Genomic DNA, 72,089 nt, shown 5'->3' on the forward strand with positions numbered 1-72,089 from the left:
CACATTTCATGTGTGTTTGAGTTTTGTGAGCTGCACATTTCTTGTGGATGGCTACTTATGGGCCTCAGGAAATTGGAGCACTTGTGATGCAATGGGCTATAGATCTTTTGCATGTAAAACTTAATTTGAGCACTTAGATTTCTCCAAGAAATCACACTTCGCCCAAGATGGAATACATCTACAAGCTAATTTAATGATGAACTGATATTTTGTAGAAGATGATCTATGCACGTATGATGATGCATGCATCATGCATATGAACTAGGTCGACTTTCATAGATCTAGGGGTTTTTTTTTTGGGGTCATCTTTCCCCTGGCAAATGCTTGTCTTTCCCCTTGCATGCCCCATGGCTTATGTAGAAGGACTTCTATAGAGATTTGAGATTGCAATGTCATCCCCCATGCATGACCCATGGTTCTCGACAACCACCACCATGCCTTGCATGGATTTGGCATGGGTTATCTGATTGTTTACAATTTTTAGTTTCTTTTTGTAGTTGACTCCATGATCTCTTGTTCTCTACCCACGCCAATCATCAAATGTCACACCTACAAAGTTACAGTCTCCCCCATAGGATGGGCACCCTTAGGCCCAAATTAAACAAAAGTGAACCCTCCACCATCTAAGTAGCAATGGCGGTAGTGAGTTCAGTGTAGGAAAGAAAGGGAGATGTATCAATGGCTATGGGACACAAAACAGTTTGGTACTTTGACAAAAAATGTTGCTCTTGCCCGTTCGCTCTCAATGAGCTAGCCAGCACACAATTTGGTGACAACCACCATCGTCTCCTTGTACATCTAAGAATGGATCCCACAACCTTTTTCCTTTAAGAAGAATGGATCCCACAACCTTTCTCCTTTAAGAAGATCAGCTTCAAGCAGAAAATCAAGAGTTTTGATGTGGAATGCCCAAAGAGATACAAGACTACTACTGGTTACAGAAATCTGAGTCCATACAACAGGAGATGGGACATGCTAAGCCAGCCTTTGCTATGCATTTGGGTAGCTTGACTTATCCATTATATCAATCTTCAACAATTGATAACAAAAGAAGATGACAGAATGATACACAACCTTGATTGGCAGAGGAATAGAAAGAAGAATATCTCAAAACGAGAAAGTGCTTTGAATGTGGGGAGCAAGGACATATATCCACACGGTGCCCCAAAAAAGGCACAAGAATGACAATGATTGACAGACTGAAAATAGAACTAGGTGAGGAGATACTGGCTCCAAAACAAATACTAGATGTAATGGAAATGGCCTATGTACTTTGAGAATAACGGAATGAAGATAATTAGAGAGAACATTTTTGTGAGACTACTTTGAGAACATCGAGGGTGAACTTAATTGATGGTAGCAACATAATCATAGTACTTAATTAACTTGGCATGAGCAATAATTTTCCAAGAGAGAGAGTTTAGAGAACAATTGAGGACCAGATATATGTGGAGCCAGTCCCCCCTCCAATAGGATTTTGTATTATAGATTCTCCCATCCAAAGAGACTTGGATACAGTCTTTGTGTTTCTTGTGACCTAGGTGATGCAATGAAGATGGAAAGCTTCATGCATCACGAGCATAACATAGACTTTGTAAAAAGCATTAACTATCCCTAGCCTCACTCCCAAGGGCTCAAAAACCATCAAAGATGGAGAAAGCTAGTGGGGAATGAAGGTAGGGAAGAGAAAGAAGAAACATTCATAGGAGAAAGAAATAGTTCCTCACTTATCATCACTCTTGTTTCTAGCATACATAATAGCATAGTAATGAAGATAGAGAAGATGGCAAGCTATTGAAGCGTGGCTCTTGGTTGGATTTGTAGAGATGGAGATTTTGCACTTTTCACTTCACACAATGAGTGAGTGTATGTGTGTGTGGGAGAGTATACCCCCCAAGCAACCCCCCTCCTTGCTTTGGTCGACCCCCTCTTCTAGCACTATCTTGCATATGATTGGACCTCCTAAAGCTTGGCCAATCACATGCTTAGTGCATATCAAGCAACTAGGGTAGTCTTGGACCAAGTGTCCCCCTTTCCCCTTTGAGAGAGAGGACTTGAAAAATGCAAAAAATACCCCTTTCCCCTTTGAGAGAGAGGACCCCTTTCCTACGACATCATTCCAAGATGGATGACTAATCCATTTGGTGCTTGCGAGACGTAGTTGCCGCAAGCATGCCTACTCTTTAGTTCATTTCATTCTTCCAAGTAGAGTGACAAATTCTACTTGGTGTTTGAGAGACGTTGTCATCACAAACATGATTGAAAGCATGCATACTACTTAAATTTGTGCACAATAAAAAGAGAATTAGTCTTATAAGACAAAAACATTGGTCATTTAAAAGAAATTTGTACATTTGCTTACTCAAATGTAGCATTGTAAGCATTGACAAGGCTCATACTATCCTTAAGTTGTATTCCTTGCATCCATCTAGCATCTTTAAAAGGATAATTTTTGAACTTAATAAGAGACCATCGGATAATCTTACCATGTTGTAGTACCTTGTCTTCATGCTAAAAGATAGCTTCGAGTTGTAGGACCTCTTCTTGGTATTTGATTTTGGGAGGGTCTTCAATAATTGGTTCACTTGGTGGCTCTCCTTTGTAGGGCTTAAGTAGACTCACATGAAAAGAATTTTGTATGAGCCAATGGTTGGGCAACTTGATTTGATAAGCCATCTCATTGATTGTGTCAGGACAAGGGTCTTGTACCCTAACAACTAGGTTATTCCCGGACTACGGCCAAGGGTCGGGCTAGGCAGTGTGGACAGGGGATCTGTCTAGGGCAAGGGGCTAGGAGCCCGCCTATATAAAGGGAGGTTGGGAGGAGGATCCTAGGAGTCTAGTTCCTAGTTCTTACACTGGTATCAGAGCCTAGGAGTCTCTTCCACTCTCTCTCTAGGCGTGGTCTCTTTAGGCCCCTAAAAGCAGGCTCCTTTGGTGAGAACCGTTGCTTTTTTGGGCCCTTTTCCATTTTTAGCCGGTCTACTTGCCAAATTGGGCAGACCTTCCTATTTTGGACGCGAGGCTATGGTGCATGAAACTCGGATCTTCCGGGCTTGGAGGGGGCTCCATGGAGAAGTAAACCGTGGTGAATCTCTTTTCGGCCATAGCCAGCAGGGGCGAGCCCTGCCATCATCCTCATCAAGCGCGCAGGCTTCGGCCCGCTGCCTGCAGCTTGGGCTTCAAAAAACCACGATACTTTCACATTGGTAAGGCCCTTTGGCCATTACCTTAAGGCCTTGGCCGCTACAGGTGGCCCTTCCCACAGGCAAGGCAGCGCCTTCGTGTGCCGGCAAGCCTCCGGTGAAGCAAGCCAAGCAATTCGAGCAAGAAAATTCACTACGACTTTTTCAAGGTCGGACTGCAGAAATTACAGCACCTACTGTTTTTTTTTAGTAACGACTTCAAGAGTCGTTCAAGGCGACGACTTCAAGAGTCATTCAAAGCAACATATGAGTCGACCATACACGGTAAAGCTTCAACCATATACGTTGCAGAGTTCACTTTCAATTACGCTTCGGCTCAAAGATAACGCTTCAACCATATACGAGGCGGAGTTCAATTACGTGCTACGACGATTCGCTGCTACGACATGGAGTTAGCTATACTTTGCAAGTGCTACCAACATCAGGTATTTTTTCTGAGTACTTCTTACACTGCACGGTGTAGCCATGGATTCGGATATCAACATGACATTCGATTTTGAGCAAAGTACTCCCGATCCTGCCAAAGACGGGCGGCTCGCGGCCAGATACTCTCAAGGAGAGTACCCGCGACGCTACGGCAGGAGAATTGCTCGATATTCAGGAATTTCGTGCACTTCAGACATGCATGACAGTCATCGATGAAAATTTTAAAGATTCAAATGAAAATGTTACTAAAATTTCCACTTTAGACATTCAATTGATGCAACAGCAGACTAAGAGTCCGGCTGGCACCCACATGCATGAGCACGTTGGAACACAAGGGCAAGGCCCAATTAATGAAACACTGCATACTCTCACTGCCAAAGAGGTAGATGATTTATTGAAGAATTTCAAACCACCAGTTTTCAAAGGCAAAGACCGGGACCGCAATAAGGATGCAGTGAACATCTTTCTCAGTAAATGGGATGGAATTCCTACCTTATGGCAAACTCTGGATGCAGTAAGAGCTCTGCAAACAAGCTTAACTCTGGAAGGCAAGGCCAACAAATGGTGGATGTCTCTCAAGGAGAAGAACATCATACCACAGAGTTGGAAAGCCTTTGAATCAATATTTAGCAAGGAGTTTTTGCCTACAAACAAGGCCGATCGGAATTGGACCGCTTGGGATACGTGCTCCATGTGCCAATTTCCGTCCCTCCTTGAATCTCTCACTATAGAGACGTCATCCTCAAGTTGGAAGGATTGGATACCTTTCAACAAGTATGAGGGTTCATACGAGGGCTGACTCCAGAACTTAAGAAGTACGTCAAATCTCACGACCCTAAAACACTTGAGGAAGCCATAGTGAAAGCACATATTCATGATGACCTTGATGATAAGAAAACGTATAACAGCCACATGCCTGCTAGTACACATAGTAACACACGCACTTAGTACGGGCACAATAAAAGAAAATTTATAGTTGCACATTCCGATGCATCTAAAAAACCCAAGGGGTCTAGGGGTCCTCTCTCCCCTGAGGATTTTGATACGGCCAAGAAAGAGAAGCTATGTTTTCAATGCTTAGGAAGAGGCCATGGAAAAAAGGATTGTCCCAAGGGGAAATCTGCTTCCCAGGGGACAGAGAAAGCAGTGCACATGATGCAACTACTGCCTCTTGAGTCTTCCTCCAAGTTCTGCACAGTGGAAGTAACACACACTGAAGTGGTGCATGAATGCTGTCTCACAGCTTCCATGTGGCAACAGACCCTTGGACCACATGAGTTAGTACGTATGCACGGATATCTACAAGGGCACAAGGTGCGTATCTTGGTAGATGACAGTGCTACGCACAATTTCATCAATTATGGATTGGTGAAAAAGCTCAAACTACCTCAAACTCCGAGTACCCACCGCTACAAGGTAGCAATGATGAATGGACATGACACTGAAGTATGGGATACTTAGTGCCGAGCTGTTCCATTGGAAGTACAAGGGTACTCTACTTGTTTGGATTTTCAAGTTATGAACATGGAAAGGGTTGATGTGGTTCTTGGTAGGGAGTGGTTGCATAGCCTAGGACCATCGTTGAAGCATAGCTATGAGCACAACAGTTTGATGTTAGATTCCCATGGCACACATGTGTTGTTGTTAGGAGAAAAGGATATACCATCATCACCACTGATTTTTACTGCTGAGCTAATGCATCTCGTTTCTGATAATAAAATAAAACAGGTTTTCTTGTGTTACTCACTGTCTCATTTTCTTTCTAACATTGAGTCTGTTGAACATTCCTCAACGCCGCATGCTTCTCTCTCTTCTATTCCACCAATTTCTAATTCTATACAAGCAAACGTTGCTAATCAGTTACAAAATTTGTTAAAGGAATTTAAAGATGTTTTTCCTAATGATTTGCCATCAGGTTTACCACTGACATGCTCAGTGCAACATGGCATTGACTGTAGGCTGTAAACCTGTTAGTAAACCACCTTACCGTATGAGTTACTTAGAGGCTGCTGAGGTGGAGCGTCAGCTTGCTGACTACCTTAGCAGAGGATTTATACAACCCAGTTCTTCACCATGGGCTTGGCCTATACTCTTGGTGAAGAAAAAGGACGGCAGTATCATAGACTACTGGGGCTTAAATTCGGTTACAGTTAAGAACAAATACCCATTGCCAAGGGTCGATGAGTTATTTGATAAGCTAACTCATAAACGATTTTTTTCAAAAATTGACTTGCGGTCAGGATATCACCAAGTCCGTATTTGGCTTGCTGATATACCTAAGACTGCATTCCAAACACGGTTTGGACATTACGAGTTTTTGGTGATGCCCTTTGGGTTAACCAATGCACCCGCGACATTCATGACACTTATGGATAGTGTCTTGAAACCATATTTGGGCAAATTTGTCATTGTGTTCCTTGATGAAATTCTAGTTTATAGTGCTTCTGAAGAAGAGCACTTGCAACATCTCAGGCAGGTGTTTGAGTTGTTACGTGCAAACAAGTTATCTGCCAAGGAATCTAAATGCGATTTTCTCAAGGAAAAAATTCATTATTTAGGGCATGTCATTTCAGCTAATGGCCTATACATGGATCAATCCAAAGTGGATACCATCCGGAAATGGCCACCTTCTAAAAATCTGGAAGAATTATAGATCTTTTTAGGCTTCGCAGGTTTTTACCGAAGGTTCGTTAAAAACTATGCTCACCTTGCTGTACCTATGATGGACCAACTAAAAGGCAAAGGTAAGGCTTTTCAGTGGGGTTCCGCTCAACAACAGAGTTTTGAAACACTCAAAGATGCATTAGCTACAGCTCCTATACTGGCTATTGTCGATCCTTTGAAACCATTCATTTTGGAAACGGATGCCAGTGATTGTGCTATTGGAGCAGTCCTGTTACAAGACACACGGCCAATTGCATTTGAAAGTAAGAAGCTAGATGCAGCTCAGTAGAATTATTCTGCTTACGAACGCGAACTCTATGCAATAGTGTTTGTCTTAAAGACATGGAGTCACTATTTGTATGGTGCTCAGTTCGAGATTGTGTTTGACCATGAAAGCATCAAATGGTTTACAAATCAAACAGATTTAAAGGGTTGAAAAGCTAGGTGGGCCGAGACCCTTTAAGAATATGACGCCAAGTTAAGGTATCGCAAAGGCCGATACAATATAGTGGAAGATGCTCTCAGTCGAATGTCAGAGATCAATTCGCTATTGTTCACAGAATTTCGTAGTGAATTTTTAGAGTCTCTCAAGGGCAAATATGAGCAAGATGAAACATATTCCAAAGTGTGGAGCCATGTTCAAAAGAGCGATCATTCTCACTCCAATGCAGGTCGTGCGCAATTAACCTCCACACCTAGTTCTCCTTTATCAAGTGATGAACTACAGCGATGGAAGCATTTCACCATCGACAATGGGTACCTACTCCACAAGGGGAGAGTTTGTGTACCGACGGACACAGACATTTGGCGCCAAACTCTTTATGAATGTCATGATAGTCCAAGTGTAGGGCACCCGGGGATTAGAAAAACTTATTCTCTCATAAGACGATAGTTTTACTGGCCCGGTCTACATGGCTTTGTTCAATCTTATGTCTTGCATTGCCAAAAATGTCAAGTTAACAAAGCAGAGCCCCTGAAAGCAGGAGGACTATTACATCCTTTGGAAATTCCCAATGGAAAATGGAAAAGTATCTCCATGGATTTTATAGTAGGTTTACCAACCACTATACGAGGTCATGACTCAGTATGGATGGTCGTAGACAGGTTGACTAAACTCTGTAATTTTATTCCAACCAAATCAACGGTTAAGACACCGGAACTAGCAAGATTATTTGTGGACAATCTATACAAATTGTATGGGTTGCCAAGTAATATTGTTAGTGACCGTGACCCAAAGTTTAACAGCCACTTTTGGAGAGTGGTATTTAAACGATTGGGTACACAACTCAACCTCAGTACAGCTGACCATCCAGAAACAGATGGTCAAACGGAACAGGTTAACCAGGTGCTAGAGGATATGCTAAGAGCATACGTCAGAAAAAAACAAACAGACTGGGAAGAATACGTACCTATTCTCGAGTTTGCCTACAACAGTTCTAAGCATGTTCAACAGGCTTCAGTCCTTTCATGCTCATGTACGGGTTCCAACCTAGGTCACCAGTTACGGTGGGGTTGGCAACCGAAAAACTTCAATAGGTTAAGGATTTTCTCCAAGACCACATGGATATGCTGAAACTTGCTCGTCAGAACGTCTGACAAGCATAGGCTCGGTATAAGAAATACGCTGATGAGAAACGTCGGCAAGTTACCTTTGAAGAAGGGGAGGAAGTATTTTTACGTGTGCCAGAACATTCAGAAAGTCTGAAAACTAGACTGACACCTAAACTATCTCCCCGATATTGTGGGCCTTTCAAAATACTCAAGCGAGTTGGTGATTGGGCCTACAAACTAGTACTACCATCACACTCTCGCATTCATCCGGTGTTTCATGTAAGCCGTTTATGCAAGCGATTACATGGGGACAACAACGTTGTAGATCAACAGGTTTTGGTCGATTACATTGAACCTCCTACATTACCGCATGAACCTGAACGTGTTATGGATTATCACGAGTTATGTACACGCCATCATGTACGAAGCCTTAATCAGGTGGAAAGACCGACCTGAAGAAGGTGCCACTTGGGAGAACATTAGTGTTCTTAAGAAGAAGTTTCCCACTTTTGTTTTTGAGGAAGAAAACTCTTCTACAAGGGGGGAGTAATGTCAGGACAAGGGTCCTGTACCCTAAGAACTAGGTTAGTCACGGACTACGGCCAAGGGTCGGGCTAGGCAGTGTGGACAGGGGATCCGTCTAGGGCAAGGGGCTAGGAGCCCGCCTATATAAAAGGAGGTTGGGAGGAGGATCCTAGGAGTCTAGTTCCTAGTTCTTACAAATTGGCTTCAAGACTTGAAAAGGACCATAGTATCTTTTTGCTAATTTAGCATAATAATTTTGGTGGCCCGTAGGATTTTTTCTCATCGTTTGCCTCAATCGAGCCTTTGGAAACTTAAGTAAGGCCCAATCATGTTCTTTAAGCGTTAATGCCTTTCTGTGCTTATGAGTAGCAGTTGTTTGCACTTGTTGAGAGATGGATATAGCCTCCTTAATCTTTTGGTGGAAAGATTCTTGTAGGTCACGGATCGGCATCGAAGATCTCCCCATGTACTTTAAGTAGCAAGGGACTTTTAGGTCTTCCCTCTATGATTTCAAAAGGTTCTTTTCCAATAGAATTATGGACAGTATTATTGTATGCATACTCTATAAGAGGTAAGTACTTTTCCCATTGTGAGCGTTGATCTACTGCTGTAAGTCTTTAGAAGATCAAGAATCGTAAGATTGGCTATCTCACTTTGGCCATCCATTTGTGGGCGATAGGCCAAAGATAAACTCAATCTTGTACCTAGATTTTCAGAGAAACCTTTCAAAAAATTACTGGTCATCCTAAGATCTCTATCTGACATGATGGATGTTGGCAATCCATGGTGTTTGAAAATCTGAGATAGCCTATTTTCATGGAGAAGATAACCATCCTGCAAGGTGAATGGTTCCTCTTTCTTCCCCAAAGCAAGAGCTGACGTTATGTCTTTAAACTTAGGGTCAGTAGCATACTCATTTATCATAGAAGATAGATCATTGGGAGTTGCTATAAACACCACATTAACTTTTGGTCATTGTGAAAGTGCATCAGCCACTTGATTGTGCTTACCGGCAATGTGAGCAATATGAAAATAAAATTGCAAAAGAAACTTTTTCCACCTCATTTGTTTGTCAAAAAGCTTGGTTTTCTTCATGAAGTACTTGAGACTTTGGTGGTCAGTTCGTAGAATAAATGGTGTCCCCAATAGATACTGCTTCCATGTGTCTAGGGCATGTAGAACAACTAAAATCTATTTCTCATAAATGCCTAAGACACGTTCATCCGTATTGATCCTTCGGCTCTCATATGCTATGACATGCCCTTCTTGAAGCAAGACTTCTCCAAGGCAATCACCACAAGCATCACATTGGACCTCAAATTTCTTTGAGAGATCCGGAAGCATAAGGACTGGTTGGGAGGTAAGCTTCTCTTTGAGCTTGTCAAAAGAATTTTTCTCCTTAGCAGTTCGTGAGTACTTAACTTTCTTGTTTGTTACGTCATATAATGGTCTCGCTATTTGAGATAATTTTGCTATGAAGTGTTTATAGTATTCACACATACCAATAAATATTCTTAGCTCATGTTCCTTGGATTAGGTCATGCTTTGATTACCTCTAACTTTGATGGATCCATATGGATACCATCTTGAGACACAATATGACCTAAGTATTGAATCTCTTGAAGGAAAAACATTCTTTTCTTTTGATTGAGAAAAAATTTGTTCTCCCTCAGTGCTTGAAAAATCACTTGGAGATGTTGCTTGTGTTCCTCCAATGACTTGGAGTAGATGATGATATAATCAAAGAACACTCCATTGAATTTACGGTAGGGTCTAAATATTTTTTCCATTAAACGATTGGACGTGGATGGTGCATTAGTCAAGCCAAAAGGCATGACTAGATATTCATGAAGACCAAACATTGTACAAAACGCGGTCTTTAGGATATCTTCATCCACTATCCTTGTTTGATGATAGCCACTTTTAAGGTCAATCCTACTAAAGTAGATAGAACCTTGTAGCTTATCAAATAGATCTTCTACCTGAGGCCCAAGAAATTTATTTTTGATGGTGATATGGTTTAGTTCTCGATAGTCCACACACATTACGGTATGTACGATATTTCTTTTGCACTAAAAGGACTACAGAACAAAAGGGAGAGGAGCTAGGCCTCACCATCCCTTTGTCTACAAATTCTTGTACATGCCTCATGATCTCCTCTTGTTGAGCTTGGGAAACTTGATAAGGAGGCTTGTTAGGTGGCGAGCTTCCTGGTAGGAGCTCAATTCGATGGGCATCATCCCTTCGTTTTGGAGGTAAGTCCATAGGGATATCATCAATGAACACATCTTGGAGTCCTTTTAATAAATTAGACAAGTCTAACTCTTGTTGATTCCTACCATTTACATTTGATGAAACATTTTAGGGACTCTTCGACAAAAATCATGTACGTAGAAATTGATCTCTTCATTGATTTATCAAAAGAAGGAGGATTTACAAGTGGTATAGTACGACCACACTCACTAGCATCTATATACATGCTCTTTTCCCTGTAGGTGCAGTAGTGTCATACTAATCAATATCTAATTCTCGTAAATGATTTTCTCATGTTAAACTGATCATTTAATATGGGGAAGTGCCAGGGGAGAAAAAGCTAGAATATTGGTTAAGTTAGCAGACCGGCCACAATAGGGATCCAAAGGAGGGAAAATAGGGATCCAAAGGGGGGGCCATCTCCAAAAGAGCTATGGGCAACAATGGGCTTAAAAGACCTTAAGGTTCAGCCCATTTAGACTTCCAAAATGCTAAGGTTCCAAAATTCAAAGGTTGTGTCCAAAGGTCAACTTTAGGGAAAATTGGATGCTTTGTGTGTGTCCCAAAAGTCTTTGTCAAGCCCTACATAGGAGGGAGCGAGCCCAAGAAGTAGGGGATGAGAGAGAAACTCATACACACACACACAAGCTCCCTTTGTACACAAGGGGAAAGAGGGACACATGTCATCTCCCTAGCCCAGATGCCCACAAGGTGTACTCAAATCCTACTGGATGGCCTTGGAGGTGGACCAATGAGAATTAGGCTAGAGTAAATCTAGTTTAATTAATTTAAAAATACTTAATAAAAGAACCAATAAGAATTATGCTCTCTAAAAGACTATTGGACAGTCTCCCAAGGGGACCAATGAGCATTCAGTAGCCCAATGGCTTGCCTGATTCCTATTGGCCAGGAGGCAAAGGGGTCCAATGAGAGTTTAATTGAATTATTAAATTACCTAAATCTCTCACAAAAGGGGAAAGGGGGACACATGTCAGAAGGCTATCACTTATGCTGCTTAATTGTCATTGGCGGGAGGTCCAATAGGATGCTAGCATGAGTAATTATCAAGGGGGGTTGACCAAGAGAGAGAGGGGGCAGATTTTTGCAAGGCACTATTGACACACACACAATCAATGTCTGGAGCAAGAAGACCCTCTCTCTCCTTCTCAAGCTTTAATGGAAATCTTATCTCCTACTCCAAGCTTGTGAGAGGGGAGTCCTACACCCAACAACTCTTGGCTTTGTGATGCAAATCCAACCAAGAGCCAAGCTTCAATGCATGCTCATCTCCTCTACCATGCTAATTACTAAGCTAATGCTAATATGAGTGATTATGTGAGGAGATGTACATCTTTCTCGTAAGAATACTCCTTCCTCTCAATCTACTCTCATACCCCGCTAGCTCTCACCATCTTTGAAGGTATGTGAGGTCTTAGGTCTGAGACCGTGAGGGAATTGATGTTGTGTTTGATAAGTGTTTTGCGTAGTGCATGAAGCTTCCATCTTTATTGCACTACCTAGTATTGAAGGAACACAAAAAACTGTATTGTAAAATGTCTCTCTTGATGGGAGAAACCATAATACAAAGCCTTTCGGAGGAGGGGCCGGCTCCATGCAAATCCGGTCCTCAACTATTGTCAATTTCTTAATTTCTCTCTATTTTGAAGTATTGTTCATGCTATCTAACTAGGTGTTATGCTTTTTGTTGCTTTTTCCACCCAAGCGCTCTTGTTAATCTCATTAGGAATCTATTCTAATGAAATGCTCTCTATGTTCTTGCTATTTTCCGCTACACACAAGCTACTAGGCCATTAAATGTTACAAGTAGATTCTCCTTTCTCGGAACTTCATGCTAGCAGCCATGCAGTTGAACCATGGTGCCCCTAGGATAGCATCCTCGTGTTGGAGAGGAGAGATAAAGAGGTCTTCTTTGTTGACATAGCTTTGGACATGAAGCCTCAACTTCCCAATCAAGGGGTAACGGAGGCTTGTTGTCTCTTGAAAGATGTATCAGCAGTTACAGTATCTCCCATCTCAAAATCTTGAATGCCTGAGTTGGTGGCTAACTCCATTGATATGAAGTTGTGACTATATACAGGGTCAAACAAGATGAATACATCATGCTCCCTTACCTTTGCCCAAGCATAGGAGAGAGGTGATCCTTTGCAATGAGCATCCTCTTTTGGAGCTTCGATAGTGGAAGCTCTAGGAGTCTCATTGCGGGCATTTCTCTTGGGGCAAGAACGATAGCTATGTCCTTGCTCCCCACACTTAAAACATTTATGGTCCTTGCAAAAATCTTCAAGCTCTTTAGGAGAGAGTTTGTTTTTACCTTTATAAATTCCCTTCTCCTTGGATCGATTGTTGTTGTTGTTGTTGTTGGAATTGCCTTGGGAAGAATTTTCGGCATTGGTTTTCCTCTTTGCATCACTTTTGTATTTGCTTTCCATGTAAACAGGCCCAACCTTTCATGGACAACTTAAGGACCTCTCTTCTTAAGAAAGAAAAGAGAAACCAATAGCTCGGATACCAATGTGATGGAAATGGTCTATGTACTTTGAGAATAGTGAAATTAAGAGAATTAGAGAGAACATATTTGTGAGACTACTTTGAGAACATTGAGGGTGAAATTAATTGATGTGTAGCAACATAATCATAGTACTTAATTAACTTGGCATGAACAATACTTTTGCAAGAGAGAGAATTTAGAGAACTTGACAACATTAGGCAAAATTTGGACTCACAAAGGGGCTCTTTAAGGAGTTTGACTTTACCTCTCTCTACCAAAATGGGCACATGGATAAATTTTCGCAAAAAAACTCCAAAGTTGGCGGAGGTTTGACAATTAGAATGTCCTCTTCAAGCTCTATCTACTGATCTATATCACGCGATGAGATTCCTCATATTTTAGAAGATTCTTTTTTTGATTCACCTATGATGTGACAACTTTGTCGGAATCTAAGTGAATTAAAAAAAAAATCTTCTAAAATATGAGGAATCTCATGGCGTGCTATATATCAATAGATAGAGCTTGAAGAGGACATTCTAACTGACAAACCTCCGCCAACTTTGGAGTTTGTTTGCAAAACTTTATCCATGCGCCCGTTTTGGTAGAGAGAGGTAAAATCAAACTCCTTAAAGGTCCCCTTTGTGAGTCCAAATTTTGCCTAATGCATTTGAGGACCAGATTTATGTGGAACCGGTCCCCCCTCCAATATTATTTTGCATTATAGATTCTCCCATCAAGAGAGACTTGGTACAATATGATCTTTGTGTTCCTTGTGACCTAGGTGATGCAATGAAGATGGAAAGCTTCATGCATCACGAGCATAACATAGACTTTGTAAAAATCATTAACTATCCCCAACCTCAATTCCAAGGCCTCAAACACCTTCACAAGTGGAGAGAGCTACTGGGGAATGAGGGTAGGGAAGAGGAAGAAGAAATATTCATAGGAGAAAGAAATAGTTCCTCACTTATCATCACTCTTCTTGCTAGCATACATAATAGCATAGTCATGAAGATGGAGAAGATTGCAAGCTTAAGCATTGGATCATGGCTCTTGGTTGGATTTGTAATGGAATTGGCCTATTAACTTGAGAGTAGCGGAAATTAAAGAGAGTACTTTTGAGAAATTACTTTGTGAGCATAGCGGGTGATCATAATTGAATATAGCAACATAAACATTGCAATTAGTTAACTTGGAATGAACAATACTTTTGCAAGAGAGAGAATTTAGAGAACATGACAACAGTTGAGGACCGGATTTATGTGGATCCGGTCCCCCCTCCAATAGGCATTTGTATTATGATTTCTCCCATCAAGAGAGACTTGTTATATTACAATATTTGTGTTCCTTGTGACCTAGGTGATGCAAAGAAGATGGAAATCTTCATCCATCATAAACATATCATCAACTTTGTGGAAATATTTAACTATCCCAAGCCTCAGTCCCAAGACCTCAAACACCTTTGAAGGTGGAGAGAGCTAGTAGTGAATGAGGGTAGGGAAGAGGAAGAAGAAACAATTCATAGGAGAAAGAATTAGTTCCTCACTTATCATCACTCTTCTTGCTAGCATACATAATGGCATAGTAATGAAGAAGGAGAAGATGGAAAGCTTAAGCATTGAAGCATGCTCTTGATTAGATTTGAATTCCATAGCCAAGAGTGTTGATTATGGTTCCTTTTGATCTTGCTCGTAGCTAAATAATGGTAAATCAAAAGGCAAGCGGTGAGAGGCTCCATTATTAAGACTATAGTTCCCAACGGTGTACCTCAAACTAAGTCCTTCTCAACCAAGATAGTAGATCCCTGTCTCACTTAACCTATTGCAATAAGCAGGCCAACCTTTCATGGACAACTTAAGGACCTCCCTTCTTAAGCAAAAAAAGAGAAACCAATAGCTCTGATACCAATGTAATGGAATGGGTCTATGTACTTTGAGAATAGTGAAATTAAGAGAATTAGAGAGAACATATTTGTGAAACTACTTTGAGAACATCGAGGGTGAACTTAATTGATGGTAGTAAAATAATCATAGTACTTATTTAACTTGGTACAATACTTTTGCAAGAGAGAGAGAGTTTAGAGAACTTGACAACATTTGAGGACCGGATTTATGTGGAACCGGTCCCCCCTCCAATATTATTTTGCATTATAGATTCTCCCATCAAGAGAGACTTGGTACAATACGATCTTTGTGTTCCTTGTGACCTAGGTGATGCAATGAAGATGGAAATCTTCATGCATCACGAGCATAACACAGACTTTGTAAAAAGCATTAACTATCCCCAAGTGTTAGCAGCAAGCTAACATGGACACCATTTTTTGGAGTTCTCTTTGTAAAACATTTATTATTCTAATAAATCGAGAATATTGTAACTCCTATTTTCTCGGATAAACTCTGTAATTAATGAGCTGCGGCTACAAGCTTTCAGATTGTATCAGCCATTCATTTCCCAGCTTTGGTAGAACTCTAGATTATTAGTTTTGACCACCCAAAAACCTTAGCTAAGGTATAAAAGCCAATTTTTGTAATTTTTATATAAGTTTTTGGATTAAAAAATACACAGCGTGAGCTAACGCCACTTACTCCTCTCCTTCTCACGCTTCCTACTCCCTCCCCGATTGTCACATTCCGATTGCGTTTGTTGCATTGCAACCGCAGGTAAGAGCTCTACGCATTGACGTAAGCAGTTCATAGTATTTCGTAGCTTTTGGCGTCGCCGACCCGCGGCCTAATTTCTTCATAACTAGGAATTTACATGCTCAAATAAAAACTAAGCATTGATAGCCGTTTTTCCGCTTTTCATAATTGCCATAGTAAGCTACCTCACCCTACCAAAATCACCCAAACCTATGGCTATCCCTACCATTTCACTGTAAATAGGCATGTGTGAGTTACGGGGCTTTTCCCATATCTTCTTAAAATCCTCAGCTAGCTAGTCACTGGGCTAGTTGAGTCAAAAAAATAAATAAAATCAAAAAAATAAAATATATTGTGGCCCATTTGTGTGTAAATATTGCATTATATATATGGCCTAAATATAGAGATTTTTATAATTATTCTGGTATTTTATTTAAATATTTATACTTAGGTGTGTGTTTTATTAAACCTGTGTATGCCTTCTTTCATCCTCTTACACCATAAGTATATTTTGGCAATGTGTACATACTCTAACCTCATATTTTTCTTTTATACGAATCACCCCCACATTTTCACCCTCACCCTCGTGAAAACAAAAAAATTGATTTCTACTCATTGGTCACGTTTATTATATTATTTACTTGCATACCTTTTTCTCTTTCACCCAAAATAATTCAAAGAGGGACCATATCATATGATTCCAATATCTTTCCATATCCATAACTCCTCCATATTTTTATTATTATTTTTACTCATTATTCTAACACCATGTGCTCATTAAGCTAAAGTCCATGAATAGTCCATACACTAATCCCACCTGTATATATTTATTTATTCACCAATAATCCTCCTCCATGCATGTTTCAAGGGCAACTTGGATGCTTTGTATTATGATATGACAAAGGAGAGGCTCACTCTTGGATGCATTGTACAAATTCAACAAAGGAGGGGGCCACTGAAGACTTTTTGTGAAGAAAAAACAGGTCTTTTGGTGGGATTTTTAATATCCATCTCCACTCCAAGTTTGGAGAGGTGGTCAAAAGAGAAAATGTAGCCCACGCTTTGAATAATCACCTCAAATGTTTTCATGATTTTTGGAATAACCACCGGTGAGCTATGATTTTTTGAGTGGACCCCAGTCTGCCCACTTTTCTCACAAGTAGCCCATAGTCTTCTCTCACCTCTTTCCACACTTCTACACACACACACACACACATTCCTCTCAATCCCTCACTCAAACTTGCACCTTCAATGGTTTCTCTCACCTTCTTCACCATTAACCTCCCCACTTACTCCCATAGCTCTCATATGAGCTCTCCATGTACATACACCATCTCTATGCCTCTTCCTATTATCTCCAAAGTACAATTCCATCTTACTCCTTATATATATACATACATTCAGCATGTGTACCATGCTTATCCTCTGCAAATCAAGAGATCTCATCAATGGAATTACCATTTTCATCGTGATAATCAACCTTGGCGGCGGTGGCGTAAAGAAGGGAAGACGAAGAAGAAGATCGATAGTCATTTTGAGAACTTACACAAGTAAGTCCAAAACTTCTTCAAGCTTCACCATCACAAGGATTTGCTCACTTCATTCAACCATCTTACTTCAACCATTCCCCCCATTATACCCATTGTAAATATATCATTAACTTTCTAGTGATTACTAACACTAACCACTAACATACTAACACAAAATAGCATTGACCTAACGATAAAAGACACCTCATCTCAAGACATGTACAAAGTAACTCTCTCTCTCTCTCTCCTTACTTAAAACTTTATTTTCACCTTATCTACCATCAATAATGCTCTTTTTTGAGCCCACATCCATGACTCAAGCAGACAAAGAAGGCCCGCAATGTTTTGATATTCAAGAAAATCATAATCCTGATTTGTTATCTTGTAAATTAGGATTTCTAATAATCTTAATGAGGGGTCTCCAAACTATAAATAGGCCCCTCTCCTTCTTGTAAAACAACCTCCAACATCTCACATAGCACCCCAACACTCTATGGGTGAGGAGAGACTTAGGTGTAGCAACCACTTGTGAGCTTCACTCTTGGTGTGAGAGAAGCCTTCAAGCTACACATTGCAAGTGAGAGAGCGTGAGTTCCACAAATCTCAAAACCACTATTGTATATGCTCCTTCATCATCAATAAACTGAGGTTTGGTGCATCAAAGGCGTGATTCGACGTTCGAATCTTCGTCCTTCCATTTGTGCAATACGGTTTGGTGAATTCAAGGTGACTTGTGTATTTGAGTTTTTATCGGTTGATCTTGATTTTAGAAAGTGTTTTAGTGTGTTTTTCATTGCCAATTTTGTGTCCATTGTAAGAGGGTATTGTGGTGAGAGGTCTCCCACACCCTAAGACAGTGTGTGTGTGTTTTGGCAATGTTTAGCAATCACTAAGCATTGAGTGAGTTTTGTACAAGTTCTACGATAGCATCATAACGAACCATCTCCATTTGCAAGTCACGAATAAGGTATTAGGCAAGATCCTTTCCTCTCTCTTCCCTTTGCTCTAGCTCTCTCTGGTCCATTTTGTGTGTGTCTTGGTGTGAGGTTGCTTGTGTGTGTTGTGTGGTGCATCTTCTTGGTTGTGCCAAAATCTCTCTTTCATCCTAGTTCGCATACCATAACTAGGTGGTGCCCCTATCTTGTTTGGGTTTGGCTGTGGGTTTGTTGTTGTGTTGTGCTTGTGGTTTCCCCAGCCCCAATTGAGCAGCACGGGAGCCTTGAGGGGTGTTTAGAGGCCGCCTCTCTTGTTGCCCACCCCGGACCGCCTCAGCATATGCGGGGTATTGGGGCATCATTGCTAAGCATTTAGATGCATTTTGGGTCGATAACGATTAGGTCAAAAATCCACTGTTGTTAATAACCATGATTTTGGAACTTGACCTAAAGTGGGGTTTGAGACCATAAGCATGTGTGCTTAGGTCTCGAAAAGACTCAATCCGACTGGAGAGTAAGCCTAAGAGTTGTTTGAACCAGTTGGTAAGCTCAAAGACACTTCGAGGTGAAAATTTCAAGAGTTGGCCAAAACTCAGATTATTTACTTTTTCTTGACAAATTAGGCAAGTTTTGACTTGATTTATAGGCTTAAAATAGCTCATATAAAGACTGTCTTTGAAAAAATTGCAAAAAAGCGTTCATTTCAAGCGTGAAGTTAATAATCACGATTATTGACTTTCTGCTCTAAATTGACCAAGGTTCATACCATGGACTCATTGCATGTGTACAAACAACTTTTGTAAAGGCCCAAGAGATTTGGATCACTAAACTGGCAAAAAACTGGGTAAAAACTAAAGTTTGTACTCACTTTTTGAATCTTGAGTTTAAATTGGGAAACATTTGTCCAAACTTATTGAAAATTGATTCATAGGCTTATGTTGATGTGATAAACATGTGTACATGCTCAGTTAACCAAAAATTTGCAAAAAAAATTCAGAAGTAAATAATCGTGATTATTTACATCTACCCAATTTTTCAACTTTTTTGATCAAGTCAGCCTACCACTAGTTTTAACATGTTATAATAAGCCCACAAACCAAATTCGGTAAGATTTGAATCACTGGATTGAAAATTGTGACTGAAATTGCAAAGTTAGTCTGCGGACAGATAATGATGACCATTTGACCAAAAATTGTCCAAACTTGATGAAACTGGGCTAGTGACCTTAACTTAAGGTGCTTAACATATCTGTGTCAAAGTTGGGACAAAAAGTTACAAAATTATAACTGTAGTAAATAGTCATGATGATTTATATCTGCTTCAAAACTTGAGAAATTTGCAAGTTTGAGTATACCACAAGGTCAAGCATATCAAGTAGACCTCACAAATCAACTTTGGTGAAATTTGGATCCCAAAAGTGAGACTTAAGCCAGATTCTCAAAATCAGAGTCTGCGGACACAAAACAGTTGATAAATTTGATCAGATTTTGTCCAAACTTGTTGAAACTTATCTAAAGACTCTAGCAAGTTGTATACTTGCTAAACCAATCAAAAAAGTGTAAAAAATTGACAAAAGTAAATAATCACGATTATTTACTTCTGCTATCCAGAGGCATCAATTTGAGTTTTGAACTTAGACATTGTTAGACCAACATAATATTAAGCCACCGGGCAATTTTGGGTTCAATCGGATCAAAATTGATACATGTACACTCAATTTACAGGTTGTAGATCAAACCTTTGAATTTTTGCTAAAGTCGAATTTGAAAGTCAGTTTGACTCCCATAGCTCGATTTGAAGTGATACATAGAGACCAATCACAAGAGTTAGCAAAAACTCTACTGTCTTTATAGAAAAATAGCTAACTCGATCGAATTTGTACAGGAATCAGGTTGCAGATGAGGAATCAGTGGCTTGACAGAAAGTCACAATCTAATCAAGTGGGAACTGACGACAGGTCAATCCAAAGGTGAGTACTCTATCCAGGGCTTCATAAGTCTATATGAACCTTAGATCTGGTTGTGTACTAGGAAATCAGGGCATACTCAGAGAAACCTCTAGTAGAGTATCTACCGAAGAAAGCGTGAATCAAGGCAATTCCTTGCACACAATTCTTGAAGAAGACTCAGACACTTTTTCAGATTCAACATCCGAAATGTCTTCTTACTCAACTCACTCGAAAACTGGAACGACAGTGCGCTATAAGCATATACTATCTTTTTACAAGACTAACCGTCATGGAGCCCAGGTTTACTTGGACCCTAACGAGGAGTATGCTATTCACATTGATAACCATGGTATTGAGTTCGAAGAAGAGATTAGGGCAAACAAACAAGGAAAAATGTACATGGATCGAAACGGAACTCAGTATTTACAAGTCAAAAACCCTGACGTGATAGACAAATGGGGGTTAGAAGTAAACACCATAATCCCAGATATGTCAGCAAAAGAAGGACCACCAACTGTAGAATTCCAGGGATACGATCAAGTAGACTTGAAGCCTTTGAAATAGCTTAGTACGGATAATCCTAGGATCGAAGTCTATTGTTGGGAAGATAGAAACATAAAAGATCTTTTGTGGACTTCTCATGCCAAACCAAGACAATTAACGGCCATGAAGATCATCTATATCTTCAAGATCAAAGATAAGGGATCAGCGGACCTACCAACCTACCTGTTTAGGGATTGTTATAATAACAACTTTGTTATGATGACTCCTGAGGAGGTAGAACAAACCAAATACCAAGGGTATTCCATACAAGATTGGATATTGGGACAAGGACCAGAAACAATTCCAAGAGATGAACACCGTGAGAGATCATCTGAGAGTAATGTGAAGAAACCAAAAACCACCTCATCACATAGAAAACCGGCTGACACTAAGGCCAGTCCAGGGCTACATGAGTCACTATTTCCAACAGACTGGTTTGAAGGACTCGGAATAGGACCAACTACCATAAGACCTGGAGTTGAACCAAACACACACGTCAGACCAGCTGATTTTCAGAAATGGGTCAAAAAATATAGTGGATCAGGGGATCCATATGACCACTTAGCAAGCTTTAAGCAAGTGCTAAGAGCAGAGTGTATATTCAATTTCCATACTCAATTCGATGGGTTTGTAATGACATTAGAAGAAAAAGCATTGACATGGTTCCAAAACATTCCACCAAGGTCAATCATGGACTTGAACACATTAGCTTAAGTATTTGTAGCTACTTGTTCCAAAACAGGGATCAAACATAATATTGTAGCTCAAATCTACAGCTTTAAACAGAAACATGGTGAGTCTGTTAGGGATTGTGCAACTCGAATGAAACAATACATTTCCAGATGCCTAGAGCTGGAGATACCTATAGAAGAATGACTTGTATCTTTGTTTCTGGAGGGACTGCTAAACAAAGAACTTCATGCTATACTCTATAGTAAAAAAAATACAACCCTAGAAGCGTGTGTGTCAGATGCTATTGACTTATGAGACAATTGCAAAATTTTTAAGGAAGAAGATGTCCCTAAGGATAACCAAAGTGAGAAAACAATATCCACTAAACTAGCACAAGTGGGAACGGCTGTTGCAGCACCACTCTCAGTCATAGAAGATATGCCCAGAGCTGGAGATACCTATAGAAGAATGACTTGTATCTTTGTTTCTGGAGGGATTGCTAAACAAAGAACTTCATGCTATACTCTATAGTAAAAGACATACAACCCTAGAAGCGTGTGTGTCAGATGCTATTGACTTATGAGACAATTGCAAAATTTTCAAGGAAGAAGATGTCCCTAAGGATAACCAAAGTGAGAAAACAACATCCACTAAACTAGCACAAGTGGAAATGGCTGTTGTTGCAGCACCACTCTCAGTCATAAAAGATATGCTTAAAAGGATGAATGACATGATGAACAATATGCAAAAAGCACCTATGAGGGGACCAGGACAAGGGATACCTCCACAGGGACAACCAATTAGGCCACAAAAATGGTGTGCAATTGAGGGTAAATGGACCAACCATGAGACCCATGAGTGTTACTTCAAACCAAAGTATGATGGGAATGTTCATTACGTGCCCATGAGGCCACAAGGACAACCCATGTACAGATATCAGTCTAATATGGCCCAAGCTCAAAGACCACCAATGGGTATGGAAAGACCTCAACCTGTGTTGGGACAACAACCTTCGTATCCAGGACATAATGCAGTGCCTGTAAAGTACATGCACTCTGAAGGACCCTATGCAGAGCCTTGTCCATCTACAATAATGGTAGAAGGAGATTGGTATAATCCACATCCACCACCAATGGAAGAAACATTGACTTATGCTCCACCAGAGCTCACACCAATGTATGATGTAGCTAATCAAGGTGTCAGACCTCCCATGGTGAGACCCACGATGAAGCCAAGAACAGGAAACTCTCATAACTGTGGTGGTGGTGATGATCATTGGAAAAATGAATGTCCAGAGCCAAAAAAAACCTCAAACCAACTGAAGCCTATTGCATACAATGTTGCAAAAAGGGAGGACACTTTCCAGAAGATTGTCCAATAAATCCTTTGAACAAGGGTAAACCGTAGTAAACGTAGTCCAAGTGATACCTAGTAGCTTATCAGAGAGTGAACCGATTGTTCCAATCAAGGTAATCACTAGAGTCTAAGCCAAGAAAAAGAAACACAACTCCTCTGATGATTCGGAAAATATGAAAGTTTCTTCTCAAAGAATCAAAAGAAGAAGAAGCAAAAGATATGAGATGAGAAAACAAAAACAACGGGTAGAAATCGAGGAGAAAGCAAAGAAACTATTCTAGAAAAAGTTGATAGAAACTGGAAGTGAATTTTGGGAAACAACTGTGAAATCTGGGGGATCCATTCTAGTTGATAAAATTTTTAAGCCTATTAATGCCACCTTGGAAGCTTACCAAGCAAGACTTAAAGCAGGCCAAAACCTGGAAAAACTATCCATCTCCAGACATGGAAGTAGCTAAGCTGGAAGCTTATCAAAATTTGGTAAGAATCACTCAAGAAATGCTGGAAAAACAAAAACCCAAGCTTGAAAGTATCGCAAAACCTGAAGAGCTTGTGGTAAAAGAAACAAAAGAAAAATCTGATGTGGTGGTAGAACCCCACCTTGAACCAAACGAACCAAAGCTTATAGTGCCTGACAGTGAAGATGCCTTAGACGGAATTCCATTCGTAGAGGAAGACTGGCCAGGTCACTTATGGAAAAAAGTGAGAGAGATCAATGACGGGAGCTTAACTCTAAAGTCAGCTCCTATAGAGGAAGTCTGGTTGGATAACCTACCTTCTGATATGAACATAGATGTACAATCCTTGTATGGGGATTGCGGATCGGAAGCTTCAGGAATGTCAAAACCATTGACAATAAAAACATTACCTTCTTACCTGGGAGATAACGAAGATGAATCCATTGTGTGCAAGACCACTCAAGTAAAAAGAGCTGAACAGAGCCTAGAAGTAGACAACACTCATTCAATCATGTCTACACCCATCCATTGCACTCTTACCTCGGGAGAATTGTTAAAACTCAGACCATACTTGTGGAATGATTTACACAAAACCCTAGAGAAGGTGGGGATAACTTGGTTAATCTCAAAGAATTTAAGAAAATTAAAAAATGAAATGGAAAACAAAGAGATTTGATCATTTCCCATGAACAAAGTCGGAGAATATTATGAAGGGGAAGAAGGAAACACCACCCTCCCAATGAAATATAATGACATTGAAACCATGGCAATACTGGATAGTGCAGTTGGCATAGCCATAGACACTAAAGCAGTATGGGAATCCTGGGGACAGTTAGCCATTAGAGAAACTCGAATGAAATTGCAGTTGGCTAATGGACACATTGAGAGACCACTAGGGCTGCTTGAAAAATTTGTAGTCAATTCCTGTGGAATTGAATATCAACACACTTTTGCCATAGTAGACTTTGGGAAAAAAACTCAACTATGAAATTATATTGGGAAGACCTTTCATGCGACAGGTATAGCTTATCCAAGATTGGGGAAACAATTATCTGTACTTGAAGCAAGTGGGATCTATAACAAGAGTAAATCTAAAAGATCACACTTATAGAGATGTCTTGAAAACACCCATCCAAGAATTTGGTTCAGTCTCTTTGGCTGAAACTAAACTCCCATCCTGTTTAAACAAAGACACTCCTATTTGGATGTGTGGAGATTCAAAAAACGGAAGCTTAAGACGAGAAGAATGTATCCTAGAAAGGGACTGCACGGACGAAGCCTATGTATCTGAACCCTTCCAGAGCCTTTGTTTGAGCCATTCGAGTAGACTCAAATTTTTGCAACAATGGATGTATGTGTGAATACGTCTATGCCTACTCAATTTTGCAATGAGGATGGCTACGACATAATTCCCATCCAAATGATTTCAATCCTCAACATTGAAGACAAAGATGAGGAACCCAAGGACTTAATGAAATCTCAAAAAGTCTTTTTAGACCTCTATTACGATGCAACTGATGAGTTCGATGAACACTCAGCTACCTCAGAAGATTCGGGGGTACTCTCCAAGATCGGAAAATCATAGTCGAACAACCTGTTAGGGAACTACAAAAACAGGGCGAGTCTTACGAAGGGCCTGAAAACGCTAAAAAGATAGACTTTGTTGAACCAGGAGAAGAGCCTCAACATGCCTACATTGAAAATAACCTAACAGAAGAAGAAGAAAAGCTTTTGCTAAGCTTGTTAAAGGATTACCGAGATATCTTCGCTTGGTCTTACAAGGATCTCAAGGGTGTTGATCCAAAAATCTGTCAACATACCATACCCATGAGAGATGATGCGAAACCAAGTAGACAGAGACCATACACGTATTATGAAACATTTTTTAGGAAGATAAAAGAAGAGATTGAAAATTAAAGAAAGCGGAATTCATTTACAATATTGAACACACAGATTGCGTGTCTCCAATTGTGGTAGTACCCAAGAAGAATGAAAAATTACGAGTGTGTGTTAATCTCAAAAAGGTGAATGCAGCTACCATTAGAGACAACTTTCCTCTTCCAATAACTGATTATGTTTTAGAACGAGTTGCAGGAAAATAAGCTTACAGCTTCTTAGACGGCTTTTTGGGATACAATCAACTTTTGGTTGACCCAAAAGATCAGCATAGTACTGCTTTTGCAACAGAATGGGGTATATTTGCCTATCGGGCTATGCCGTTTGGGTTAACTAATGCTACAGCCACATTTCAAAGGTTGATAAGCCATGCTTTCAAAGAATATCTTAGGAAATTCTTAGAAGTATATATGGATGATCTATGCGTACATTCATTAATCCGGGCTGGTCATTTTGAACACCTCAAAAAGGTATTTGAAAAATGTATACTTTATAGGATTTGCTTAAATCCTGAAAAGTGCACATTCATAGGTAGATACAGGAGAAATTCTTGGACATATAGTGTCTAAAAATGGCATAGCTACTGATATTGAGAAGATTCATGTCATTGCTGTATTGCGAGACCCAACAACAGTCAAGTAGGTACAAGCCTTCATGGGGCATTGTGGATACTACCGAGACGATTCATCTACATGTACGCTATAATTGCAAAACCCATCATGTATAGCTTGATTACACACTTTGAATGGACCGAGGCATGTGAAGAATCCTTCATGAAGCTTAAGCAAGCTCTCACCTCACCCCAATATTGAAAGCACCAGATTGAAATAAGGTATTCCACGTACATGTAGATGCTTCCAATTTTGCTATTGGTTGTATACTAGCTCAACCAGGAGATGGGAAAATTGACTTTCCTATTTCTTATGCTAGCCGAAAATTGAAAATGGCGGAAAATAATTACACCACCACCAAAAGAGAAGGATTAAGAATTATCTATGCCGTTTAAAAGTATAGACATTACGTATTAGCCAACAAGTTTGTGTTCTTTGTAGCTTTCTTGTATTTGGTCAACAAGCCATGCAGCACATGGAGAATACTGAGATGGTTCATCATTCTTCTGGAATTTGATTTCACTGTGGTTGTAAAAAAGTCACTACACATCAACGAGTAGATCATTTGTCGAGGATTTTTTCAGGGGAATCACCTACAGGGGTAGATGATGATCTACCAGATGCCTATTTGTTCTCCGTGGAAATGATACCTAGATGGTCAGAAAACATTGTGGGTGGAAGCATGAGTGGGTGGACACAATAGCTATCTCCAGGACATCACTTTTAGGAGAGTGAGGAAGCTAGTAATTCTCGTCCTTTGAAACATTGAAAACTATTTTTTGGGACTACTATTTTTTAAAACGTGGTTAGACTCACAAAGTACAATTTTATTATGGCAAGTGAATTTTTTGATCGTGGTGACATAACGACCATCCCGCACTCTGCAGTGTCTGTGTTCTCGCAGCTATGGAGCATTGCTCTCTCTCTCTCTCTCTCTCTCTCTCTCTCTCTCTCTCTCTCTCTCTCTCTCTCTCTCTCTCTCTCTCTCTCTCTCTCTCTCTCTCTCTCTCTCTCTCTCTCTCTCTCTCTCTCTGTAGCTATTTCTGTATTGCTCTCTCACTCTCTCCAAGCATCTTTCTTCTGCTTTGTAGGTGAGTAGAACTCATGGTGGAACTTGCATCTTTGGAAGGGGAGGATAAGGAGTAGGTGCCTTGCCATTATATCTATTTCTCTCCCTCTCTTTTTAACTGATGTGCTTTGGACAGGTTTGTTTTAAATGCACTTGTTATGTTTGGGGTGGGAGTGAGGGCAAAATTCGAGGAGATATGTACATATGGTCAGTCACACGATCTGTAATCTCTAGTTTATTCACAATTTTTGCCTTGTATTGTAAAATCTGGAGAGGTATGTACATATAGTTAGTGACATGATTGGTGGTTATTATCTACACGACCAAGGATATTATGATTGTCTTTAATTTATCTATGGTTGTTACATTGTATTGTATTGTTGGGAAGGAGGCACTCAATGTAGATAGTAAGCATAGAACACCACATGGTGGTCTAGAGCAACATTCCTGACATCAACACAATGAAATGACACAAATAGTTGTAGAAGTGAGAATCCTTTAGATGTCAATTTCTCTGTTTGGGGTTCCCATTCCCTGCATTCCGTGTGATGATTTGATCCTGGCAATACCTGTTGTTTATGTCATGATAGCTCATTATTTCATCCAAACATTTTTTGGGTTCCTACTTGCTTTTGCAGCACTTTTTTCCGTGAATCTGAAGATGCCTTGGTGGGTTGTTTCCCTAAAGTCTCTTTTTGATTATGACTGCACTATCTATAGCTCCTTGTAGCTTAGCTGATGATTGTAAATAAGTCACTGTGTTATGTTTGTTATGGTTGGTTCATTCCAGGACTTGAAGTAGGCAATGGTGATCAGGGAATATGAAGCTTTCCGCAACAGAGAACAAAGAGCCCGATTGAAGAGAAGAGCAAATGTAGGTTTGGTTGTTGAAAGAGAAGGGAATGAAGCAGCCGAAGGAATAGAAGACTTATCAAAGGCACAGGGCTGTGCAAAAATTATCGAGAATGAAAAAAGCGCAAAGATAGCAAAAGGGATTGCACGATATGTACTTCAAAGCACAAGTGGAATGGACATGGACACCAAGAAAGACATCTTCAATCAGATGATTCAACACCCTTCACTGAAAGATATCCAAAACAACAAAGCATCAACACCCTGTATTGCAGATACACTGATAGGAAATATTCGGAACACACTTCAAGACTTGAAGAGGCCACAAACTGAAGATGAGATGTTCCTCAAGAGGTCTACCATGATGATGCTTCTGAACTCAAAAAACCCAGAGGAGGCACAAGGCCTTAATGTTAATTTTGTCTCCAAGCTACTTTCTATTCATAGAAGGAACTTGTATGGAGCCAAGAATCAGCTACTCCAACAAACTGAGAAGACCACTTTGTCCTTTGCCACATGTCATCGGAGTCTTCAAAAAGTCGCATACCTGAAGAGGTAAAGGAGCTAATATTCAACTCTTGGATGCTTGAGACTCGTGTATCCCCCAACAAAAAAGACATATGTTGCAAGAGAATTGGTCGCAAGGAGTATATCGAACATCCCATCCATTTACTGGACGTATCACAGGTATGGAAGAAAGTGTATTCCATGTAGTGGCTTTTTGTATTTGTTAGATACTCTTGCCGGGTAGAAGCTTTTTGACTGCACAGCTGTTTGAATTACTTACATAACTATTGCAAGGGTTTAGCTGTCAATTATTGACCATTATCTATCTGTTTTGATGCCAATTATGTGTTTAATGGTTGTTCGTTATAGTTATTCTTTGGCAATGGCTAGTGAATAGCTATCAAATTTTGGCTAGTAGCTATCCGTGTTTTATAGATAACTCTTGCCACACTAATAGCTATCTAATGCAGTTTACTTCATAGCCACCCACTAGCTATGTTGTACCATCTTATAACTAGTCAAATAATGTCATAGTTGTTCACTATATTGGCCAGTTGATAGCCGTCAAAGTTGTGATTGCTATTTCATAGCCAAAATTTTCTTTTTAATAGGTAATCAATAGATATTTTATAGTTAGTCAATGACATTCTATAGCTAGTGATGACTATTGATAGCTAATAATCAAGTATTTTCTTTAGGATGAGGTATTTCATAGCTAGTGTTTTCTATTTGAAAGATATTTTATATGTAGTAATTGCAATTTGATAGCTATTGGTAGCTCTTTGATAGCTACCGATAGCTATTCATAGCCAGCAATTGCTATTTTATTGGTATTTGATAGCTAAATAATAGATATTTTATAGCCGATGATTGCTATTTTATAGCTAGTGATCGCTATCAATAGCTAAGAATCAAGTATTTTCTTTACTTAAAAGCTATTTCATAGCTAGTGATTGATGTTTGATAGCTATTGATAGTTGTTCATAGCTAGTGCTTCTTGTTTCATAGCTATTGATAACTATTTGATAGATATCTCATAGCTAGTGTTTGCTGCTATTTCATAGCCAAATCTATTCCATAGCTAGTGATTGCTACAGGATAGCTACTAGAACAGATCCTTGATAACTATAATAGCTAATGATAGCTATTTCATAGCTAGTGTTTACTATTTGATAGCTATTTTATAGATAGTAATTGCTGTGAGATAGCTATTAATAGCTCTTTGGTAACTGCTATTTGATAGTTTTTCCTACCTAGTGGTTGTTTCATAGCTATTGACTGCTATTGGATAGCTATTGATAGCTAGCTATTGGCAGTTATTCATAGATAGTGCTTGTTTTATAGCTATTGATAGCTTTTTGATAGATATATCATAGCTAGTGTTTGCTATTTCATAGCCAAGGCTACTTTATCGCTAGTGATTGCTACTCGATAGCTATTAATAGCTCTTTGATAACTATAATAGCTTTTCATAGCTAGTGATTGCTATTTCATAGCTAATGTTTAGTGATTGCTATGTGGTTTCTATTGGTAGCTCTTTGACAGCTTTTGACAGATCTTTAATAGCTGTTTATAGCTGGTGATAGCTACCTCTCAACTATGGTTCTTAAATATTTCATAGCTAGTTGTAGCTATTGATTTTGATAACTGCCATTTTGATAACTGCCATTTTGATAGCTATTGGTAGCTCTCTGATAGCTATTGATAGTGAATGATCAGGTGTTTGCTTTAGGTGAAAGGTAATTTATAGTTAGTGATTGTATACGAAAGCTACTAGTGGCTGTTTGATAGCTTTTGATAGCTATTTATAGCAGGTGATTTCTACTTTATGGGTATTTGATAGATAATGATAGATTTTTTCTATAGGTATTTATAGCTAGTGATTTTTATTTCATAGCTTTGAAAGCTATTAATAGCTATAGCTTACTATTGATAGCTATTAATAGCTAATGGGTAGCTTTGACACATGATTTATTCGTCATTCAAGCCTTCTTGTTGTGGAATGCAGGCTGAGCTCTACCAACGTTTCAAGGATTCCAATCCGGATGTAGCAATCCAACTTCGTGCTTTTGAATCAAAGAAGCCCTACTTTGTGCGAAAGCTAAAGGATAGGCTGACATGTTGTTGTGTTTACCATGTGAAAAATTCATATTTGAAGGAGGCTGTGAATCATATGTGTAGTCAAGCATTTGGAATGCATGGTGGGTTGTGCAAATGTGCATGCACTGTGTGCAATGATTCATCACTTGCAGGGTGTTGCTACAAAGTACAGTGTGAAGAGCATTTCAAAGCTTATAGATTCTCTATTGTGTCCCAAGCAAGCTGGCTCTACCTACCATGGTCTAAAATGCCACATGGGTCAATGTACAAAATGTGGATCAGAGAAATTTGTATGTTGTCCACAGGAGCTGCTAAAGGATGCAAGAACCATCAAAGTCAAAGTATTTATTTGGTTGGTAGATATGCTGCTTTGATAGGGAAAGTGATGGTGTGGAACTTATTTGGAAGTGGCCACGGGAAAGGAGAACATGATGGGGCAAGAGTAGTTGTGAAAAGGGCACTTACACACGAGCAGATGAAGAGCAATGGAGCTACGCTCAAATGTGCAGCTGATGTTGTGCAATTTCTTCGCCAGCATTTTTCCGATGGGTCCATTGCTCAATACCCTTCCAAGCATAGGTAGGTAGAGCGTGTCTTTTGGGAGGTCAAGCTTGGAGAAGTGTCCCAGGAGAACAGATGGGATTGTGAAGCTATCCCTAATGCACGCTCCGTACATTCTGGTCGAGGCTACTCAAAACAAGATGGCTCCTCCATCACACATAGGCAGCTATCTTGCTATTATAGTGCATGCATGCACAACCAGTGGAAGAATTGCAGCAACAAAACACACGTGTCTAGTTGGAGTTTCCACAAAATTGCTCAAAGTGATGGTGGAAATAGTGATGACAAATATGAGGAGCCTATCTATGAAGGGCACTATGAAGCATTGAGTGATGCGATTCAGGTACGTGACAACTTTTCTATGAATGCCGAAGATGGGAATGAAGAAGGTGGCATTTTTACTTGATCAAGTGCACAAGCACATTGGAGAATCTCAAAGCACACGACGTTGACAATTGTGGCAGTGTGTTTGAAGCAGGGTTGCACATTTTGAAAGGCTTCTATTATAAGCAGGTCGTTGATTATTGTTACAAGCTTTTGGGCATAAACACAGTCATGTACCCCCATCTTGTCAAGTGTATAAAAATCCCTCTGACAGTAGTCCAGGGTGCTAGGGGATTGTATACAATCTCGCCGGAGGCCTTTGAATCTGTATACAACAGCATGCCATGGGAGATGTAATTTTAATCGTTTGGTTCTTATATGAGCAAACAAGTCTTGTCATTCTATTCATATGGTCTACATGCGTTGCTAGTCAGTTATGTAAAGTTAACAGATACAATTTTTTACCATTCCGCTGCCAAATCTACAAGTAATTTGTCCTATTTCTATCAATATAACTCTCATGGCACCAAAACATGGAAATTGAGAAAATCCTAAATAGATGATGTTTATGTACTCTAACTTAAGACCGAAACTTAATAGGCTTCGCACGAAAGTAAACAGTGCAATGTTGCATAAAGCCAGATTTTGTATAATGTACTCAACATAAGAGTGGAACTTAATAACCTTCTCAAAAAAAAAAACAGTACATGGTCGCTTTGAGCGATGAATTATATTATAGATTTTTGCAATGAGCAAGAACCATAAAAAAGTATGGTGTTACAAATAGGATGACCAGAGGCGATTCTCTAAAACTCCACAGAAGCTACATCCACTAGCTGTTACAAAAAGCAGGCTGTCCAAACATCAGAGGCAATCCACCAATGTGCCCAAGCGTGTTTGTCCAAGCCGTTTATGAAGAGTAGGGTCCCACACCACCTTGTAGGCCTCCTTTTGCTCTGGGAAATCCCCCACTTTGTTAGATGCCTCCCGTTGAATCTCCTCAAAGGTATTCTTTTCAATTTTGCCCCATCTAACACGATGGCAACACTCTATCCATGCAAATCTATAAGATCCTTATTCCTCTTCACTGCCGCAGGTGCCAAACACATCTCATCCTCCAGTAACAAACTACGTTCTATCCCCTGCGTTCAGGTACTTGTACAGCCATGGGGCAAGCTTATGTGTAAGGAATGGCCTTTGAGTTGTATCATTAGGCAAGCCAAACGCTGGCACAATGCAGCAATTGCTAGAAAAATTAAATATACACTTGTACAAACTATCATCAACCAGTAGTGTATTGTGTGGACCAAACTGACCATTATACCTGTTCCAGAAATCATTGAGGTGCTTGAAGAAAATGGGTTCTTTGCCCTTGATTTTGTGATAATTAAGCACATCACAGGAAGTCTGTGCAATGAACCCTGCTACAAGTCCTCATAAACCTAGAAAGCATTCACGAAAACGCTTTACAACATTATGTTCCATGGCTGTGAGCTCCAAATGAAGACATTGAAATCAGTTGCTGCCCACAATAAGAACTGCCTTGCATCCGGCTGCACAAGGAAGTATATCCTTCTTGGACTCTCCTCCATTACCTGGTCATATTGTAGATTCCATGTAGGGAAAAACATATCTTCTTCCAGATCCAGTTTATGAATCAAAAGACCATTCATATCCAAAATAACAGCCCCAGGATCATTCTGCACACTTTCTGGGACAACATGATAATCCTCTTCAGCTGATGCAAGCATCCTGCTCGGATCTTTGCAATTTGGGAAAGCCCATGAACATGAGCTGGATGCATACACATGTGCCAACCTGATGTGGTACATCCACTTGAGTGCCATGTATCGTCTTCACCTTTTAAACGGGTGATCTATCATGAGTTTTTTTGGCCTTGACTTGAGCTTCGTTTCTGACGGTGGACATATTATTAGCATCAACATTAATTCCTTATGAATTATTGCATATACAAGACTGTCTACATAAGTTGACTAATTGCAAGGAAAAACAAAAAAATATTTGCAAAAACAGCTTGGAATAGCATTCATATTATGTCCTTGAAACAAAAAAGTTTACAAAATCAGGGGACAATAGACCAGCACCATGATCTTGGCTGGTGGTATTACGGTGATCAGCCAAAGGGCTTGCTTGATGAACTTGCTGTGGAGCAGGCACACTGCCATCAACACTCACATGATGAGCAGGGACTTTACTGTTTAGGCTCGCATCAACAACTGTATCAAGAGCAGGCATTGTACCATCAATTCTCACATGATGAATAGGGACTTCACTATTTAGGCTTGCATCAACAACTGTAACAGGAGTAGGGCCTTCAGCACCGACCATTGTTAGGTCAATTACCAGAGGCAGAGTAGGGTCTTCACCAGCATCCTTTGCATGCCTTTCTATTTCAACATCTGGGCAAGGGATTTCACTGCCACTCCTAACAACTTGAAACTTAGCAAGAAACTCTCGGACCTCACCTTTGCTTTGAAGACCATCTTTTGGACTTGTGGAGCAGCCCGCAGCAACGTCACAAGTACTACTTTTTTCAATTACTGGTAGCTGTGAAGTCTTGAAGGGACTACAAGAAGACTTTGCTCGGGATTATCCCCAACAATCAGAGCCAATTGTGACTGCATTATATCCACGAGATGTCTTCATTGACTGCATTGTATCTCCACCATATGTCTTTGCTGGTGTGAACATACATGTGGTTGGAACACAATCAGCTGCTGTTACAAAAAGATGCCAAACACCAATTAAAAAAGGAATTCAACCTTTTGGAAACAAAGTCAAACTTTTCAACAAATTATTGGACAGCTTTTGGTTGTTAACAACTAGAAATACTTGTTGCATAGTGAACGAGAAATGATTTACCACACACAGTCAATAGCTATTAGGGATCTGATTAACAAGCATCAAGTAGCATTTGCCTGCTACTAGCTCTCTAAACATAGCAAATGGCTATCACCCACTAGCTAGTTAGAGCTACCTGTTAGGCATCTATTAATAACTGGTAAAAAGCTTTCTGAGAAGCAATTATAGCCTATCTGCTTGCAAGCTATTGAGCAGCAATTGGTTGTAAATAACTAGGCAATATTGGCCACATAGTCAATAAGAGTATATACCACACAATCAATAGCTTATGTGGAGCTATTTAACAAGAATAAATTAGCTTTTACGAGCCAGTAGCTCTCTAAACCTAGCAGGTAGCTATCACCCACTAGCTATGAAAAACAATAGCTACCCAATAGCTGGTTAATACCTACACAATAGGTAGATATCACCCACTAGCTATGAAAAACAATAGCTACCCAATAGCTGGTTAATACCTACACAATAGCTACCTAATAGCTGGTTAAAATACCTAAAAGCTCTCAAAACCTGGCAAATAGCTATTACCCACTAGCTGTGGAAGACAATAGCTTCTTAATAGCTGGTGAGATAGCTACTTCCAGCTAATAGCTCTCAAAACATGCCAAATAGCTATTGCCCAACCCAATAGCTATGGAAGACAATAGCTACCTGATAGCTGGTTCTAAGTTGTCTATCAAGCAGCTATTGATAGCTGGCTAGATAGCTATTAGCAGCAGTTGATAGCTCGCAAATAGCTTTGACCTAATAGCTATGGCAGGCAATAGCTACCTAATAGTTGGTTATAAGCACTATCAAGCAACTTTAATAACAGCTTCAGATGGCTACTTCCAGATAATAGCTCTCCAAAATTGGCAAAAAGCTACTACCCACTAGATGTGGAAGACAGTAGCTGTGATCAATAGCTACTACCAGCTAATAGCTCTCCAACCCTGCAAAATAGCTATCACCCACTAGCTGTGGAAAATAGCTATCATCCACTAGCTATGGAAGCCAATAGCTAACTCATAGCTAGCTGATTAAAAGCTCTGTCACACAACTATTAATAATAGGTCAAATAGGTACTGCCAGCTAACAGGACATCACCCACTAGCTATGGCAGACGATAGCTACCTAATAGCTGGTCAAAAGCTGTCTGAGAAGCAACTTTAGCCAAGTTTGGGTCTATAATATCTACTTGCAAGCTATTAAACAGCTATTTCTTGTTGCTAACTAGAAATAGTGGCCACATGGTGATTGAGTGTGTATATCTACACACTATCAATAGCTATTGTACAGCTACAAAAGACAATAGCTACCTCATAGCTGGTCAAAAGATTCGGGACCAGCAGCAGATATGTAATAGCTAGTACCCAGCTATTAGAGAGCTATTAAATTCTAATAGCTAGGAATACTAGCCACTAGTGAATGAGAAAGTATTTACTCACACAATTAACAGCTATTCTGGAGCTATTTAACAAGAGACAGGTAGCTATTACCAGCTAGTAGCTCTCTTTAAACCTAGTAGATAGCTATCACCCACTACCTATGGAAGATATTGGCAAACTAATAGCTGGTTTAAAGTTGTATCTAATAGCTTTTTAAAAGCTTGTGATAAGCAACTATTGGTAATTGGACAGTAAGCTGTACTAGTAGCCAATAGCTTTCAAATAGCTAACTCATAGCTGTACCTAATATAGCTATTGGTTACTAATACAGCTTACTACTAATTACAAGCTATTTGACAACTATTTGACAGCTTACCACTAATTACAAGATATTGATAGCTATTGGTTACTAATATAATTTACTACTAATACAGGTGTTTGACAGCTATTGGTTACTAAGAGAGATTACTACTAATACTTTTGGTTACTAATACAACTTTTCCTTCCTTTGGAGCTTGAGTAACCAGAATTGGGAACATACCTATTGGAGTAACTTTTTCTTCTGCCAAAGACGTTGTCTCTACACCAAACATTTTCTTCACTGAAGCAGGGATCTCTATGCCGGATCCTGGTACCAAGCAGGAATCACTCAGCCTGGACAAAATTGCAAAACAAAAATTGTGATAGAGATGTTGGCATGGTAGCATGCAAACACCCACCAGTATTTTATCCTGAAGTTCCAACCCACAGGTTGTGCATAGCTCGTCAATAAATATAACACCTCAACGTACATTTGACATGATTGGAGGTGATGGAGAGAATACAGGTGCTTTGCCCTATTGCAATTGTAAAATTGCACTACCAACAAAAGCCTCCTGATTATTGAGTCTCACCAAGAGCACATTCTTTTGTTGCACCTCTCCTGTATCGGACAAAAAAATTCAACAAAACTGTTCAAACACAAAATAAGAGGAACAACAGTATCTTCTTGGTGTTTGCAAATCAACCTATATGGCTGCAACATCGTTGTTTTCAGACGTGCCACCCTCTGCAACACTAAGAACACCGAGAACTTGCAAGTTAGCACTGATCACAGCTTGCAACATCATCACCCTCTCCAACGGCACATTGCCACTAGCCTCAAGCATGGCTAATTCTTCTTGTGCTTCCCGTAACTGTTTCAAGAAAGTGTCTGCCTTTGACTGAACCTACACTTCCACTTGTGCTTGCTGCATTTCTTTAGAGATCTGCCATATTTCACTCTCAAGCTGCCTAACTTTAGCTTGTACATCAGATTGCATGATTTGTGCCAGCTCTACATCCTGACTATTTGATGTATCCACACTCGCCTTTGATGACTAAGCTACCAATACTGACTTGCACACTGTTTTCCCGCCAGTCATGTGCGTCATTACTCTGGACATCTTGTTGGAGAGCCCTTGCATATGTGCCCCCAGTCGAGTAATTGATTTCTCAGCCACAACAGCCCAAGCTACCCGATATTTGGACTTATCGAGAGACAAGTCCGCCCCAATTTTCAAATGCAAATGCTTTGGCAACCAGGCAGCGCACTCACCGTTTATAGGTAACTTCTGGTAAACCATCTGATACAGAATCATGAATTTATCGTAAAGCTCTGACCATATGGTTTGAAGCTTCACCTTCTGCCCTTTGGTTTGTAGCACCATGAACACGGACAGCCAATCTTTCTCTGTAACATCCATAAAGTGTGGGTTTTCAACCCTGTACGGGCTGAGGTTGTAGACTTCATGGAATTCTTGTCTTGACCTGCAAAGTTTGTATGCTGGATTCTAGTGAATGGAGGTGGGTTCCACCTGAAATATACATATAAAACCAATTTAATAATTAAATGACCCATCGAAATAACATTTTTAATCATCATTTCACCACAAGAAGTAACTAATAACAGATAAAATCTCCTAAGAGGAAGGATTTTTGCACCAATAAAAAATCCTAATGCTGAAACAAGACTCTCTGTGTGTAGCTGTGTGTGTGTGTGTGTGTGTGTGTGTGTGTGTGTGTGTGTGTGTGTGTGTGTGTGTGTGTGTGTGTGTGTTCATATCTATGTCCATGGATATGCATCATGGAACAAAATGAAAATGAAAAAGAAACATACAATGGTTACGGTTGGGTGGTGAAGCTATCGGGACATGAAGCACCTTGTGATGGTGTGACAGGGAAAAAAGCAAGCAAACATGTCCAATCAAAGGTGGCAAGCTTGAGACTAAGCTACCCTGTTTCAAACATGCAATACTTTCAGTTGTGCATGTGTGTGTGTGTGTGTGTGTGTGTGTGTGTGTGTGTGTGTGTAAGACAGAGAGAGGGATGGCAAATATTGACCACCCTGCCTCAGAGAGCGAGAGAGAACCTGAGAGACATGCTGCCCTGCCTGCTGCGTGCTCTGATGTTGTTGCATGCCTTGCAGCTATTGCTTCTTGCTTGAGATGAAGAGAAGCTACATGAATGCGCTCAGTGTGCTCAACACCCACACAAGTACAAGCTTCTGGGACCTCTCTCGCATGTACGAGCTTTGGTGTTTTTTTTTAGTATTTTTTGAATCCAAAAATTTCAAAGGCTCTAACATCTAATGAAATAGTTATTAAGTGGCTATTAAAAAAGAGCTTTCAACCCATAAAAGTGTACCACCCAGTCATGCTTCCACCCTTGTGTCATTGATGACAATAGCTCAAGTGGATTCACAAATACCGCTTCCTATCACGATCAGATTAATCGAGCAATCGGCTATGTATCAATTACTAGCTGGTAGGCTATACAAAAGAAATCGGGACGGGATATTGCTCTTATGCATTAATCCTAAAGAAAAAGAACAGTACCTAAGTCGAGCACATGTTACCATAGTAGGACTTCGCTTTGCGGAAGACCAAACTATGCAATGAATCTTGAGACTTGGAGTATTTTGGCCGACTATGGAGAGATGTTCGATCTTTTGTCAAGGATTGCCCTTAATGTCAAAAACAAACACCCATACCTCATGTAACACTGCTTCAAATGTCACTTGTTCCTAAGTGGAGTAGCTATTTGGTTACTTACTTATCGAGACGAACATTTCCTGAGGATATGAGTAAATGCCGTCAAAGAGCAATTGAAACTGAAGCAAGAGAATATGCTCTTATTGGGAACCAATTTTATCGGAGAGGTAAAGATCAACATTTTCATCTTTGTGCAAATGAAAACAAGTATATTCCGATTATAGAACAAGCACATGCTGGATTAGCTGGAGGTCACTTTTCTAGTGAGACCACCGCAAGAGCGATCTTGATGGTAGGCATATGGTGGCCAACACTTTTTGCAAATGCCAAAGAATATGTTCGAAGGTGTAATGTTTGTCAACGAGCAAAAATGCCAACACGAGTAGATAGCATGCCCTTAAGACCGATGATGGGGGCTAGAGCTTTCGCAAAATGGGGTATAGATTTTGTTGGACCAATACAGCCACCTGCTTATAGAACCCAAGCTTAATATATCATTGTACCTACAAACTATTTGATCAAGTGGGACGAGGCTAAAGCAACTCAAAGGAATGATGCCAGAACCACTGCTGCATTCTTATATGAGTATGTATTCACGAGATATGGACTGCCAATAGAAATTGTCAGTGATCGGGGAACTCATTTCCTCAATGAGGTAATTGAGTATTTGCTTAATTAGTTTATGGTCATCAATAACAAATCAGCTCCCTAGCACCCACAAGAAAACGGACAAGCTGAGCATACAAATAAAATTCTTAGCTCGGTGCTGACTAAAGTGGTTAGTTCAGGAAGGACAGACTAGGAAATGAATCTCCATGTTGCTCTATGGGCTTACCGAGTTTCATTCAAAACAGCTTTAAATGCTACACCCTTTAACCTTGTTTATGGTCTTGATGCTATACTTTCAATAGAATTTATATTGCCGACATTAAGGGTAGCACAGAATCTTGAGTGGACTGGACATGAATTTGTCAGAAAGACTTGAAGATTTGGAAAAGCTAGATGAGCAAAGGCTAACTGCTGTAGCTTATATCTATGCACGAAAGTAGAAACAAAAACAGTTTTTTGATTCCCACTTAATCACAAAAATCTTCAAGAAAGTGGACTTAGTTTTAGTCTATTCCCTAAAGCAACACATTCCCAAGCTTAAGAAAAAGGGAAACGGATCGTTTATCATTGAAGATGTATCTCCAAGTGGAGCAGTAAAATTGTCCACCCTAAATGGTGAACCAATGGCTAATTGGATTAGTGGATCTTGTTTAAAGAAATACAATTTTCCACTAACCAACGAATTGCTAGAAAGAATGCATGTAGCCAAGAAAAAGAAGATTGAATGATAGCAGGTTATTGATGCAGCCCAAGAGGAAGCTCGGCTTTGGGTACTCAAGCGGAAAGCTGCTCTCAAGAATCAACAGATACCGATTCCCATCAACACTCTGGAAATAGATGATCGACAATGGGAACTACCTAAAGACGCGATTTCAACAGATGATGACTGGTTAGGCGGAATGGACCTGCGCAACAAAGTATAGCTCAACAATCATAGCACCAATGCCTTGGTCGACACAGGAGCTAGAGTAAATGCAGTTAGTTATTCCACATACAAGAAAGGAACAAGTCAATCATTGACGACAGGAATAGCAACAATCAAAGGATGCAACAAGAACCCAACCCCAACATTGGGAGTAGTCAACTTGAACGTGATAGTACATGGATGTTCATGTCCTCATCAGTTTGTATGCTTACCAGATGAACACATGAATGAGACGATGATTCTTGGAATTCCCTGGATATGAACATACAAAGCAATACCAGATTGGGATACAAATCAGCTAAAGCTATCACCTAAAGGAGGGCAACTCATTGTTCCAATTGCACCAAGCAAGGAGGAATGGAAAAGAAGCAATCAAAAGACCAAATCACAAAGTAGTCAATCTTCTCCATCCCCTCGACAAGTAGCATGCAAGGAGTCAGGAAAATTTGGGTACCAAAAGCACAGCTTAAGGATAAACCAATTCAGATCTAGGTGCCTAAAACTTCATCGACAAAACAAAAGAAGGTTCCAAAGGTTAAAACATAGAGACAAGCAACTCTGAGCAGGAAACCTAACATGGAAATGGTTTGGAAGAAAAAGCAGCACTTATCTTCTCCACAAACCGTAAACCCAATCAAGCAATGGCGAGTTAAGTCTCAATTGACTCCACACCATGCAGAAGCAAGCCGACCAAGCTACCAATGGCAAGAAAAAGCTCGACAATAGTCAAAAGTGCTACCAACAGCTCAAGCAATCAGTGTGCTAAAGCATCCTGATGGTACAATCAAACAGAGAGCACACAAGCTACAAAATTTTCTTTTTGGAAGACATCAGTAGCAAACCTCGACATCCGAAACCCTTGAGTTAATTACTCAAGATCCAACTCTTGCACATCATATTGGTTTGAATTGCATTCATCTTCATAACATGGTAGAGCCAACCACAACTATGCATAGACACAATTATTCAATCTATGCACACAGTCGTCTCGGAGTACGCCATCTAGGAGGGGTGTAAGGGCACTAAGTACTAAGTAATTAAGGGCAATGTTTGAAGAGGGTGGAAGGGCACTAAGTACTAAGTAATTAAGGGCAATGTTTGAAGAGGGAGGAAAACATTTGATGTTAACGTGTGATTTTTTGCAAAATTACCTAATAATTCCCTTATAATTCATCATCAAGGAAAAATTCCCTTATAATATCATCAAAAATAGTCATTTTTTGGATATTTTTATCATTTTTATTGATAACGAGGCTTAAAAATAGAAAAATCCAACAAAAAACAATAAATCTGTGTTTTTCAATGGATTTTCTTAATTATTGGATTTTCACTTTACTTTTTTAAAGCATTTTGCTATTTTCTTTGATTTATTCAAATAAATAGGTCAAAAATTAATAATAAATAGCAGGGAAGTTCATATGGAAAAACGAAAGACACGATGGTGATCAGAAAGACAAGGAGGACAAGCTCTAAAATTTTCAATGAAATTAGAAGATGGAAGAGGGAAGCCTAAATTAAGCGGACAGGCCTACTTTTGCAAAATTCTTGCAGAATGAGCTACAGAAATCCGATCAGGAAAATTTTCGAGTTTAACATAGATTTCACAGCCTAGTAGGACTAACAGGGGAATCTGGGGAAATTTGGTTCGGGAAGTCCGAGTATAGATATCCAAGGTAGGCTAAAACCACCTCATTTCCACTTGCAGCCTTTGCCGAGAGAGATTTTGGCCTCTTTCGCGCGACTTTTCTGGAGCCCACAGTTGACCATTTTTAGCGTTGTCTCACACGAGAAATGAGGGGTAAGTTCTTTACTCGTCAACGATCCACTTTGTACGGCCGGTAGCTAGTCTAAAGCCCTAGACTAGAAACCTAGAAACCGAGTAGTGCACGAAGACCTACGACCTAAAACTGACCATAGCGGCATGCCAGCTCAATCAAATCAGATGGGGTTTTAAGCATAGAATGCCCTAACATAATAGAACCTTTCTATATCATCACTTGACCATTTGGCAGGGGTCGAGGGGGTCCCCAGTAGAAAAGTTAGGTTTTGGTAAATACCAGAATTTCGACCTGACTCCACAGATGGCTTGCTTATGAGGTCCATATACAATGTATATGATTGGTTTGGTGAAATCCATCAAGCAAATCCCTCGAAATGCAGAAATGGCTCAAAGGTTACAAAGCGTTAAATTCGACATACGGGGTCGTCAACTGACTTTAAATGAGCCATAATTGGACAGGTTGCTTCACGACTATGTTACGGACAAGTCCAAAGCCTCAAAGTTGACCGACCAACCCAACAGGCAGTGTAGTCAACAAAAACGGTGATTTCAGAGTCGACAAAGTACAAAGTGATGCCGGCATGACAAACTTGACCAAATTCAATTTAAGACTTGTATTAGGTGTATGGAATATGTCTAGGTCAAAATTTGTGAGTTTTGCAAAGAAATTATCACTGTTGTAAATAATCACGATTATTTACTTTTGCATCAGTTTTGCTTAGAAATTGTCACCTCACCTCACCTATCATGTATACACACCTATTACATGCCAAGAATCAAGTATGAGCCAAAATGACCATCCATTACTTGGAAAATTGTCAAAAAAACACAAAGAAGTCTTTGCAAGCCAATTTCTTGGTTATGGACCACATTTCTTGATCCAAATCACCTCATATCTCATATACAGGGTCTATACAATGCCTAGGACCAGTTTGTACCAAAAAATGTCAATTTTGGAAGAAAAGTTAATAATCGCGATTATTTACTTTCTGGTCAAAATTGGGGAGTTTTGATATATTGCCATCATATATCCAAAGTACATTATGTGTTAAGCCCACTAGCCAAATTTGAACCAATTTGGAGCTCAAAATCTCAAATGTCCTTTATATCTACTGTTTCAGAGACCTAAAGCCAAAATTTGGTACCATTCCCACCTTATGCATCCAAATGAGCCCATATTTCACTCAGAGCATGTATTTGGTATATACTTCAAGCCTATGAAGCTAAGTTTGCAAAAAGTTAAAAACTTTTCTCAGTTGTAAATAATCGCAATTATTTACTTTGGTTGAAAAAATTTGTTTTGATTTCACAGTTTTGTTCCTTGCATGTTTTTATGCATCTTTGCTTGTTCAAAAATTGAGATGAAGCAAATTGGACCAAAATTGTCAGCATTTCAGCCTAAAGGACATTTCAAAGAAAATTCTGACAAATTTGCTAACTTTGCACTCTATTCACTGAACAGGAGCCATGCAAGCAGCAGAGAGGGCCAAGAAGAAGCTCAACCAAAAGGAGAAACTACAAGAACTGCCCGCATATCAACTAGACCCCAAGTCAGTCAAAGAAGACAAGGCATCATACCTCTCTAGAGAACAGTTAGAAGAGCATCACACTACAGTCTTCACTGGTAGGTTCAAAAGTGAAGAGGGACATCAAGTGGAGTTGCAACTCCTATCCAAGGAAGTCTACGATGTAGCCGCAAAGCTAGAGACTAAAGAGGCTAACCGTAGGCTGGGCCTCAGGAATTTCTACGAACAGGAGCCTTGCGGAGTGGATTTTTAGAAACCTTATGAGCTTCTATCCACAATTAAAGAAGATGGAACGCACAGATCTCTGACACTCAGGGAAACAAGGCCGAAGTGGTTATCATTAAAGAGATAGTGACAGAGGCACTCAAGCTGCCCACAGAAGGAATGACCATGCGAGCAAGGGACAGGAAAATAGTCGGAACCTTTACCAAAGAGACAACCGCGGCTACATTCGCCGATTTAATTCATAAACAAGTGGAAGATCCAGCCTGCCTGTATCACCAGCACTTCCATTTCTTGGCAAAAAGGCCACCAAGGTACACTACGCCAAATGAGGTCGTGAAGCTGAACAACATCAACTAGCTAGAGATAGGCAACAAAAAGAAATGGAGAGTTAGGTGATCTGCTTACCAAACTATCCGATGCCTTCAAAGCAAAAGACAAACAGCTGACAGAAGTGACAAATGAACTTCTAACGACATCCCTGTAGCTCAAAAAATTCAGGTGCAATTAGATGTTGCAAATGCCTTGTTACAATACTCTAAACAGTGGATCAATGATTAGGCAATCTTCTTATGGAAAATCAGAGCAAATCTAGCCATGGCCTCGATCAAAGGGACTGACAAAGTATACAAGCTCACTCAAAAACAAGAACAAATATCTAGAGTTGGAATTAAAGCTGGAACAATCACAACACAGGGACCTGACATTGATGCGGGTTCTAAAAGAAGAGGAGCTCCTAAAGCAAATAGCAGAGCTCAAGCGAGTTAAACAACTCCTCAGAGATGGGAAACCAGACACGCAGGAAGAGGCAGTCACTTCAGAGACGCCACAGATAGACATACCCTTGGTCTCATTTGCTGAGTTTGAGACACAGTCCACAGTAGAGCCGAGCGGTGATGAGGATTTTCATATCAACATCACAAATGCAGACACAGTGTCAATGGTCCAGCTATCAAAAGCTGAAGAAGACGCACTAAAAGAGAAGATCACCCAAGAGGTGGATGAGTAGTGGAAAACCGCAATGGATTGGGAGTTGAGAGTTTTACACTATGTCAAAGTCACTCAACTCACTCCCAATCAGATCAATGCGCAATGGCATCAACAATCCCTGCCATAAACTCTCATTAAAGTGGAATTACTACAGGTGAAAGAGAGGCTGTACAAAGATATGCAAGAAGATGGCGTAGATAAAGACCACCCAAAGTGGAGGTTAAGCTGGTTGAACAAGAATCCGAGATATCTGATTCTGTTCACAAGAACCCTGCAGCCCTTCAAAGAGATCCCACATTTTGTCCTGTACCCAAAGTAAGGACATGGCAAGAGCATGAAGCACTGACAAAGAAGAGGCCAACTTGGCTTAACTACCCCAGACTGCTAGCTCCAGAGAGAGGACAAGCAACAGAGGAATACATGGTGAAAACCCTAACGGGCGCCATGTCTTTCTTCAAGAGTCTACCAAATCTCTCTTACGCCATGTTATATAAGATCTGCAGAATGTTGCTCACATGCATCCAAGTTTTTAATGAGCCTGATCAAATAGGAACCCCATGGATATCATTTTTAGAAGGTAACAAAGGCTTATGCTATGATCTGAGTGGGCAACCTTCGGAAGAAGTCCTTTACGGCTTCTTTGCCAGATGTATGTTCTTGCCATCGAATAATATGTTGTCCTTTGAAGAAGCTTTCTACATTGGATTCTTCACCTGGAAAATTAAGATATTTGCACCGGTGATCAGCAACCTTATATCCAGGTTTGTAGGCTACTCAGCGGTGGAGCTGAAGAATAAAGTGACCATGCAATTTTTGCAAGTGCCAGACAAAGAAAGAAAAATCAAATACCAGAAGGCACTGGATGCACTTAGAGACCACCTCGCCATCCGCCAACCTGAAGTCTATTTCAGCCCATAAAGCTGTGTCAAGGGACGACACAGGCAAGGAGGGGGGGAATGTTAGCAACAAGCTAACACAGACACCATTTTTCGGAGTTCTCTTTGTAAAATATTTATTATTTTGATAAATCAGGAATATTGTAACTCCTATTTTCTCAGATAAGCTCTGTAATTAATGATTCGGGGCTACAAGCTTCCAGATTGTATCAGCCAGTCATTTCCCAGCTTTGGTAGAACTCTAAATTATTAGTTTTGACCACCCAAAAACCTTGGCTAAGGTATAAAAGCTGATTTTTGTAAGTTTTATATAAGTTTTTGGATAAGAAATACACAGCGTGAGCTAACGGCGCTCACTCCTCTCCTTTTCGCGCTTCCTACTCCCTCCCCGATTGTCACATTGCGATTGCGTTTGTTGTATTGCAACCACAGATAAGAGCTCTACGCATTGACGTAAGAAGTTCACAATATTTCGTAGCTTTTGGCGTCATCGACCCTCGGCCTTATTTCTTCATTACTAGGAATTTACATGTTCAAATCAAAAACTAAGCATAGGCGGGGTATTGGGGCATCATTGCTAAGCATTTAGATGCATTCTAGGCGAAAATGACTATGTCAAAAATCCACTGCTGTTAATAATCGCGATTTTGGAACTTGACCTAAAGTGGGGTTTGAGACCATAAGCATGTGCTCTTAAGTCTTATAAACTTGTCCTAGAAGTTTCGTTACGTTTGGATGTCATTTGATGCTGTAACGGATGTGATTTGTTTGCCGATAAGCGATTGGCTTTTGGTGATTTCAGTCACTTGAGTGTAGCTTGAGTTAGATGCAAGTTGTTAGTTGTTTTCCGAGAGATTGACAACCTCTTGTAGCCTCTATGCACTATTTGAGTCAGCTTCTTCCCATGGTTTGACAAATTAATCGTGGTTCTTGCTAATACTACAATAAAATAGGATCGTGAGGTTAGACATGCGTCCCACACCAACCTCAGTCCCAAGGCCTCAAACACCTTTAAAGGTGGAGAGAGCTAGCGGGGAATGAGGGTAGGGAAGAGGAAGAAGAAAAATTCATAGGGGAAATAAATAGTTCCTCACTTATCATCACTTTTCTTGCTAGCATACATAATAACATATTAATGAAGATGGAGAAGATGGCAAGCTTAAGCATTGGAGCATGGCTCTTGGTTGGATTTTCATTACATATCCAAGAGTGTTGGTGTAGGCTCTTAACTTCTCTACTAGCTTGGAGAAGGAGATGCAGATATTGCACTTTGCACTCACACAATGAGAGAGAGAGAGAGAGAGAGAGAGAGAGAGAGTGTGTGTGTGTGTGTGTGTGTGTGTGTGTGTGTGTGTGTGTGTGTGTGTGTGTGTGTGTGTGTGTGTGTGTGTGTGTGTGTGTGTGTGTGTACCCCCAAGCAACCCCCCTCCTTGCTTTGGTCGACCCCCTCTTCTAGCACTATCTTGCATACGATTGGACCTCCTCAATCTTGGCCAATCACAGGCTTAGTGCATGTTAAGAAACTAGGGTATTCTTGGGACAAGTGTCCCCCTTTCCCCTTTGAGAGAGAGGACTTAATAAATGTAAAAAGAAAAAATATCAACTAAATTATCATTGGATCCCATAGGAGGCTAACCAATAGGCTTTAGGTACACTATGAGGGCAACATGAGGAGGAGCTTGACAAGTATCCTATTTTCCTTCTTGATACCAAGCTTGCCTTGTGTTAGGGTGTTTTTTCTCTCTCTAGCCCGTAGAATGAGGGCTCATCCCCCCTTGTGTAGGGACATACATTGACTTTGAACACCTTACCCTCTCAAGTGTCCTATTTTCCTTCTTGGTACCAAGCTTTCCTTGTGTGAGGGTGTGTCTGTTCTCTCTCTAGGCCCTAGAATGAGGGCTTGTCTCCCCTTGGGTAGGGACATGCATTGACTTTGAACACCTTACCCTCTCAAGCACCTTAGTCGTGGAGCACCTTAGTCACTAAGCACCTTAAGCACCTTAGTTAGCAAGCATGACAAGAACCTCAAGCACCTTAGTCAGCAAGCACAACAAGCACCTCACGCTTGGGTTGGGTTCCCACCTCCAGCATAGCCCTAGCTTACCTAAGATCAAAGGACTTTTAACCATTGGAGGTCTTTAATGAATCTAACCCTAATATAAGGTATTTAAGCTCCATTGGCTAGCCTTGCTCTTTGACAGACCATCCCTCATTTGGACCCCTTTACCATTAGCCCCATCTTGAGATAGACCCGTAAGCACATGTCTATATTCCAACCCTTGTTCCCATCTATTCTCCCACATTAAATGATCAGTTTAATATGAGAAAATCTTTTGGGTTGGTTAGATATTAGATTTTATGACACTAGATACAAAATTATGGATGAACTAGATTTATGAATTTATGAATGGATAATTTTAACATAGGACTTTTTTGAAGATGACTTTGATTTACGTATGAAACTAATGTTTTATGGAAGATCCTGCTATTTGTGAATAGATAATAGGTGAAAATAAAGAATGAGATGATGAAAAATTTGCAGCAATGACAACTCTAGAATGAACCTGAAAACAATAAGGATCATGAATTTTGAATCATGATGATCACTGATGATGAATAATTCAATGAAATTGTGGTGAGCGCATCAAGAGTTCTTGAGTATGAACTCACTGTCTGATGGATTGAACTCAGTGTCTGATGGATGGATGGGACTTTCTGAAAATGATTACTCACACATGTGAATCTGTTCAAGTGTAGATGGAATGATTAACAAAATGACTGTAGCATTTTGGTCTTGATAAATCTATGGACATGATCGCAATAAGGATTAGTTAATCCAACATCAGTGAGGTCTAGTATGGGTCTAGATGAGATTGATAAATACATTTCCAGGAATCATAGTCCTTGATCAAAATGGATTCTATGTGATATAATCTGAATGTGATGTGACTGTCTTCTTTGTACAAATGCTAGATTTGTGTCATGTGTCAATACTTAGAGTCAGTGTCTACTGAACTAGTTTATGGCTTATGTCTGATTTTGCAAGCATAATTGAGTGCAATTACAATTCTTTCAAGAGGTGGGTATGTCACAAAATGATGATGTGGTAATACTACCTAGACGATGACATGGACAGTTGTACGGACCATTGCATTCTACGTTGATATTCCATGTGGATAGATAGCTAGGATTTTTTAGATCTATGGTGATAGGTGCTAACATGGTAGGCCGTACGGATTTTCACCAATTGTGTTGACCGCTTGGTTGGATAGTTTTTGGAGACTAGATGCTTTTGAGTTGACTGCTTTTGAGTTTAATTGCTTTTCGGGCATCCCTTGTAAGAATAAATATACCCTTGGGGCCTCACTCTCCAGAGCATCTGGACACTGAGTCTAAGAGTAGAGATCACTTCAGAGTTGTACTTTGCTCAAGCATTAATATAAAAATAAATACTAAAAGGGGTGCAAGAATTTGTTGCCAATACTTCTGGGCACGGAAGTACGTCGGGCCATGTCAACACTAATTTTAAAGTGTAATAAAGTTGTGAAGTATTTTAAGTGATCCTCTCGTGTGTCGTGTCAAATTTTTGACTTGAGGTGCCCAAGCTTGTAACAAAAACACTAATGGTAGGATGAGGAAACATTGGTTGATCTTGGCTGAAAACGCCACGTGAGGTTTAGAGGGTTGCCGATCTTCTCCTTCTTCTACTTCCATCTTTCCAAGTGCTGCATACGGCTGCCTTTATAGCCTCCAAACGCTGGGCCAAGGAGTCATAAGTCCAACCCCATGACCAAGGAAATAATAGGCTGAAAATAATTTATAATTAATAAATAATATGCTAAAAGATGGTTCATGCGGCAAAACACCTATATGCTGAAATGTTGTCCTGTGCAAGAGAGGGTATGCAACTATGATCGGCTTGGACATGCATGTCCTATTAGAGGCTCACAAAGGTGCCAAGCCAAGTCCTAATCTAAGACTAATGCTCTAGAGTGTAGCAGACGCATGCCCACGTAGTGCAAGTGAACTTGTTGAAGTGTGCACGTGACAACTAAATGTGATTCTAGTGCATCAAGATTTCTATTTGGATGAGATGACTGGATACTGATGTGAGTGCATCAACAGTTTTGGAAGGATGAGATGGCTACCTAGGGATCTAGGTGCATCGAGGGTTCTAGAGGATATGAGATTTTTGGATTGAATGATTGAAACATGGTGCTCAGTGGGAACTAACTGTGTGATTTGTGAATTGCATGCTCTGCAAATGTATTGTCTTGTGGGGATGGTCAGTGGCATGCCTTGCTTGGAGTATGAAAAGAAATGATATGAATCTAATAGTAACAATATTTAGTAGATCAAGACATCCATGAAAAGGTCAGTGTGGTCTGAATGTGATTCCTAATAAATACGTTACAATCATGATTTGTATTTGAGACCCTCGACGGAAATTTGATTTGATCAATGATTAATGTCTTTGTAGAAGTGTTGGATATGTGAAGTCTAGTGCATGGGTGCATAGAGTCAGTGTCTAATGAAGAAAGTTTCTATCCTTTGGATTTTTTGTAGGAGTAATTGAGAACAATTATAATTGTTTTGGTGGGGGAGGGTATATGTGGTGATGTGGTGTGCCCAACTTAAAGAACCGACCGAGAGGAAAAGGGGTTAGAGTTAAAAAATCTCTAATGCAAAAGATATGGCTGAGGGGCCTAAAGGGGTTATGGATTTGAAAACCTAACCCTAGTAACTTATGGACACCGGTCGGTGGGACCCTAGTGACTTATGGACATCGGTCGGTGGGCCTAAAACCTAAGAAGACCAAAAGCATAAGTGTTGGATGGGATTTTGGATTTTGTGTTGAGGCATTGATGTACGAATGTTTGTGTTTTGCGATGTGGCTATAAATTTGGCAATTGGTGCATGCTTTTGGGACCCAATGCAGTTGGGGCTCTGCTTTTGGGCATACCTTGGATTGTTCATAAGGACCTGTGGGATCAATCTCTAGAGGGCATTTGGATGCAGAGTCTTGGGGAGAGCTAGACCCTTAGGGAGTTGTTTCTTTGTGAAACAATAATAAAGAAATACTGGAAGGGGCATCGGTCTTTAGGGCTAATACATATATATATATATATATATATATATATATATATATATATATATATATATATATGCTTGAAACTTGGCCATACCTTATCGACTCTCCATTTCTCTTTCTTTCTCTCTATTCAACTTCAATTATTTGCAGATTTTATTATTGTGTTGCTATTGATTCCTTGCTTGGAGTGGCCAAGCCTGCAACAATGATGAGCAACCAGAGGCAAAAGAAAAAAATGAGATTCTTATACAAGAGCAGGTCCTAGCATAAAAGGAAAGAAAAGTAAAAAAATAAGTTGGTTTCCTTCCTTTGCTACATATTTTCTTGGTTGTGTGATATTTTTTTTGTCTATATGCTTGAGTCTGTTGGTGTATGCATGTGTATATGTGCTTGCATGTTCCTGGTGTGTGTGTGTGTGTGTGTGTGTGTGTGTGTGTGTGTACCAAAAAACGCTTGTGTACACGTGTGTGTGTGTGTGCTTGTGCATGCGCATGTCCGTGTGTGTGTGTGTGTGTGTGTAGCTGTTTTAACTTATATAATAAGACATAATTGAACTTCTACATTCAAAAGACAACTAGATTCAGAGAAAGGAAAAAATTAGTACAAAAATAACTGTGTCTTAGACTTATCTTTGTACATGGCATATGAGAATGAAGCCTCATTCTAGTATACAATGATAGAGTGATTCAATCTAGAATTACTTCCCAAGTGGTAAGAGTGGGTGTATTATCTTGATTGACAATAGCTTTAAGCCGAAAAAAAAATTCCAAGAAAGGATAGAGTCCTCACTTGCATTCATCGACCAGACAAGACAACAGATTCCTTATCCTTGGATGTGTATTGTAGATGTCAATGGACTATATCAATTATTATCCATGTCCAACTTACAATGTTTTTAACCTAAAACCACTGTCAAAAAATGTTCATGTTTTTTTTTTTTTCAGAAACAATTTTCAGTAATTGTATGTTCTTTTTATATCCTAATGTTTCAAAAAAGACCCCATAAGTTAGTTTGTTCTTAGAAAATTGTTATGCCAATTTGTTTTTAGGCCCCAAATTCCAAAGTATCATAGAGCATAAAGTAACCTAATCATCAACTTGAGATATGTACCAATTCCAGAACATACTTTGCCAATTTTGCCAGGCTCCGATTATACTGACTTAACTAATCAACATAAATCCATAAAGTGTTTCCTAAAACCAACTCTAGATATATTCAAAAAAACCTTCATCTTTGTAAGCATCCTTATAAGCTCTCCATTAAACCTTTCATTCATGCCATTGCATTGGGGATAATATGGAGTAGTAAACCTGCGATGCACATAAAGCTTATCACATAGATAATCCACCAACTCTCCCCTGAAACCTGGACCCTTGTCAGAAAGTAACTCCAATGGCATGCCAAATTTGCAGCAAATATCTTCATATATAAATAAGGAAACATCTTTACTCGTGATGTGCTTAACAGCTTTGGCTTCGGCCCACCTGGATAGATAGCTAACAGCACATTAAGTATGTAACATTTGCCTCTAGCTGTCATAGGTAGAGGACCTATTGCATCAATACCCCACTTCTCAAACACATCATAAGCCACAATGGTGCCTCTAATTTCTGATTTGAGAACCCTATTTTCCATGCTTTGACACTCTTTACAAGACTTGCACCAATGATGAACATCACGTTGAACACTTGGCCACACATAACCCTCCTGCAAGACTTTATGCAAAGTGACCACCACAAGAACCCTCATGATTCTCCTCTAAAATTTTGTAAATTTCCTCTTTCCAAGGCACTTTTCTCATCACAAGATCAGCCCCCTCATATACAAGGCATCACCAAGTAGCACATACCTTTTGGCACGACGAAGGAAGGCGTACTTTTTTGGCTTCTCCAACTCTGATGGAAGCATTGAAAAAAACCTTATGTATAGGACATGTGTGTAGTTGTTTTAACAAGACATAATTGAACTTTTACATTCAAAAGACAGTTCGCGCTAGAGAAAAGGCAAAACTTAGTACAAAAATAACTCAGTCTTAGAATTATCTTTGTACATGGCATATAAGAATGAAGCCTCATTCTAGTAACAATGATAGTGATCCAATCTAGAATTACTTCCCAGGTGGTAAGAGCAGGTGTATTATCTTGATTGACAGTAGCTTTAAGCCAAAAAAAAAAAAATCCAAGAAAGGATAGAGTCCTCACTTGCACTCATCCAAACAAGATAATAGATTTTTTAGCCTTGGATGTATATTACAGGTGTCAATGGACTATATCAGTTATTATCCAGAGCGTTATGAGTAAGAAATGCAAAATACAATAAGGATCTAGTAGCAAGGAGAGTAGAGAGAGATACAATGCAAAGTAGTTTAGTGGCGAATCAAAAAATTTAGAATAGCACACTATTAAAAAGTGATGGTGTCATCCACCCATGCACTCTCAAGGAAAAGCTTAGATGGCAATTTAAACAACTAGAGCAAGTAGGAATACAAGGGACTAATAATCCTTCAACAAGGATGTGTGTGTGTGTCACGTGTGCACACCATTCACCAAATTTCTCATGAGAAGGCCTCCTTATATAGATGTAAGGGGGCCTCTAAACGCCCATGTGTAGCCACCCTTAGATAGCCAAGTCCAAGTAGAACTCGGTCATGCGTCCATGTGCGTGGCTATGCGTGTGTAACCAAGTCTAAGTAGGACTCTCCCATGCACCCATGTGTAGTCGCTTTTGGGTAGATAAGTCTACCTAGAACTCGGCCACTCGCCAAGGAAATCTGATCATCGGTCAGAGACCACCAACCGCCAACCTACAGGCCAAAGAACACAAACAATTTTCCATCGGCAGACGACCGTTTTCCAATTGTCTTTCGGCCACCGTCCGGCCATGATACCAACAGAAGGAATATTTTGGTCCAAAGTTGGCCCTGCATTTGCTCTATACCACCCACAATCATAAATAGAGATCTCATTAGCGTGCAAAGCTGGAATCCACCAAATATATGTGCACTAATGGCTTCTCCTCATTTGGAGTCCTTACAAATTGTGCAACATATATTGTGGTGGAAAAGTTGATTGAGGTGGGCATTGCAAGTATACCAACAAGAGTTGTACCTTGTTGATGCAATAAGAAATACTAAAAGGGGGGCTAGAATTTGGGGCAAGTGCTCTCTTGGGTGCAACTCTTCCACTCCCAATCTCATGCGTCGTGCGTCTGTTTTAATTCAATGTTATTTGAAAACCTTAGGTTTTTTCAGTCTCTTGTTTCCATTGGCATGTGGTACTCATCCCCCCAAAGTAAGAGAGAATTCCTGCCTCGAATGAAGACTCTCCAAATGAAGCAAATTCTCTTCTTGATGTTGTTGATCATGCCATAATAAATGACTTGTTACATTCTTCCAAACCAAACCCAAACTGGAAGCAAAAGAACGGCCAGGAATGCCCCTTCCATCTTGCCAATGGCCAAAAGAGGAAGTAACCACATGCTGACTCAAATAGGCAAGCATAAGAGTCCAAGGCTGAGTTTATTGCACAAGAGTAGGCAACAACATAGCCTTCCTAGCAAGAGCATGCCTATGCAAGTCCAAGATATTGAGGCCCCCAAAGAGCTTAGGAGTGCAAAGTTTTCCCATCAACATTAAACACAAGCCTTTTTTGTGAGCATGGGTTTTCCACAAGTGAGACAAAATAGATAGCATAAGAGAAGTGAAAATGTCGAGGCCAATGCACCAATGGCACATATAATTGAACATAAGCCATCAAGGCACTTTGAACAATTTACAAGCAAACACAAAATGGCCAATTGGATAATGTTGAGTAATGCAATTTGATATTTAAAAGTTGCAGAACCCAATAAATTTTTGAGCATGACATTCCATCCAATTGGATATCCCAAGGACTTGGTAATCACATTTGGAGGAACAGTCTCACCTGGCCACAACAAATTATGCCAATCACAAGGGTTAAGTGGAAAAAGCTCTGATTTGTGGAAATTAACTCTAAGACTACCCGCAAGCCCGTACATTTACAGAGTGTTCATAATCCCTTAGACATCATCTCGGTGATTGTGAGGCATAAAAAATGAGTCATTTGCATAGGCCTACCCAATAAAGTTCTATTCCAAGGGTAACTACAAGCCATGAAGACGACCAGTTGAAGTCAATTGATTAAGATGCATCAACAACGGGTGAGTGGTAACAGCATACAAAAATGCATTGAAGGGGTAGCCTTACCTAAATGAACAACCAAGAGGCCAAAATTTTGTTAGTTCTCCTTCAAGGATCCTCAAAGGTGTACTGCGAGCATACAAGAAATACAATATATCAGCTAACTTTGGACCAAACCCAAGATGCTGCATCATAGCAACAATTTAATCCCAGTGGACAGTATCAAAAGCCTTTTCAATATCAACTTGCATAACAAGTACATCCTACTCCGTGTATTTTTCATATTCCATGCCAATCAAAACATTAGCCAAGTTGTCACAAATGTGGTGACATGGGATGAAGCCATTTATTGAGCCTGATGTATGCTTGTAAGAAGGTGATCTTTAATCTTATTCACCAAAAACTTAGCCAATAGCTTGTAAACTACAGGCACCAAAGTAACTGGACACCAATGAGAAAATTGCTTGCAAACGGCTTTCTTGGGCAACAATTGAAACAAACCCAAAAAATTGAAAAATATTTTTTCTCCCATGACACATTCAACATGAAAACAAATATCTCTTTAAAAGACTCTCAAAAGGAGAGGAATAATTCCTTAGTAAGCCCATACCAACCAGGGAATCGCCAATGGCCCAACGCAAGCATTGCACAATGCAACTCAGAATCAATGAATGGATCCTCAAGGCATTGTGCATGCTGTGAAAAAAGGATTGGATGTACACCCGAGGGATTCACCATGGAAAACTTACCGCACCACATAAGTGCAGTGGAGGGGTTTTTTTTTTACAAGTTACATAAGCGTATAAGTTAGGGACAGGCCCTTAATACTTTATCTCCCAAGCTTAAAAATATGGTAGGGGGTATCATATGCATTGGTTAGGGGGGGGGGGGGGGGGGGGGGGGGGGGGGGGGGGGGGTAGGGGAAGTGAGAAGAGGGAAAAATGAGAGTAAGTTTTTGTGTTTCAAAATCATGGCTTCCCAAAAGATTCTGCCTTTGAGCTTGTGGGTCAATAGCTACAAAGATACATGCAATAACTAACACTACTTTGTATCAATTGCTTGTTTTGTGATTATAGTTCATTTTTTAGAGATGAAGCTATAAAGAGTTTGTCGGGCCTGTCGTACAGCTCTACCATGACGGAACATATCAATGCAAATTACAGAAATTTTGTAGTTCTGCTAAGTCAACCGAAACCCTCAAGTTTTAGATTTTGAGTTAGCCAGTCACTTTTTTCTATTAGGGTTTAGGCCTCTCGAATGGTGCTCATAAGATGGACGGGTTAGAGTTTTTAAACTCTAATCCCTTTAGTCCTTTTGGTGCATCTTTTAAGTTGCGCATACCACGCCACAAACTTGTGACACAAAATTCTACAAACATTTTACCTCTTGCATTCAAGCAAACACACATTTGCAATAGTAGATCAATCAACCAGTTCTTAAAGAATTTCTAACCATAATCCCAAAAAAATATGGTCAAAATTTTATTACATATCATAAAGTCACTCAGCAAAGTGTTTTCAACCTATCAACACCCCTAAAATGTCAACAAGAAATCAGTTGACTCTATTTCCTTTTAGTAAATGTGACAAAGGAATGGGATGCATCCCCTCTTATGCAGCACACACTGCACAAGATTCAACCCACTGATAAAGTGCACATTTGGTATAGCCACAGCTACACCAAAAGCCTCGAGGTAAAGCTCTAGTATATAAGGAGTATTTGCCAAGTCCTCCTCCTCTATCCACTTTGCATCAAGATTGGATAATACCTAAACTTGACCAAAATACCTATGAGCCAACTTGCTAGGATGTAGTTAGATACAAGAATCTCCTTAGTTTCTTCTACCTCTAGTTGCTCCTCTAGCTCCCTATCCTCTCGCACCATACCTTTGAAAGTAATCAACAATCTCACATGACAAGCATTGTGAATCTTGCAAGTATCTAGCAACCTTAGTCTGAAGGCCACATCATTGTTCTTTCTTGGAACTTGGAGAGGCCTATAATATTGCATACTTAGCTTTGGCAAAAGACTCTCCTTACCCTTCCTCCTTCTAAAGCATCTCTTCTCAAAACAAAGAAGCACCCAATCAATCTCCTTCAACTCCAAGTCACTCAATGCTTATCAGTTACCTTAAAATACAATGCTTGAGACTTCTACAAAGCCTAGTTCACCTTGGCATAAGTAGTCTTGAGGTCTTGTATTAAATAATCTTCCTCAAAAATCTTGTCCTTGATGCACAAAATAGGTGCAGCCTTTTTTCCACCCTTGACAATCTTTTAAAAATCTCAAACCATTATTTTGGATACAAAGACAGTTGTTGAAGTAGATATTTCTATCTTCAATATGGAAGCCTTTAATTTGTCTTTATTTCTTCTCGGTGTGATTATCCAAGTTCATTATATATAATGAATCCTTCAGAAGAAAGGATCCTGAGGTATACTTGCACGAATAAGATCAATCAAAGAGGTAGTAGAGGTTGTGATAGCCACTATGATACTCTTGCTTAAAGCATAAGCAACTAAGTATTTCTTTATAGGTTTATATTCAATCCCAAAACCATACTTGCATTATAATTCCATCCACCTTTATTGCCACATATTGCGATCAAGCTAAGTAAAATCAACTCAATGAGGCTCTTATGATCTGTATGTAATTCAAATCTCCTTCCAAGAAGATAATGCCGCCATAATTCAAGAGCATGTACAATGGCCAACAATTTCAAATCATGCATAGGATAATTTAACTCATGAGTGAATAACTTACAAGATTCATAAGCTACCGGTCTTCCTTCTTGATATAGAACACCACCGATTGCTTGTCCACTTGCATCAGTGAGTACAATGAATATCTTATTGCAGACATAGCGAGAACCACAAATATAATTGTCAATCCATGGACAAAGCTGACTTGACCAGTGCATAGAGGCTACAAGAGGTTGTCAATCTCTTGGAAAGCAACAAACAACTCACATCTAACTCAACCTACACTCAAATGACTGAAATCACCAAAAGCTAGTCGCTAATCGGCAAACAAATCACAACCGTTATAGCGCCAAACGACATCCAAACGTTACAAAACTTCTAGGACATGTTTATAAGACCTAAGCAAACATGCTTATGGTCTCACATCTCACTTTAGGTCAAGTGCAAAAATCATGATTATTAACAGCAGCACTGAGTTTTTGACCTAGTCATTTTCGACCGAGAATGCATCTAAATGCTTAGCAATGATTCCCCAATACCCCACCTATACTTATTTTATGATTTTGAAGCTTGAATTCCTACTTATGATGAAATTAGGCCGTGGGTCATCAGTGACGCCAAAAACTACGGATTACCATGAAATGCTTATGTCAATGCGTAGGGCTCTTACCTGCGGTTGCAACGCAATAAACGACACTACAATGTGACAACCGCGAAGGGGGTAGGAAGCATGAGAAGGAGAGAAGTGAGCGTCGTTAGCTCACGCTGTGTTTCTATTATCCAAAACTTATAAAATACTTACAAAAATTAGCTTTTATATCTTAGCCAAGGTTTTTGTGGTCAAAACTAATAATCTGGGAGCTCTAACTAAAGATAGGTTGATACAATCTTGAAGTTTGTAGCCCCAGCTCATCAATTACACTGTTTATCTGGAAAGTAGGAGTTACAACATTCCCAATTCATCAAAATAATAAGTGTTCTTACAATAAAAGCTCCGAAAAATGTTATCCGAGTTAGCTTGCTGCTAACATTCCCCCCCTCCTGGATTGTGTCGTCCCTTGACATAGCTTCATGGACTGAAGTAGTCTTCAGGTTGACGGCTAGCAAGGTGGTCTTTAAGCACATGTAGGGCTTTTTGATATCTGATTCTTCTCTTTTGTCAAGAACTTGCAAGAATTGCATGGTGACTATGTTTTTAAGTTCAATGGCTGAATAGCCAACAAATCTTGATGTAAGGTTACTGATCAGTGGCCCAAATATCTTTGTTTTCCATGTGAAGAAACCTGTATAGGATGCTTCTTCAAATGCCAACATATTGCTAGAGGACAAGAACATACATCTGGTGTGGAAGCCATAAAGGACTTCTTCTAAAGGCTGTCCACTTAAGTCATAACAGAGACCTTTATTGCCTTCGAGAAAAGACATCCATGGTGCTCCTTCTTTCTCGGGCTCGTTGAAAGTTTGAATGCAGGTGAGAAACATTCTGTAAATTGTACATAGTATTGCATAGGAGAGGTTAGGGAGGCTCTTGAAGAAGGTAATGCTGCCCGTTAGGGTTTTCACCATGTATTCTTATGTTGTTGTTGGTCCTTGCTCTGGAGTTGGTAGACGTGGGTAATTCAGCCATGTCAGCCTCTTCTTTTTCAGTGCATCGTAAGCCTACCATGTCCTTAATCTTGGTATAGGACAGAATGTAGGGTCTTTCTGTAGGGCTGCATGTGCTCTTGTGAACAGAATTAGATATCTTGAATTCTTGTTCAACCAGTTCTTTCGCCACTTGGGGTGGATAACCTCTGACCCTTTTGTCTGCATATCCTTGTATATCCTTTCTTTAACCTGTAGTAGTGATAGGCGCAAAGCACAAAACGAACCCCGACGGCCTCTACGCCAGGACTGTGCATGACGAGCTGGCTATGGTGAATGAACAGGGGGGAACCACCTAGTATTGAGCGGCTAGGATGCGAACAATAGTGATTTATAATATAACAAATATTGCACATTGAGAGAGAGAGAGAGAGAGAGAGAAAGAGAGAGAGATTTAGGTGATGAAAACCCCTCGGGATGTGAGGGAAACTTGATTCAAAGTGATATTTACAGAATACCTTAGCTATGGCGAGATGGCGATTGTGGTGATAGAGAGAGATAGTGAGAGATAGAGAAAGCCTATAATGCATTCTCTAGAGGAAATTCCATATACACGGAGGTTCTACTCTTGTGATTGGCGACCCTTGGGGTCAGGGTGTGTGCATAGCTTCCTTCTCATAGTGCTAACTTTCCAAGCCCCAGTGCTCAAGTGCCGTGCCAAAATGCTACACCACTCTTCCAGAGTTCTCTCCCAAAATGCTGCCCCGGATAGTGACCTCTCAGTGCCCTTTTATACGTGCAGGCAGCATTAGTTTAGGATAATCTGATTAGGTTAGGTCCCTAATCAAGAGAGACAAATTAAGGAGTTGGGTCCTAGATGGTTGACCCTTGCTTCGTCTTAGGAGAATTTTAAAAATGATATCTCCTAGGTGGTCCTTTGTGACCATCACCTAGAGAAATGTGGCAATATACAAGTGGTTTTTTATATACAAGATTTTTGGCTTGAAACCGGAAAATAATAATAATCTACGGATATTACTGTGCAGATGGTCGTGGATGAGATGCCGGTGGATGGCGGGCCTCGCTGGTGCATCGGTGTAGCACGTTCACCAGTTTCAGGGCCGGTCGGGGCATGCCTTGGGCATCACTTCTTGATTTGGTGTCGCTATCGCATGATTTGACCATCTTTCTCTTTTTTTGTGTTGGGCGTCGATTGCCGAGTTTTTTCCGATTTCCTTCTTCTTGTGCGTGCGTATGGCGTGTTGTGTTGCTTGTGTGTGAATAATGCGTGTATGTGTGTATGGAAAGAGAGCGAGAGATAGGTGAGAGAGGGGTTAGGGGAGTGTGAGTGGGTGTGTGTATGGGGTTGTGTGTGTGTGTCTGTATGGAAACAGTGTGTCGGCAAGTGTGGGTGGGAACGAGAGAGTAGGAGATATTGTTTTATTTATTTTTTATATCTTTTTTTACGTGCTGCTATGGCTAACTACAGAGAATACGGGAGAGAGAGCGTGAGTGAATAGATGGTGGGTGATGGGGAGAGAGGGGTTGGGGTAAGTGTGTGTGTGTGTGTGTGTGTGTGTGTGTGTGTGGATAGAGAGAGAGAGAGATAAACTGCTACGCACCTGCGGGCTGGTGAATAGGACGAAGAGAGAGAGAGATTTCGAGAGTGAAGCAAGGGGGGGGAAGAGAGAGTGAGGGAGAGGGTGAGGGAGTTGTGAGTGTGTGTGTGTGTGTGTGTGTGTGTGTGTGTGTGTGTGTGTGTGTGTGTGTGTGTGTGTGTGTATGGGTGGCTATGTGTAGGCAACGAGGGAGAGAGAGAGAGAGAGATAGATAGAGAGAGAGAGAGAGAGAGAGAGAGAGAATGGCTGACCCCGGCGCCATGTGGTCCACTGACAAGAGCTGGAGAGAGAGTGGCTTGTCAATGAGAGATGAGAGAGAGAGGGAGTGGATGAGGGAGAGAGAGTGTGAGGGTGGGGAGAGAATGCTGTGTGTGTGAGTTTGTGTGATGGGTGTCAAGAGAGAGAGAGAGAGAGAGAGAGGGATTGTTTTGCCCTACGAGCCCCGCATGGTGGGTGCCGACACCGATAGAGAGAGAGAGAGAGAGAGAGAGAGAGAGAGAGAGAGAGAGAGAGAGAGAGAGAGAGAGAGAGAGAGAGAGAGAGAGAGAGAGAGAGAGAGAGAGAGAGAGAGAGAGAGAGAGAGAGAGAGAGAGAGAGAGAGAGAGAGAGAGAGAGAGAGGGGGGGGGGGGGGGGGGGGGGGGGCGCCGGAGTGAGAGATTTAGCATGCATGGCGACCCACTAGGTTGACAAACAAGAGGGGGGATGATTCGTTTTATGTGCCCTATGGGCTCGGTGATAGAGGAACAAGGGAGAGAGAGAGAGAGAGAGAGAGAGAGAGAGAGAGAGAGAGAGAGAGAGAGAGAGAGAGAGAGAGAGAGAGAGAGAGAGAGAGAGAGAGAGAGAGACGATATTTTATGTGCATGCTCGCTCGGCACAAGAAAGGGGGGAGAGAGAGAGAGAGAGAGAGAGAGAGAGAGAGAGAGAGAGAGAGAGAGAGAGAGAGTGGGAGACAGAGATGCTAAGAGAGCGGGTGATGAGAGATAGGGCAAGGGTGAGTTGGCAGGGTGTATGTGTGTGTGAAGCTTTGCAGAATGGGGTTGACGGGCCAGGCCATGAGGGTGATAAAGCTGGCCAAGTGAGGAACCATGTGACGAGGCCATGCCAGTAAAATCCAGTGCTACGAGGGCGTGAGTTAGGAGAGGTGGTGACGGTCCATGACGGGTAGTGACAGGCCATGATGCCGGCGACGCCAAGAGGGCAAGGGAATTTGCGGTCTCGGCCTGTAGGTGGCAAGGGTGGGTGATGCCATAAACGAGGGTGGCATATTGGATTGGAGCAGGTAGGTCTTCTCATACAGAGAGACTTCCACTAACTATTAGGTAGCTTATTTCCCCGTTTTCAAAGTGTTAGCAGGGCTACTCGAGGTCTTCTATATTTGTGCATGAAGGCCTAAAAAATGCACCATTCGTGGACCCACCAATCGACCAACGCATTGCCGAGCCGTCCGCGGTGTGGCTGTGCTTCGGGCAAAGGAAAAAATAAACGTTTCTCTCTTTTTTTTTAATTTTCAAAAGTCGGCTATCATTAGCGCTGCCCTTTTGGCTAGAGGCATTCATGTCTCTAGCCCTAACTTTGATTCTTCTTCAGCTGTTCTGTAGGATTCGATATTGAGTTGCTTTTTGAACTAGCCATTCCATTTGGCCATTGGTGAGATTTCTGGGATATCCATGAATCTGCAACAGGTCTGTATGATAGCTTGTTCCTTGGAATAGTGCAAGTTGATTAAATGGGAAGCCCATGGCTTTTAGAACTTTATGCCAGTGTCCTCCTAGATCCCAAGTGAAGAATAGGATCATTATCTTGAGTGTCTGATCAATAAAATTTACATGCCAAATAGGACCAATTTTTTAACCACTAGTAGCAAGAGGAAAAATGAGCATCTTGGCTTCTGCAAAGGCATAATTGAAGATTATGATTCCCAAGAGTGTTCCAAGAATCCGCCATATATCGCCACCTTGTTGGTGTGGTGAGCTCCAATTTTCTTCAAATCTTGTTTACTGCCGCAACTGGAAAAGCCAGCAAGCATATCATGCTCCTCTTGGGTGATCTCAAACATGCCAGCTACCTTTTCTGATGCTGATAGTAAGCTACATACCTTGCGACTTGAATACAAGCGTTGTCAGGAGTATTTTGGAGCAAGGGATTGCTCATATGTACATATGCATGCATGGTGCATCAAATAAAGAATTGCCCATTTTTCAGAACCAGGTGGTTACGTGGGGCCCACATGTGTACAGGTAGGACAGGGTGTACATAGTGCATCGATTTTCACTATTACCAGTACCACTGTGTTTTTTCTACAATAAGAAGGAGTTGGTAAAAACTTCTCGAGGAAGCTATCCGTGGGCCGACGACATGAGGTAAGCAGGTGCGTCAGATGGCATCGAGTGGCGTCAAGAGGTCGAACGGGGTCAATATTTGCACGCGGAGAAGTATGGACACGACGTGGGTGTTTTCCTGTGATACTTATGCAGAAAGGTAATCATGAGGACCACTTTTTGGGGCCACTTCACGTGGTTGCGGGATGCATTATTTGGAAAAACTGAGTGCCAGGTGTGCGGATGATGCAAAAAGGTGACAACTATGCACTGCGAGGTCAGTTTTTGGCCTGTTCGGGGTCCGTTTGAGGTCATCTAAAAAGGCCACGGGTGCCCAACTAATAAATCTAAGTGTGGGAACTGAAAAAACTGAGAGAAGACCAGAAAACAACGTGGAGAAGAGAGGAGGAACAGCCGCAAGTGTGTTTTTGCTGTTTTGGAGTATTTTTTGGCCCTAAACTGCTCATCCGAGGTCGGATTTGAGCACTGTGTCATTACAGGGTGGGGTTTCTGGGCGTTCCGGATGCAATGGCGCTGTCCATTTTGCCAAATTCCTCATAGATTTTCTGATGTTTTTCTGTGTAATCTTCTCCGGTGAGTGAAGCCTCTGCTTAACTTTGTGGTTGTATCTGGTGTATTTCCTCAATACTGTGTCAACTATTTTCCCCATTGGTGTTGGGCTGAGATTCATTGAGTCTAAACAACAGCAATTTGCCTCCTTTGAGCTAAATTGAGTGTGTATGTGTGAGTGTTGAGTGGGCAAGTGGGAAATCTCTCTCTTCTCACTCCGTCTATGTGTTTCCTGTCTCGGCCAGGCTGGTTGTGTAAGCCGAGTGGTGCCCCATAATGTGTGTGTGTATCATCCCAAGAGTGTGTGTCGGGTCATTATAGAGGCGTTGTGTGTGTTTCCATCCCGCTCACATTCTTTTGGCACCCCCACGGAGGATCTTCTTCGAGTACCTTCTGCTTCGAGCTTCAAGCTTCGAGATTCAGGATTACAGGTTGCAGGTTACAGGTTACAGGTTACAGGGACAGCTACAGGTATAGGTGATTCACACAGGTACAGGTAGCTAGAGTACAGTGATATACTAGCAGTGATGTCACTTGCAGTTGTTGTGGGTATGCATCACTTGGTGCCTATTTGAGCGCATTGTCTGCTGGATTGTACGTTACTTGTGGAAACTGCCATTGTACGCATTTGTGGAGCCATACTTGGTTGTATTTGGCAGTCCCAGCCATTTTTGAGACTTGGTGTGGAAGATAGTCATTTCTGAGACTTGACTATACGCGATTTGCATTAGCCTTCGTGTGAGGGTCAATAGCATGAGGTTTTTATTGAGCTGGGGGATTCTCAAATGTGGAGATCCTTTCGGTGATACAGGTAGCTGGAGCACCCTTTTCGTGACCTCGCCATAGGCTATGTCCTAGTGAGTGACAGTTTATGCATACATATACAGTCTATATTTTGGGTTCCTACTGCTCTACTTCTGGGGAAACTCTGCCAAAATTTTTCCGAGTTGTGATGGCTAGTTTTTTGGTCTTTTGAGCCATTTATGCTGTGATGCTGCTGAAATTTTGGAAAAATCAGAGGATAAGACAAGTGTGCTTTCTTGAGAGCTTCATGGTTGGCTTTAATGGATGATCAAAATGGCCCTCAATTCACTCCTTTTCATTTAACTCAGAGAATCCAAATAAATGTTCATGTGTCCAGGAAGATTTTTTTCCAGCAGCGCATAGTCTTTATGTTTGGGCCAAGAAGATTACGAGAGATCTTGGAATGTCCTTTGCCTGTTGTAATTCCGATGATCAACTATGAAAACTCATTTGATGTGCATGTGTTTGTCCTTATCTAAAGTTGAGCTCCATTGAAGTTTATGGGAATTGAGTCAGTAAAAGTTTTGGGTTCTTGCACATGTGTTCAAAGGGGTTCTCAAAGCATTGAAACTTGGGTAGCCATGGCTTTCTCTTATCCGGAGTTTCATGGAAGAAGTGATGAAGATGTGGAAGACTTTCTGGAAAAGATGGAGGTTGCCTGCATTAGCAACCAGATTCATGACCCTGTGCAGATTTTACGTCTTCTCCAAATTTGTTTGAAGAGTGATGCACGAGTTTGGTCCAAAGCATTTGAAGAGGAGTTGCGTGTGGCTGATCCACCTGTAAGATTGAGTTGGGACAATCTAAGGCATGGGTTTGAAGTGGAGTTTGTGAAGATAGAAGATCCTGACAAAGTGTGGCAAGAAGTACAAGGTTTGGTGCAAAAGGAAGGTGAGCCAGTAGATGCGTACATACGTAAGTTCTCATTGGCATGGGAGAGGATGTGCAAGGCCTTAGCACCAAAGGTACCCCCGCCTGACATGATGAAGAAGGACAGGTTCTTGGCTGGTCTTTGGGAGAATATACGTTGGAGAGCGGAGCTAAAGAAGCCTAGGACATATGAAGATGCACTAGAGGTAGCAAGGAACAAAGAGTGGAAGCTAAGGAAAATGAGCCAGTTAGGGGTGGAGTCTTTGCCCATGAGGTCTGGATTTCAGCCTATGGACTCTTTACAAGGTCCATGCCAAGGGTTCATCATGAACCAGTGGTTTCTGTTACTCCTCAAGTTATGCCAGCAGTGGTCACTACAGCAGTGCAAGATGATGGACTAAGGCAAGACATGAGGCAAGTGGTAGATTTAATGAAGAATCCCAGCCTAAACATGCTAGGTCAAGTGGGAAATAATCGAGTTCGAGGGAGGTATGCAAATCAGCCAGGAGGTGAAGAAAGACCTAGGAATGGTGTTGGACAAAGCAATGGTAGGTTTTGGAGGCAGACGCCCACATGTTACAATTGTGGAGAGTTGGGTCACATCAGCCCGCAATGTGATAAGCCACCAAGTATGGGGGGAGACATGTATCCATTGCCAAGACAGGTGTTAACTAGGTCAAATGATTATGGCATCGAAATTAAGGGAGATGAAGGAACCAGTGGATTAACCCAAGAGGAAAAGGGAAAGACAAAAGTGCTAAGTGTAGTCACCTTGGAGAAGGCATCAAAGCTAGAGGATACATTAGTGATGCCTATTGGGAAGAGGACCACAGAGGATAAGGAAGGAAGAAGTGCCCCAGGTCCTAGTAAGAAGAAAGGAAAGAGCCATGAAGGCGAGGATGTCAAGGCCAAGAGGAAAAGGAGAGCTCGTCGAAAGTTTCATGTTTCAGATTTTCCACTAGGGGATGGGCAATTAAGCTATGACTTGAAGGAGGATCTGACGAGCAGGAAGGCAGATGTTACTTTTGGGCAGCTTATAGAGATGGTGCCTAAGCTAAAGCGATAGTGGAAGAGGATGGTTAACCCAATGGAGAAAGAGCCAGAGAGAGGTTCAGTAAAGGTGTTGGCAATGGATGAGCTACCAGACATTTGTCCAATAGTAGATGTGTGGCATAAAAGGAAAAATTTGGGACAAAGTTATGTGGATGGTGGAGCCCAAATATGCGTCATAACACACTCATGCGTTGAGAAGATGGGTCTCACAGTGGCTGGGGTGTCAGGTTTTCGGATCAGATTGGCATACCATCAAAAAGTAAAATGCTTCGGTGTTGTAAAGAGCTTAGAAGTGGAGGCATATGATGCAAAGGCAGTGGTTGATTTTCATGTGATGCCAGTAGGGTTGGGAGCATATCCTATTATACTGGGCAAACCATGGTTGCGTGCAGTGGGAGCTGTTCAAGATTGCCGACATGGTACGATTAGCCTCTATGGAAAGACAGGTACCAAGAAGCTTTATAATATGGACACAAGGAAACGATTAGAGGAGCTTTATGAAGATGAGGATGAGTCTAGTGGTGAAGACTCTTCCACGGTGACAGATGAGGACAGTGATAGCACTACCAGCAGTGATGAGGATGTTGATGTTGCATTTCTTTTGATGGACAAAGAAATCCAGGAGTTTGGTTTAGTTGCATTTGCGAATGAGGTTGAAGATGAAAGTGAAGGGCCTTATGAAGTGATTGAAGGGCTGATGCAAACCAAGGTTGAGTTGTCAAAGAAGTAGGAATTGATGACACAAATGATCAGTGGAGACCTCTCAGCTATGGAGAAGGATATATATTTGCACATGCTGGCTAGTTTTCCTAATTTGTTCATTACTTCATATGAAGAGATCAGAGGGTTCAAGGGTGAAGAGATGCATATAGAGCTGAAAGAAGGTGCTAAGCCAGTGCGGCAAAGGCTAAGAAGGATGGGTCAAGAGCAAATGGAAGCCTTGCGAGAAGAGGTGGACAAGTTGTTGAAGGCAGGGTTCATAGTCCCTGTGGAGACCACAGAATGGGTGAGTCCAGTTGTGGTCAATCCAAAGAAGGATGGGAAGTGGAGAATTTGTGTAGATTTTAAACCCTTAAACGCAGCCACTAAGAAGAACCCATATCCTCTTCCATTCATCAATCAAATCTTGGATTCAGTGGCAGGTTATGAGAGGTACAGTGTGTGTGATGGTTTTCCAGGCTATTTTCAATTGAAGATTGCTCTTAAAGACCACACAAAGACCACTTTTATTACTCCATGGGGCTGCTATTGCTACACAGTATTTCCATTTGGGTTGTCAAATGGACCTTCCTTCTATCAAGAGAGAGCAAATTGGGTGTTGAAACCATTCATTGGTAGTTGTGTTAAAGCTTTTATGGATGACTTCTGTGTTTATAGCAGTAGGGCTGAACACCATGAGAAGCTGCAGATGGTATTGGCTCGATATGATGAATGTGGAGGACAACTAAATCCTAAGAAATGTCATCTAGCACAGCCAAGGGTGAAGTTATTGGGCCATATGGTGTCAGAAAATGGCATTGAGGCTGATCCAGAAAAGGTTAAGTCTATTATTCTTCTTCCATCACCTACGAGTACGAAGCAATTGGCAACTTTTATACACAAAGTGAAGTACATGGCACGGTTTATTCCATTGTCTTCGCAGCTTCTTTATCCATTACAGCAAGTGGCAAAGCATGATCCATTGCAATGGGATGACAAGTGTGAAGAAGTGTTTCAAGAGGTGAAAGAGGTGTTAGGGGGGTTGTCAGCCATGCAGGCTCCTGATTGGGAGAAAGTGTTTTATGTAAATCCATCAGTAGGGGATGATGCCATTGGAGCCATGCTATTGCAAAAGGGGAAGGGCAGCCATTATATGAGGCTAGTGTATTGTGCAAGCCGAGTGAAGTTGGTAGCGGAGAGAAAGTTCTCGGAAGTAGAGCTAGGGATGGCCAGTGTAATATTTGCTTGTCGACGATTTCGTCATTACTTGCTACCACGGCCTTTTGTTTTCTTGACGAGTTATGCCTTTTTGCCACAGTTAATTAATGGTACTAACATGTCAAATGTGGTGAAGAAATGGGTAATTGAGATGCAAGAGTTTGAGTTCTCTTTTCTAGTGGAAGATAGTACAAGGGCTACGCTAGCTAATTTGTTGACCTACAAGGAGAATCCCCTTATTGTTAAGGAAGAGGTGGTGAGAAAGGTAGTTGAAGAAGTGCCACAGATCAGCAATGCACATGTGTTGTTCTTTGATGGTTCATACAGAAAGAGCCATGATGCAGCTTCAAGGGGTATAGCACTTTATGATCCAGAGGGGAAGCTAATATGCAAGAGAGGGTTCAAATTGGGTGCTCATAGTAACAATGAGGCTGAATATGCTACTCTGGAAGCCGGATTACACATTTGTATGAAGCATGGGGTTCGAAGGTTGAGCATAAAAGGTGATGCCTTGTTAGTGGTGAAGCAAGTGTTGGGTGTGTGGAAGAGCAAGAACACCTCATTGAAGGAAATGTGCTTTAGAATTAAAGGCCTGTTAAAAAAGTTCGAAGCATGGATCATCAGACACATTGAACATGCTCTAAATGGAGAGGCACATGAAGCAGCTCAAGGCATGATTGGGGAGCTATTTGTGTTGAGGACCACTTTACCTCTTTATCATGGCCGGGAAAGTTTGGCTCAAGAAGAGGAGTTTTTGCTAACAGGAATCATTCCAAAGGATATTCACAAGTCTAAGAAGTATGGCTTTGTGCGTAGAGCATACAGGTACAAATTGATTGGTGATGTCTTATACATGAAAGGGGCTGATCTCGTGTTGATACGTGTACCTTGGCGGGAGGAGCTTTACAGAGTGTTGGAAGAGAATCATGAACGTGCATGTGGTGGCCATTTTGCTCTAAAGATCACCTTGCATAAGATTTTTCAAGAGGGGTATGTATGGCCTAGTTTGCACAAGGATGTTCACCATTGGTGTAGGTCTTGCAATAGGTGTCAAGCATTTGGGAAGAGAGTGTTGAAGCCAGAGCTACGAAAAACCATTATGGCGTTTGATGTGTTTGAAAAGTGGGGGATTGATGCAATAGGCCCGTTACCTATCACAAGCAAGGGAAAAAGCTATATCTTGACGGCCGTGGACTATCTCTCTAGATGGGCAGAGGCTATAGCAGTAAAACAGATCACTGCAAAGGATGTGGCAAAATTTTTGTATGATCAAATATGTTGCAAATTTGGGGTGCCATTAGAGCTACTTTCAGATAAGGGGCCAGGATTTAGAGCTAAACTGCTAGACTTTTTATGCACAAAGATGAAGATTAGGCACCAGCATACCACTCCTTATTGCCCGCAGTGTAATGGCTTAAATGAAAGATTCAATGGTGAGTTGGTACAAATTCTTTCTAAAGTGACAGAGCACCAAGGAAAGAATTGGGTTGGAATTGCCTAGTGCATTATGGGCTTACCGTACTTCGGTGAAGACAGGTACAGGGTTTACTCCATTTCATTTGGTGTATGGAAAGGAAGCACTATTGCCTATGGAGGTAGAGTTGCCTGCGGTCAAGATGTTAGAGAAGTTTCTTGGGCCGCCTAGTGATGCATTCAAAGAGAGGCTCTTGAAGTTACAAGAGGTCCAGTTGGATAGGATGAGCGCATTGGAGCATTATGGGCACATGCAAGATAAGGCTTTGGCAAAGATAAATGAAAAGGTCAAAAGTAAGGGTATCAAGAACATGACTTGGTTTTGCGCTACAACAGTAAGCTGGACAACACCTTCCAAAAGAAGTTTCAAATTAAGTGGGAAGGCCCTTTCAAGGTAGTGGAGTGTTTTCCGAATGGTACAGACTGGCTGGCTAACCTGGATGGTGTTCTACATAAGTCAAGGGTAAATGGATTGCGTCTTAAATTGTATCATGCTAGATTGATGATGGTGGAGCAAGATGAGCTGTCTGTGGATCAAGCAATGTTGGTGAGGGATGAGGAGACCTATGATGCGGCGAGTCTCATATCTCTCTTTGCTGCTGCTGATCATGAATGATCTAGCAAGCTAGGGGATGGGCAAACTATGTGAGGAGTTTTTTGGAGCAAGGGATTGCGCATATGTACATATACATGCATGGTCCATCAAATAAAGAATTGCCCATTTTTCAGAGCCAGGTGGTTACGTGGGGCCCACATGTGTACAGGTAGGACAGGGTGTACATAGTGCATCGATTTTCACTATTACCAGTACCACTGTGTTTTTTCTACAATAAGAAGGAGTTGGTAGAGCGTAAAACTTCTCGAGGAAGCTATCCGCGGGCCGACGACATGAGGTAAGCAGGTGCGTCAGATGGCATCGAGTGGCGTCAAGAGGTCGAACGGGGTCAATACTTGCACGCGGAGAAGTATGGACACGACGTGGGTGTTTTCTTGTGATACTTATGCAGAACGGTCATCATGAGGACCAATTTTTGGGGCCACTTCACGTGGTTGCGGGATGCATTATTTGGAAAAACTAAGTGCCAGGTGTGCGGATGATGCAAAAAGGTGACAACTATGCACTGCGAGGTCAGTTTTTTGCCTATTCGGGGTCCGTTTGAGGTCATTTAAAAAGGCCACAGGTGCCCAACTAATAAAGCTAAGTGTGGGAACTGAAAAAAATGAGAGAAGACCATAAAAAAACGTGGAGAAGAGAGGAGGAACAGTCGCAAGTGTGTTTTTGCTGTTTTGGAGCATTTTTTGGCCCTAAACTGCTCATCCGAGGTCGGATTTGAGCACTGTGTCATTATAGGGTGGGGTTTTTGGGCGTTCCGGATGCAATGGCGCTATCCATTTTGCCAAATGCTTCACATATTTTCTGCTGTTTTTCTGTGTAATCTTCTCCGGTGAGTGAAGCCTCTGCTTAACTTTGTGGTTGTATCTGGTGTATTTCCTCAATAGTGTGTAAACTATTTGCCCCATTGGTGTTGGGTTGAGCTTCATTGAATCTAAACAACAGCAATTTTCCTCCTTTGAGCTGAATTGAGAGTGTGTGTGTGTGAGTGTGTATGTGTGAGTGTTGAGTGGGCAAGTGGGAAATCTCTCTCTTCTCACTCCGTCTGTGTGTTTCTTGTCTCGGCCAGGCTGGTTGTGTAAGCCGAGTGGTGCCCCATAATGTGTGTGTGTATCATCCCAAGAGTGTGTGTCGGGTCATTATAGAGGCGTTGTGTGTGTTTCCATCCCGCTCACAGCGTAATCCACTCACCTCTCTCCAAAGAGAGGATGCACTATTTGTAAAAAATTGCACCAAATTGGGGACGAGGCCTTCATTCTTGCATTCTATCAACCATTTGTCTTTCCATGGCTCCTTATCTTTTATCTCCATGTTGATCTTACCTCTACCTATTCTTGTAGTTAACCATAGCCATAGGTCTGATGCATCCCAAGCAAACACAATGTTGCGTTGTGGAGGAGTCTCGAACATCCTTAAAAGGTTGGCAGCATGTTGATCATCAAACTTACTCTCAACACCCTCACATAAACTGGAGGCATTACCCATCTCCAAGTTTATAACACCTTTCAGTAGACTAGAGGCATTACCCATCTCCAAGTCTATGACACTACACAATAAATTCTTGCTTGGCTGCCAAGCCTCTGGAGCAATATCCAGCTCCAAACCTTCATTCATACTTACCTCTTCGTTATGGTCCTTTGGTGAAACTTCCTTGATGCAGGATGCCTTTAGCTTGCCACACTATTCTTGGTCCATGGTGGTGCAAAGGCTTCTGTTTCCAAAGCCCTCCCCTTTTCTTGATATGTTGTCCATCTTCTGCAAAGCATTGCTAGAAGGCTGGTCTTCCTCTTCTCTTGTATCTTCCATGCTCTTTGCTTTCCTCTTACTCTAACGAGGCTTGATCAACACTTTACACCTTCTTACCCTTACTGCCCAATGCTCCTTCACTGGAGTAGCATCTTTTGATTCTTTAACTTCTTGTTCCGCAGCTTCAGTCCTATGAAAAAACTTCTCGCTTGACCCTTCTTCTGTTA

The 72,089-nt window shown here is 40.9% G+C and overlaps 1 pseudogene; it reads left to right on the forward strand.

Annotated features, from left to right (window-relative positions):
• The first annotated feature begins 27,562 nt into the window (after nucleotides 1-27,562).
• LOC147440785 (uncharacterized) lies at nucleotides 27,563-28,053 on the forward strand (annotated as a pseudogene).
• Nucleotides 28,054-72,089: the final 44,036 nt, after the last annotated feature.

Source organism: Adiantum capillus-veneris, chromosome 15 (assembly GCF_014529385.1).
Source record: "Adiantum capillus-veneris isolate H3 chromosome 15, ASM1452938v2, whole genome shotgun sequence".
In the NCBI taxonomy this organism is placed as follows: Eukaryota; Viridiplantae; Streptophyta; class Polypodiopsida; order Polypodiales; family Pteridaceae; genus Adiantum; species Adiantum capillus-veneris.